The 71,068-nt window shown below is 41.0% G+C and overlaps 6 protein-coding genes, 1 long non-coding RNA gene and 1 pseudogene across 16 annotated transcripts in view; 4 read left to right on the plus strand and 4 right to left on the minus strand.

Annotated features, from left to right (window-relative positions):
• The window catches only part of LOC133740334 (uncharacterized), a 3,903-nt gene extending 2,252 nt beyond the window's left edge, over positions 1-1,651 (minus strand). For 6 of the 10 annotated variants that reach the window (XR_009861133.1, XR_009861142.1, XR_009861136.1 and 3 more), the window contains exons 1-3: positions 1,040-1,651; positions 411-749; positions 1-297 (exon numbers count right to left, since the gene is read on the minus strand). The exon at positions 1-297 is cut by the window's left edge. This is a non-coding gene — a long non-coding RNA (uncharacterized LOC133740334). The remainder of the gene's footprint in view (positions 298-410; positions 750-1,039) is intronic. The other 4 variants (XR_009861137.1, XR_009861135.1, XR_009861134.1 and 1 more) reach the window with 3 other exon arrangements.
• A 21,248-nt stretch (positions 1,652-22,899) lies between these two features.
• LOC133739758 (transcription factor MYB73-like) lies at positions 22,900-24,204 on the minus strand. Its single transcript, XM_062167555.1, has one exon. The coding sequence runs from the start codon at positions 24,029-24,031 to the stop codon at positions 23,153-23,155; it is 879 nt and encodes a 292-aa protein (XP_062023539.1). The 5' UTR covers positions 24,032-24,204; the 3' UTR covers positions 22,900-23,152.
• Positions 24,205-36,828: 12,624 nt separating this feature from the next.
• Positions 36,829-39,211, plus strand: LOC133740963 (uncharacterized). Its single transcript, XM_062168900.1, has 2 exons — positions 36,829-37,299; positions 38,546-39,211. The coding sequence occupies exons 1-2, from the start codon at positions 37,048-37,050 to the stop codon at positions 38,816-38,818; spliced, it is 525 nt and encodes a 174-aa protein (XP_062024884.1). The 5' UTR covers positions 36,829-37,047; the 3' UTR covers positions 38,819-39,211.
• Positions 39,212-39,778: 567 nt separating this feature from the next.
• On the plus strand, positions 39,779-40,228 carry LOC133737141 (uncharacterized). Its single transcript, XM_062164757.1, has one exon. It carries the CDS (start codon positions 39,779-39,781, stop codon positions 40,226-40,228), a length of 450 nt encoding a protein of 149 aa, XP_062020741.1.
• Positions 40,229-40,620: 392 nt separating this feature from the next.
• On the plus strand, positions 40,621-44,195 carry LOC133738847 (reticulon-like protein B11). Its single transcript, XM_062166519.1, has 6 exons — positions 40,621-40,818; positions 41,022-41,202; positions 41,457-41,598; positions 41,703-41,772; positions 41,868-42,037; positions 43,788-44,195. Exons 1-5 carry the CDS (start codon positions 40,758-40,760, stop codon positions 42,035-42,037), a joined length of 624 nt encoding a protein of 207 aa, XP_062022503.1. The 5' UTR covers positions 40,621-40,757; the 3' UTR covers positions 43,788-44,195.
• A 212-nt stretch (positions 44,196-44,407) lies between these two features.
• On the minus strand, positions 44,408-46,696 carry LOC133738846 (protein TIC 21, chloroplastic). Its single transcript, XM_062166518.1, has 4 exons — positions 46,350-46,696; positions 45,930-46,187; positions 45,257-45,460; positions 44,408-44,885 (listed from the first exon to the last, which is right to left on the minus strand). The coding sequence occupies exons 1-4, from the start codon at positions 46,617-46,619 to the stop codon at positions 44,772-44,774; spliced, it is 846 nt and encodes a 281-aa protein (XP_062022502.1). The 5' UTR covers positions 46,620-46,696; the 3' UTR covers positions 44,408-44,771.
• An 808-nt stretch (positions 46,697-47,504) lies between these two features.
• LOC133739469 (uncharacterized) lies at positions 47,505-52,649 on the minus strand (annotated as a pseudogene).
• A 7,498-nt stretch (positions 52,650-60,147) lies between these two features.
• Positions 60,148-62,001, plus strand: LOC133735355 (uncharacterized). The gene is made up of 2 exons (XM_062162773.1): positions 60,148-60,244; positions 60,584-62,001. The coding sequence occupies exon 2, from the start codon at positions 60,585-60,587 to the stop codon at positions 61,725-61,727; it is 1,143 nt and encodes a 380-aa protein (XP_062018757.1). The 5' UTR covers positions 60,148-60,244; position 60,584; the 3' UTR covers positions 61,728-62,001.
• The last annotated feature ends 9,067 nt before the right edge of the window (positions 62,002-71,068 follow it).

Genomic DNA, 71,068 nt, shown 5'->3' on the forward strand with positions numbered 1-71,068 from the left:
ACCGATAACAGCTAGAGGCACAGAGGGTGGATTCTTGTATCAGCATTGTGTACATTACACAAATAAAATAACAATAACATGGAATGAACTTCAATTACAAGAAGCCAATATGAAAAATTCAGAGACACCAAAGAGTTGTTGGTCTAGCGGTCAGGCCCTTGGTTTGCTCCCAAGTGGTCTGGGGTTCGATCCTCTCCCAAGGTACCCACCTAGCAATTGCTAGAGTTTCCAGTTCCCCAAATGTTGTGGGGTCAGGCGGGGGACCTAGGGAATAGTCGGGTCAAAGACTCGGATACCCTAGTCTCAAAAAAAAATATGAAAAATTCAGAGACAATATAGGGATAGGCAAATAGAGAAATCAGCACTACAATCCAAAATATAACCAAACAAAATCGAGATTAGTACATTACCAGTTCCCATCCACGCCTTACAAATTGCATCTCTATTGTTCTTACAACCAAATTTTGTAAAAATTCCAGTCACCACCAGTGGCCTGGTTCCATTTTTCAGCGTTGAACGTTCTAACCCTCTTGATTGGCTGCAGCGAACTCCATCTTAACTACTGATAACTTCTTATGTTGTTCCCTAACAAAGATACTTTTCCGGGTAAGAACCATAGATTTGTACCTAAACTATGGAATCACACAACTCAAATTACGAATCTTGAATTACACTAGAGAACAAATGACTAGCATCTTACCTGCAAGCTATGATTTAAATGTATCATCCATTGATATGACAGATCCCCTCTAAAACAACAAATTATAAAAATCACTTCTCATTGCACAACTTAATTGGTCCTCAGTAATTCACTTATCTATGCAATTATATATTAGAGTTTAAAACATGAACAATGATACTTCTGTATCCAAAACCCACCAACAACTTTAAACTGAACATGTACCAAAAGTTCTACTAAACTCACTAATTACATTACAGAACCAACCCAAATGTGAAAAAAAGCTTTCATTTTTTTTTTCATTGCACATACAGCTTAAAATAAAAAAATTGAATCCCAAGTACAAAAAAAAATGCCCACCTGCCCGGTAATCCTATCAAGCTCTTTAATCAAATAAACCTTGTTCTCCGAATCCTGCCACAACCTGCATCCAACCCCAAAATTCAAAACCCAGTTTTCCAATTTGGGGGTTAATCAAAATCTGAAAATTGAGAGACCAAAAAGAATCAACCGTCCGGTGACGTAGATTGAGGCGAAGGTAGCAAACATTGAGACCAACAGAGTCGGAATTCGGGATTGGAAAACCTTGCCGAAGACACGTACGTAGAGCCTTGCTTTGCATTCTCTCTGAACTTGAATGTATCAATAAGATTCCAATTTGTGTCGACCAAAAGATCAAAACTTTGAAATGGTGGAGTATATATTGGATGAAGCCGGAAACAGATATAGGGTTTTGATTGGATGGCGAAGAGCTTACCCATGGAAGTCGCTAGAATGAAGAAAGTCACAGGTATCTAGGTTTTTGGTTGGATGAAGAAAGTCGCTGGGATCTTTTGTCGAGAGAGAGAGAGAGAAGAATTTTGTTCACGCTTTGAAATGGTGGAGTATCGGGAGTTGGGTCACGCTTTGAACTCATAAATTAGATCCCGGGCATTGTTTTTGTTTGCCGCTCGCATTTTCAGTATATGGGTTTTTTTTTTGTTTTTTAATAAAAGATGATCAAAGGATTTCACTCCTACTCTCATGGTGACTCGAACCTAATGACGAAGGTAGTGGGTGCTCTAACCACTGAGCTAACACCACTTCGTCCAGTATATGGGTTTCATTTAATAGCGTTTCTATTCATTTAAGAGTGTTTACAAAATTCAAACGCTATTGTAATTTTCTAAATTCATAATTTATAGCATTTCCAAACAAAACGCTATAGTGATATGCTATGAATGAAGCTTTTTCTTGTAGTGATGGGAAGGCAAGAGATTTGCTAAGGAGGTACGACCCCAGTAGGTAACCACATAATGACCCGCGGAGAGAGCCGTGAGATAATGGGGTTCAAACCTGAATGCACGCGACTCTTAACACAATGACGCACATATGCTCTAGCATAATCAGTAGCACAATCGGCTCCCTAATATACCAAGGAACCCTGGTCACTAATAGAAGCTTGACCAATGTAATCTGCTGAGGAAAGCAACAGTTCTAAGACAGCTACTAGTACGTGCAAATGTCATTGGTGCAACACCAAACCACGAACGAGTCCCATTGCAGGCACAAACACAATCAGAGTAGTTAAAGGCTTTAGTCAACAAGCCACTTCACCAAATTTAGTAATTTGGTGTCAAAGCGCTTCACCAAATTTCAAAGTGTAATAATACCCTTAGATAACATAATTATCAATCTAAGCCAATAAAATATAAATAAACTATAGTGTAAATTTGAAAACGTAACTAAACCACCACTATTCTTTGTCCTAAAACAAAATTACAATTCTTTTTAATCGACCCATTTTTCATTAACCGCAAATATCATCCGTGAGAAATACGAGCATGTTGTATTAATTAAGCAAATTCTTCACAAGAACGGTTAAAAAATTTAGGGCTAAATACTAGTTAGTACCCTGTGGTTTAGGTCCAAAATCAATTCAGTCCCTAGACTTCTAATTTCATCAAAAACACCCCTGCACTTTCAATTTTGATCTAATAGGTCCAATTCGTTAATATTCTGTTATAGGTTCAAGTTATAGTTTGATTATTTGTTGAAAAACTATTTATTTTTAATAGTAGGACTCACTCCTAAATTGACTATGCATACCACCTTGACACCACATCATAAAACATAGGCCATTTATGAGCCACATTAACAAGTTAAATAACTCAATTGTCTGAAAACTAACAAAATGGACCTATTAGATCAAAATTGAAAGTGCAGGGGTGTTTTTGATGAAATTAGAAATTCATTAACTGAATTGATTTTGGACCTAAACCACATGGTAGTAATTTGTATTTAGCCCAAAATTTTAAACTTCCACAAATACCCTCACTTAATGAAAAATCAATAAATAGATTGTTTATATATGAGGACAAAATAGTAAATAACAAAAATAAAGAAACAAATGCATCATTTCCCACAAAATTAGGACAAGTTTCCCTTAAAAATTGGAGATGGAAACGTCCTTCACAAACTGTTCATTTTTTTTTTATGAATAGGAAAAAAAAAAACTCGATGGACATGTGCTTCTGAAACGTCTGTCACAAACTGTTCATTTTTCTTTTTTTTCAAATAGGAAAAAAAAAACCAATTGACATGTGCAAAGCAGATGTTAAGAGACTAGTTTTAATAATTTGAGAAAAATATCTTGAATCTTAATCATTTGAAATAAACGTATAGACTGCATGGACAAAGGTGTGAGATGAAGTAGAAATTATATATACACTAAGGGGGGTGTATTGTATATGGAATTAGTGGAACTTTTTTAGAAATCTATGGAATTTAAAAGTCTAGGTGTATTCAATATAGACTTTTAGCAGTCCATGAAAATCTTGGGGTATTCGATTAGGATTTTTAAAGACTTTATGAATTCCACCAAAATCTAGGGATATTCATTTAGGACTTTTACAAATGAATAAAATTTCAGAGGTGTTTGAGCCCAAAAGTAATTTTGGCAAGATCCTTTAGTGGATTTCGCGTAGCGGGCCGATACCTGCGGCCCAAAAATAAGTCTACTAGGGTTTGGGTTAAGGCTTCATCCATGCCGTAATCCGTAAGGAGCACGAGACCTTATCAGAGTCAAGTAGCGAAGATTGAATAGGAAACGTCAATTAATAATCCTTCTAGGGCAAGGAACAGTCGGAAACCCTAGATATAAATAACAGGGTTCAAGGACGAATGCAACACAACTCTCAACTCAACTAATCGCACAGATTATCAAGCCTCCCCGGAGCAAACCTTCAACCTCGTTAAAACCCCGCGACCGTACTTCCAGTCCTAGTCTGCCCAGGAGCCGACTGTCAGTACCACCGCAACCCAGCGAAGCTAAAGTCACGCTTTAGCAAACCCCATGCTTTCTCCAAAATTCCCAGCGATTGCTCTGCTTAGTCTACAACACTAAGTATCGATTAAGGTGTCGCGAAGAGATCACAACCAAAGCCCTTACCAGTAAGGCAAGAAGTCCTTATCCGGAAGGCAGAGAAAAGAGCTTTGTGACGAGGTTGGTGCTCTCCTCGTCCACAACGCTTGATTCAAGAAGTCAGGTCAAGGGATCCCCGACGACTGCACCCCACGGTGCTGGCAAGCCTGCACACACGCTCAAAAGAGACAGTTTGTACGCCAACTGGTTTTTGTGTCAAACATTTTGGCACACCCAGTGGGATTGACATAGTGTTTCTTCGTGAATGTAACCATTGGGAAGTCAAGCGAAAACCATTACCAAAAGGTTTACGCTAACTACTCAAAGCATAAGACCTCCAGTTACAGACCGCACGTTCGCGCGGACTGTCGTGGTCTTTCTGAAGAACAAGTGATTCTGAGGTTTTCTCGTTACCCCCAATCATCCGACATGTCAAATGAACAGGGAGAGAATCACCCGCCCGTTGTTGAGGGTCAAAATGTCACTACTAACCAGGCAAGTGAGCCTGTTAACACTGTCGTCGTATCCAATACTGCGGAAAGTGAAGAAAGAGAGGCTTTCATTCCGAAGCCTATTCCGGAGGGAGCGATCTTCAAGGAAAAGCTCGCGATCATCATGGAGAATAACGAGAACCATCGTAAGAAGGTAGCTGCTGACTTTGACAGGGAAATAGCGAAGATAGACCAACTCATACGCGAACTAGACCAGCGCATTGCCCAACGTCCCGAGGATACTAAGCAACAAATCGCACAATCAGAGAATGCAGTAAGGGCCCATGCCAGAGGTATCGCTGATGAGTAGAGTCAACGTCAAAAAGAAGTTATGGAAGCTATCGCGAGCCAAGCCAAGCAGACTGCGTCAGATTTGGCAGGTCTTCGCAAGGATGGTTCTAACCTTGCAACAGAGGTCGCCATGCAGAGAGCCGAGTTGAACCAGGCTAAAGAGGTATTGAACAAAGCTTTAGGAGATCCTAACGCCATCCTCGGTTCACTTGGCCAGCCCTCTGGTTCTGGTAAATATATACCACCAAACGCTCGCGAGAAGGCTAGCAGCAGTACGACCACACCTCCTGCAAAGGCTATTGCCATGTCAATCAAGAATAAGGAAAAAGCTTTGGTGATCGGTGGTAACAAGGCTACTCCACCGGCCCCGCAAAAAGATAAGATTTAGAATATCGTTGAAGGTACTCCAGCTGATCCTGTTGTGTTTACTCAGTACGACAGCGATGGTGTGGAGAATGTCTATCATGAACTCCCAGACGATTACTATGGCATCGATCAGACAGGCAATCCTGTCAAGATAACAGCCTTGATAAGGGATGTAGCCGTGCTAGCGATGACTCTTCAGCAGTCTGCTAATCCCCGGACTATCCGTCTAGGGGAACGAACAGCAACTACTAGCCAAGCTATATCCTTGCAAGCCGCTCGCCAGACTGTGGCGAATCATCCTCCTCCTGGTCCAGAGTATGTGAGACGTGAATAGGTATAGGAGATGATCAGGCTGGCTAACCCTAGGGCCCAAATGGATGGGAACTATGAGGGGCCTTTCCCGCCACATATAATGCTCGCGCCCTTTCCCAGAGGTTATAAATATATCATATTTTCTACTTTTTCAGGGGAAGACACTGAGAATGCGGCAACTCATCTGGCTAGGTTCAGGGTGCAATGCGGCCAGTATCAGAATGATGACATCCTCAAATGCAGGATCTTTGGCACTTCTCTTTCCGGAGCCGCCTTTAGATGGTTCTCTAAACTTCGACCAGGAACAGTGGCAGATTGGCCATCGATGGAAAAGCTCTTCCGAGAAACTTTCGGAGCCATTGAGCCTGAGGTTGATTTGGTGTCTCTCACCCAAATGGCCCAATAGCCTACTGAGTCAGCGGTTGTTTACCTTCAATGCTTCCAGATTCAGAAGGCCAAGCTGAATGTCATCCTGCCAGAGAAAGAACTAGTGAAGTTGGCCATCAAAGGTTTGGAGCCTCGCCAACGAAAGAAGCAACATAGCAGCATGATTCAATCAATGAGAGAACTCATCACAGAGGTGGGCAGCTTCGAACATCTTCTTAGAGAAACTTACGCAAGAAAGAATACGTCCAAAGGGACGTATGTGCCAGGAAAACACCGTACCGTAGCGGCGCTGAGCTACCAGCCGGCTACTTATGACCCTTACTACCCTCATCACAGTGAAGAAGTTTTTCAGGATGAAGATGAGGAAGAGGAGAATGATGTTTCTACTCTTGAACTGACAGGAAGAAAGAATCCATCCTTGAAGCAACTGAAAATATCCAAGGAGCCTGTCAAGCTCAAATATGTAACCTTCACTAAACCTGAATTCGCGACATACACATATGATGCCAATAAGGCACATGAAATTCTGGATGAGATGATTGCCACGAAGATGGTGAAGACAGATTTCGGACCTTTTCCTCGACCAGATCAGCTAAAGGGTAAAAAATACTGCAAATTCCACAACCTCTGGAACCATAACACAGCCGATTGTGTGAAGCTGAAAGATCAAATTCAGGTATGGCTCAATAATGGTAGTTTGCAGGTAGAAGCTCCAGTGACGGCAGCAGTGCTTGTAGATCTGAACCCTTTTCCTGATACCGGAGTCAACATGGTCGATGTGAATTGGACCAAGCAGAACTAGAGGAAACCAACTTTGTATTTGACTACAAAGGGGCGAGAAGAAAAGACTGACGAGGATGAGAGCCCTGCAAAGAAAAAAGCTAAACCAGCTAGTCAGGCTTCACCAGTAGTCCTTTGCTCGCGATGCAAAGAAGAGTGTGGCATACAAATGTCACATGTAGAGGTCGAGCAGTCTTTCTGCTTTGGCTCTTTTCCTCAAGTCAAGTGGACCTCACCGTCGCGAAATTATCAGCCTTCTAGCCCCAGAGCAAGAGATAAGGGGGAGTCACGGCTGTTTGGACCCAAAATGAGCATTTTGGCCTGACAAGGCATGTCTTGGAGAAATTGAGCCAATGTCAGTGGCTCAAGCTATATATTGTCGACAAGTTCGAAATATATATTTAGAGGCTAAATAAAGCCTACTATGGAAGCATGGAAGCATGAAAGCATGAAAAGTCAACTTTAGCACATTTTCCTACTTCGGTTAGGAGAAACCGAGCTAAACAAGGAAGGAGGGGCGGAAGACTAACCAAACGAAATTAAAATGAGCTGAAACTTTCCAGATTAAATCTAGAAATCCCAAGGATCATTTCTTATGAAGAGTGCCAGAGCTAGTTTAGAGTGGAAGGCCTTCAAACAATCAGTCCAATTTCCTTGTCTAGAAAGGCTTGGAAAACTGGACCTGTAAGAGGTCCAGTAGCGTTTTCGGCCCAACCACTATATAAAAAGCTCTGAAATTTTACCAGGGTGATCTATACTCATAGTGGAACATTTCTTATGAAGAAGTCATGGTCAAAATCTGAGTGCTTGATGGAGATAAAATTGAAGGAATAAAGGAGCAAAAAGTGCTTCCTTATCTCCAAAATTCATCATTCCTTATCTCCAATTATGCCTCCTTATCTCCTTATCTCCGAAATTCATCATGCTTTGTCTCCAATTATGCTTCCTTATCTCCAAAATTCATCATTTCTTATCTCCAATTAATGCTCCACTATCATTTGTTTAATGCTAAACACCTTGGCATGGTAGCCTATAAATAAAGGTTACAATGAAACACTTAGACACACAATTCACTCTACAAACATCTCTAAGATGATCTAAGTTCTCTCTAGAGCAAACCTCTCTAAGAGAAACTCCTCTCCTTCTCTTTCTCTTACCGGTGATCACACTCCTAGTCCTAGTCTTCTCAGAAGCCGACTTTCAGTGCCACCAAACCCTCTGTCAACGTACTTCGGTCCTAGTCTCCGCGGGAGCCGATTGTAGTACCACGACCACAACAGTTATGGAACCAGCCAAGCAAGGGTAACGCCCTCGCAAACCAGCCAAGCTAAAGTCACGCTTTAGCAAGTTCTCTCTACTTCCCAGTAGTTCTCGCTCTGCTCGATCTACAACATCGAGTATCGATTGTGATTTTCAAGAAGCTCAGCAAAAGTCCTCACCACAAGGCATAAAGAATCCCACGACGAGGTTGGTGCTCTCCTCGTCTACAATTGCTTGAAAGAAGTCAGGTCAAGGGACACCCCCGACGACTGCACCCGAACGGTGCTGGCACGCCCGCGCAGAAAAGAGACTGTTGACCAGCTGCAACAAAATTGGAGCCAAACATTTTGGCATGCCCAGTGGGACTTACTGTGAGTTGTAAATCACACCACTATTAAGAAGTTGAGGCTAGTAAGGGGTTGTGAATCATAACGGAATAGGTGAAGTCTCTTTTGTTAATATTGACCTAAACTCCTTATTGGTGCCTAGTTCAGGTCCCTTAAGGTTAAGGGCGGTTTTTATTAACACTTGTTGAACTGTCTTCACACTTATGATCTTTCTCATCTTAGTAAGTATAGCCTATGTGAAATGGTGTCTAGAAAGGGGACAACGTTCATAACAGGTTATTGAATCCAGAAATGCGTACAAATGGGCCTAAACCACTATGTGGGAGTAGTTCATGCCAAAATGGATTCTGCCTCTTTTGTTCGCCCTCCCCCACTTGGCCATTTCAGTAAGGTTGCCCAAAGGATTTGAAAGAAAGTTTGTGTCTAGGCGACTATACTTGGGCCGCACGTCTAAACCTTGATTCACAGTGTCTTATTGAATTTAGCTACTTTCAATTCAGACTTCCAGAATCCATTGGGAAGTCAAGCGCAAACCCTTATCAAAAGGTTTACGTTAACTGCCTAAAACATAAGACCTCCAGTTACAGACCGCACTCGCGTGCAGACTGTCGTGGTCTTTCCGAAGAACAAGTAATCCAAAGATTTTCTCCCCACCCTCCATCGACAGAGATGTCAACTGAACGAGGAGGAAATCAACATCCTACTGCTGAAGGCGAGAAAGTTCCCGCCGCCCAGCCTAATCAGGCTGGCGATACGTCTAGCATCACCCAGGTAGCCGCGAGCGCAGTTACAACTATTGACTTTGTGCCTATTATTGTTCCAGAAAATGTGACCATAGAAGAGCGGCTTAATATCCTTCAACAGAATTCTGCTGCATACCATGAGAAGATGGAAAAAGCTCTTGCGGAGGACCGTCGACGGCTTGATGAGTTCACGATCTCGGTCCAGAGGCTTGAGCTAGGGGCACAACAAACACAAGGTCAATTGGATGGCTTGAACCAAAAAATGCAGAAGAACCACGAAGAGCTGTTGGTCGCAAGCAAACACATCGTTTCAGAAGTCTCAACGATTCGCAAAGAAGGATCCAACGTCGCAACCCAGATGGCCATGCAGAAGACTGACCTCGATCAGACCAGAGAGGTTCTACATAAAACACTGGGAGATCCTAGTGCCATTCTGGGCTCTCTAGGTCAGTCCCCCATATCTGGCAAGTACATACCACCAAATGCTCGAGAAAAAGCAAGCGGCGGCAGTACGACCACATCCACTGCTGTCGCATCAGTCAAAGGTAAAGAAACTACTCTGGCAACGGGTGGGAAGAACAACGCCGCGTCATCAGTCACACAAGGGGCCAGGACTTTGAAAATCAATGAAGGGGCCCTTTCATATAATAGCCTGTTTCCCCAATACGATAGCGACGGAGTTGAATACGTGCACCACGATCAACCTCCAGCAAGCCATTATGGTATCGACCAGGTTGAAAGTCCAGCGAAAGTCACAAAGGGTCAGCCAGCAGTGGGTTTTACGTCACAGATGTCAACCAGACACAAAATGACCCAAGGAGGCGACATATCTTTGGTTAATCAGGCTTCACATGCGCCATTGTTGAGCTGGCCAGTTGATGATACAGTGGCTCACCCACCTCCTCCTGATCCAAGATATTTAAGGAAAGAGGAGGTAGAAGCAATGATCAGGGCCGCGAACCAGAGGCCTAACCTGGAGGAGGCCTACCAGGGGCCCTTCCCACAGCATATTACACAGACACCTTATCCTAGGGGATATAAGAACATTACGTTCTCTACTTTCTCGGGAGAGGAAGTCGAAAATGTCGCGGCCCATTTGGTTAGGTTTCGAGTACAGTGTGGCCAGTACCAGAACGACGACAATCTGAAGTGTAACATCTTCGCTACTTCTTTATCGGGGTCTGCCTTCACCTGGTTCACTAAGCTGCAACCGGGATCAGTTGCGAGTTGGCCCGCGATGGAAAAGCTGTTCAAGGAAACCTTCGGGACTATCGAGCCGGAAGTAGATCTAGCTTCACTCACTCAGATGGCTCAGTAGCCAACTGAATCCGCTGTCATGTACCTTCAGCGCTTTCAGATCCAGAAAGGAAAGTTGAACGTGATTCTGCCGGAGAAAGAACTGGTGAAGTATCAAAGGCTTAGAGCCCCGTCAACGCAAAAAACAGCATGGAAGCATGTTCAATTCCATGGGGGAACTGATCACAGAAGTAGGAAGTTTCGAGCACTTGCTCAGGGAGATGGACGCTATGAAAAACGCTTCGAAGGGGACATACATCCCAGGGAAACGCCGAACAGTGGCTGCGCTCAGCCATCAATCCAGTTCCTTTGATCCTTACTACAAGAGTGAGGAATCTAGTACAGCGGAGGCTGATGAGTCTGAAGAAGACGAGATAGCTGCCCTGGAACTCACCGGGAAAAAGGCTTCAACGCTAAAGCAGCTGAAGCTGTGTAAAGAGCCAATGAAACTCAAGTCGGTGGTCTTCACTAAACCTGAATTCGCAAGTTACACTTATAATGCGAATAAAGCTCATGAGATCCTAGATGAGATGATCGCTGCGAAGATCGTGAAGACCGACTTCGGACAATTCCCCAAACCGGAGCAATTAAGGGGGAAAAAATATTGTAAGCTCCACAATTTGTGGAATCACAACACAGCCGACTGTGTCAAGTTGAAGGATCAGATTCAGATCTGGTTGCAGTAAGGGGACAAAAGTCAAACCCCTCTAAACAGGTTGCAGCAGTACAGGAATACGACCAGTGCGAGATAAAGGGCCTTATAGAAGAATCATTGGTAGACCGTTTGGCTAAATAGTTCAACACCGACATTCCGGCGGATGAGCCCAAGCTCAACCTGGAGGAAGACCTAGACGGGACTAATACAGTTGATACCTCTTGTAACATGGTTTACGTGCTTTCTGTAAAATACGCACTGCCAGTCGCCGCGCAAGAGTGCATTGAAACTGAGGAGAGCAATGAACAACCTTTGCAGATTACGTCGTCGGCTACAACAACACATGTTGAGGAGGCAGTGTCTCAAGAAACCAAGGATGCCACCAGCAAAGAGTCCTTCATGGGCTTTACAAGACCAACACCAGCCATGGTTCAACACATGAGACCTTTGTATATCACGGCGGAGATTGGTGGAATCAAGGTTAGCAAAATCATGGTTGACACTGGAGCGGCAGTCAACGTCATCACCACCAAAACTATGCATCTACTGGGGATCAAGAAGGAGAAAATCCAGTCTACCCCCCTTACGCTGAAGAACTTCGCGGGGACTGTAACAAAAACATTGGGCTTATTATTTCTACGTATCAAGGTAGGCCCCGCTGAGGGAGTCTATGCTTTCTTTGTTACAGATTGCTATGCTGCATATAGCGCCATACTAGGTCGAGACTGGATTCACCGGAGCTACTGTGTTCCGTCAACTCTTCACCAGGAACTGATTATGTGGAAGAGGGTCACAGACAGAGCAGAGATAATCAAGGCAGACCCTCGCCCATTTTCGGTTTCCGCAAATTATGTAGATGTCAGGTACTATTTAGAGTCGATTACTCCATTGCAGGTCAGTGGCATCGATGATAGAGGCCACCCCACAGGGGTGACGGCCTCCGAATTGGCACAGTGGGGGCTTACGCTTGCGAAGGAAGGCTTAGAAAGGCCAAGCCACGTTGTGCCCAGCCCTCTAAATATTTAATGGATTACGACCTTCCAGAAGAAGGGATAGAGGCCTTCCACTCTTTGCACATACGGCTATCATCATACTGGGTGGAAAGAGAGGCCTACGGTCACATCGCGACCTTAGAAATGATAAATGAAGAGTTCTCTGACCAAGCAGAAGAAAAAGAAGAAGAAATTCAGTTGGCGCCAGCAGCACTGGATGATACTCCCCCTAAGGTCAGGGATCTTACCGAGAAGGTCAATCTTGGAACAGCAGATGAGCCTATGAAAGTGGCTGTCAGTGCTTATTTAGAGCCTAGTGAGAAACAGAGGCTCATTGACTTATTACTAGAATTCAAAGACTGCTTCGCAGAGAAATACGAAGACATGCCCGGCCTGTCACCAGATTTGGTTTGCCATCAGCTGCCAACACTCCCTGACAAGAGGCCTGTGAAGCAAGAACCACGAATGATGAACTCCGAGACCCAAGTTCTGGTCAAAGAGGAAGTAGAGAAGATGCACAAGTCAGGCATCATTCGGGTGGCCAAAAACAATCAGTGGTTGTCCAATATTGTGCCAGTCCGCAAAAAGAATGGCAAAATGAGGGTCTGCGTGGACTACAAAGACCTTAATACCGCTACACCTAAAGACGTCTACCCCATGCCGGTCGCGGATATGTTGGTAGGTGCAGTGGCGGGGCATGAATTGTTGTCCTTCATGGACGGCACTGCAGGATACCACCAGATCCCGGTCGCGGAGGAAGATAGACACAAGACCGCATTTCGTTGCCCAGGGTTTGCGGGAGTTTTTGAATATGTGGTCATGCCTTTCGGTTTGAAGAATGCTGGGGCAACGTATCAAAGAGCCATGAACTTGATCTTCCACGACATACTTGGGAAGATTTTAGAGGTTTATATCGATGACGTGGTCGTCAAGTCTAAGAAACGAGGGGATCATATCACGGATCTCAGAAAGGTCTTCGAACGAATGCGGCTGCACAAGCTCAAGATGAACCCCGCTAAATGAGTTTTCGGCGTTCAGGCAGGAGATTTCCTCGGATTTATTGTCCATCAAAGGGGTATTGAGGTCCCTAAGGATAAAGCAAGCGCAGTCATTAACGCATCTCCCCCGCGAACGAAGAAGGAGCTGCAGTGTCTGTTGGGTAAAATCAATTTTTTGAGACGTTTCATATCTAACTCTGCAGGTAAAATCCAGCCTTTTTGCCCACTACTGAAATTGCAGGGACAGAACGAGTTCGTATGGGAACCTAAACATCAAGAGGTTTTTTGACAAAATTAAGGCCTATTTGGCGAGCCCGCCAGTGCTTGTTCCCCCTAGAAATGGACTTCCATTGAAACTGTATATTTCAGCAGCAGAGGCTTCCATTGGCAGCCTACTCGCCCAGGATGATGAGGAAGGTGTCGAGCATGCCATTTTTTACCTCAGTCGGACACTCACAGATTGAGAAACAAGGTATACTCCAATGGAAAAGTTGTGCCTTACATTGTACTTCTCTGCATGCAAGTTGCGATACTACATGTTATCCTTTACCACTTGCATCATTGCTCAGACCGACCTAGTTAAGTACATGCTATCGCGACCTATTTTGAGAGGTCGCATTGGCAAGTGGGTGCTAGCCTTATCCGAGTTCTCTCTACCATACGTTCCACAAAAGGCAGTAAAAGGTCAGGCCATCGCCGACTTTTTGGCACATCACCCAATGCTGGACGTCCCAGCGGTGAGGGACTTAGAGGTCGCTGCTGAAACTGTCAGTCGCCCTTATCTAGCGTGTCTGTCCGAGTATGCCATGTTATATCAAGCCACAGTTTCACTCCAACCCTGGGTATTGTACTTCGACAACTCAAGGACAGATACACTGGCAGGTGCAGGGGTTGTTCTGGAAAACCCAACAGGTGATCGTTTTTCATATTCTTTCCAGCTAGAATTCTGTTGTACTAACAACCAAGCAGAATACGAGGCCCTCATCATAGGCCTAGAAGTGTTACTGGAACTAGGAGTGCGCGGCGTCCAGGTACGCAGTGACTCTTTGCTCGTCATCAACCAGCTTCGCAAGAAATACAGATGTGCAAGTCACTTGCTCGTTCCCTACATGAATCGCGTCGTCGACCTTTTAGACCAATTTGATGACGTGGATTTGGAATACATTCCTCGCGAGCGCAACTTTGAGGCTAACGAACTCGCTCAGTTGGCTACAGGCGTCACTCTGAAATATGGGGTTCGAGAGCGCATTCTGAAAGTTGAGCGCCACACGCTACCTTCGTGGCTCGCAAGAACGGATCCTCCAGATGAAATACGGTGGCAGCATTAGATTCTATTGACGTCGATTGGCGCGATCCTTTGATTGCTTACCTCAAGCAGCCAGATCCCACTACAGACAGAAAGCTGCGTTTTCTGGCGCTAAACTACTTCCTCAGAGGCGACGAGCTGCGACGACGAGGAGAAGATGGCATAGACTTCCGGTGTGTCTATGGCCGAGAAGCGAAATGGTTAATGCGCGAGGCACATGCGGGCGTATGTGGAGCCTATCAAGCAGGTCCAAAGATGCGTTGGTTGATCAGGAGACATGGATTTTATTGGCCCAGCATTTTGAAGGACTGTATCGCCTTCGCGAAGGGTTGCCAAGATTGTCAGGCTCTTGGACCAGTCCAGCACATCACCAATATTCCCATGCAACCTATTATTAAACCTTGGCCTGCGCGAGGCTGGGCTTTGGATCTGATTGGGATGATTCATCCTCATTTTTCCCTCCAACACAAATTCATCATAGTCGCTACTGACTTCTTCACGAAGTGGGTGGAAGCCGAACCTTTGAAAGAGGCCTCTGGCGCAACCATTCGCCAATTCATCTTTCAACATCTTATCTGCAGGTTTGGGGTCCCTGAAGTTTTGGTCTCGGACAGGGGGGCAGCATTCATGGGTGGCAACGTAGAGCAGCTCATCAATGACTTGGGCATAAAATTTATCCATAGCACACCCTACTACGCTCAGTCCAACGGTCAAGCGGAGGCTAGTAACAAGATTATCTTCACCCTCTTGAAGAAAATGCTAGTCGTCAATCCTCGCCAGTGGCATGAAACACTGTATGAGACATTGTGGGCCTATCGCACTTCCAAGCGGAACCCTACTGCCACAACGCCTTATGCACTCATGTTTGGTCACGACGCCGTTCTGCCATTGGAAATCAATGTTCACTCTCTACGCGTCCAAGATCAACATCATTTGATCGGTGAAGATTATGTCCAAGCTATGTGGCAAGAACATGAAGACCTTAGCGGGCATCGCTTAGAGGCTTTGGATAACTTAGTGATGGAAAATCAACGCATAGCTTGCGCCTACGATAAGAGAACGCGCTGACGCAGTTACAAAGAAGGTGAACTCGTTTGGAAGACAGTACTTCCATTTGGTGAAAAGTTGACTGGCCGTGGTAAATGGACACCGCGTTGGGAAGGACCCTTTGTGATTCACAGAATTCTGGAGCGCAGAGCCTTCCACCTCAAGGATTTGGATGGCGATCTTCACCGCAATCCTATTAACGGTCGGTTTCTGAAAAAGTATTACCCTAGTGTTTGGGAGTTTGAAGAACCATCGGATCAGCCTGCTCCTCCGACAGGGGGGCAACCATAGTCTTCCTTGGCTCGCATCATCCCCTACAGTCAAGCCTTTCCTGTGGCCTCCTCCTGTATTCGCTTCACCTAAGAACACTAGGGGGGCAACTCTCTATACATCTAGGCCTTGTTTGTGCCAATTTTTGCAATTTTTGTTGTTATATCTTTCTTTCGTTCAACGCACTTGACAATATGTGTTAAGGATATATGAAAGGGGCCTATGCCAGAGGCCCTATTTTTTAAGTAAAATTTTCCATTAAACTCAGAAACATACATTCATAGAGTGGCTTTGCGGCCAAAAGCAATACAACGCATTTGCAGAATTTACATCTATTACAAAGCCAAAGAGTGGCTGGAAACAATGGATTTCAGATCTTTTAAGAGTTTCTGGATCTTGCATCAGGAGAGGGCTAGCGAAAGGTTCGCTACTACTCGGCCTTCCTCCACCCTCCTCTGATCTGAGTCGCAGCCGCTATCATCTGTACTGTAAGGAGAGGGAAGGAAATAATCCGTCACAACCCTTCTAGTAGGTTATCCTCCAGGATGGAGATGGAATCAGCGCTGCAGCACGACCCAGCTACCTCACCTACCTCCAGGGGAAAAACAGAAGTCTGACAATCCGACCCCAGAGGTAGGCCGCGGAAGAAGAACAGTCGACCCAAAGTGGCCTTCCGCCCTTCTTCGTCCTGCTCCGCGCGGGGAAATCTGAGGAGAGGGACTCCCCATAATATGGTATCCCGCGTTAGGAGCGCCGCGTTTCCTTCAGTCTAACTGAAACCGGAGAATGCCATCCGGATTTTCAGAAACCAAAGACATGCGGATGGACCTGAGATTAAGCCATAAGGCCTACCCAGGAAATGAGATTATGCCATAAGGCCTAAGATTTAGAGGCTAAGAACGAGGGGATATGGAGAGGATTTCAGAAATAGAAGGAAGAGAAGCAGGGCTTGCAGAGTTATTTCTGGGTAAGCCATGGTGGTGTGTATCCTCTCCCCTGCCAAGTACAGGTATTTATAGAGCCAACATCAGTGGCCTCAACCCTCCGATGGACAGTTGAAAATGAGTCAACACCATCAATGATGATTAAATGCCAAGACCTCGGAAATGAAGGAGGCTGAAGACGCGTGGGAAACGGAGCAGTTGTCGAGAAGATAACCGCTCCGTTCCGAGGTTATCTTTTCAAATCGGTTTTAATAAGCGATAGAAGCGAAATTAAGCACTTTATAACAGGTAAACTTAAACATATTTGGGCCAAGCAATGTGGCCTGAATGTTTAATAATGATATTAAGTAATATTGTTCATACAAAATGGGCCTAATACTAGAGGCCTAAAGTTTTCGGCCTGCATAAGTTAAGCGGAGGAAGTGCTGATCCAAACGAAAGCTGGCATCAGTGGCGGCTCGTTCTGCTTGTCGGACCACCTCGCGAGCTTGGGCTAGGTTTTGAGACAGTATCTCCGAGGCCGCTAAAAGTTGCTCCAGTAGGGGTTCTTCATGGTCTAGCCGGGCCGTCACTGCAGCTAGTTGGGCCTGAAGATCTTGGATGTGGGCCTGAAAATCTTGGATTTGGGAGCGGAGGTGATTTTTCGTGAGCCTCAAGTCTCTAACAAGGAGAGCTCGTTCTCCCAAAACATCATGAGAAGAGTCAATCTGTTGAGCGAGGCCCTGATATTGGGCCTGGGCTTGTCTGGCTTGCGCGGTCGCGGCCGCCTTTTCGTTGAGCCACTGGGGGAGATTCTGCAACAGTTCGTCTATGTCGATAAATTGATCATCGGTAATGGCGCGCTCGCGACGAAGAACCCTTAGAAATTCCAAATCCCTGACAGCCGCTCCAGGTATCAAGATATCAGGACCCAGGAGGCGGCGGAGGCCTTCTCTAGCATCATCTATAACTCCAGGAGGAGTCACCTCAAGTACGCGCGCAAGCCTTTCCAGCCTGGAAGGAGGCGCAGGAGGCGGATTTGGGACAGCAGCGATAAGGATCTCGAGAGGGTCCGCAGCAAGAACTGCTTCCGGCTCAGGATTCACCCCATTTCCTTCTTCAGGTGCTTGGGGGGCATCAAGGACAGGTCCTTGATTATCCGCGACTTCACCACCTGGTTCAGCAGGGTTAGCGCCAGGTACCTCCACAGCAGCAGCAGCTACTTCCTCGACAGGGCCAGGGTTCTGGTTTTAAGGATGAAGGATTAGAAAGTCCAAGGATGAAGATAGGAATCAACGTAGAGTGCTGGTTTAAGAGGAAAGTAATACCTCTTCGACAGGTAACTCGCGGGGAATGGCTGTTGGCACTGGCTCTTGATCAACCTCGCCAGAGACTGGAACCGAATCAGGCGCTACCTGTTCCAGGGTGATGGTTGCAGTTATCTGCTCGCGGGGTGCATCTGGAAGCAGCATTCTCTCTTCAACCTCAGGCGAGCTATCAACTACGACCTGCACTGGGATCAGGGCCAATTGCATATTATTTGCGTCGCCAGCATAAGATGGAGGATTGTTGGAGTCAGTTGGCGCTGGGGCCTGTGAGGCAGACGCGTCTTCACTAGCAGCTGAGGACCCTTCCCCAACTTGTTTGGAGGACCTGCGACGAACTTGCAAATGAGGAGCGTTATACTGGTGCACAGTGAAAAGAAGATTCTAATGCTCGCTTTTGAGTATGTATTACTAATCGATCAGCGAGTGGTTCATCTTCTGCCTATGGATCAGTTCGAGGGTCAGAGCGACTGCGCTTTCAGGCCAAGACGGCGGCAATCTGCCAGGGGTAAAGGATTAGACTCCTGGAAAGAAAACGTTGGGAGATTATAAGCAGGAAAATCCTTACTGTTTGCGAGTCATCATCATCAGACGATGAGTCTTTGACTTCAGGCTCCGTCGCTAATGCTTTTTGCTTCCCGGACTGACCAGTGACTGGAGAAGCACTAACTGCGCGATTGCTAGAAGGTGGCACACTTCCCTGATGCGATAAAATTTGAGTTAAAATGGGGAAAGCATAAAGAAAGAATGGAAATGTGGACTAAGGCAATTACCTCTTGAGGGGGCTCGCGAATTACAATACTAGCCTGGACCGGACGCGGGGCTCGCACGGGTCGCGGAGCCGGCTTAGGTGGTGGGGGTTGTGCGGCATCTTCAGGAAAGCGGGCAAGTAGCTCGGTGTCAGCCTCATAAGGATATCTGAGTTCCTCGAAGATGGTCGCGAAGAGCTCATCATATCTTTGTCCCCAACAATTAACAGAAACTTCTGACCACCATTGCTTGTATCCTTCCTCGGTCGCATCCACGGGAGCAATGTCGTTGGCCCAATTAGGAAGATCAACCAGCGCGAGCATGTTTTGCGCTGGCGGAGACCCAGAAACAGGGCCAATTCTACGCCAAGAGGTGTTGTAGTTCCAGGCATCATAAAGGGGGAATGGCACTAATTGGGCAAGGCCGAACTGGCGCGCAAAATGGTTAGGAGCTTAAAGCTCATAACTAAGTTCTTCAGTAGCGAGCCTGATGTCCGAGCATGAGATCGCGCGGCGAAAGGTCAAGCCCGCGCGATCACTATAGTGGGGAGCGCCAGGCAGGAACCCATTTTCAAGTGGAGAGGGGAACCTTCTGCCCAACACTAGGTCGTAAAAGGGCATTTCATGCAGAAGGTACAGATATGTGAAGCACTCAGAATAAGGAGGGGATGTGTACCTTTCCTCACGACTGAGCCACCGACCTAAGAGTTGATCAGCCGGTGGAAGCAGTGGGATGTCATCGCGGCGGAAGTATGGGAAATATGTTTGAATCCAGAAATCAAGGATCCAAAAAGGGCCAGAGATGCTAGTCTCAAAATGATGCATGGTGGCCTGATACAGGGTACGATAAAGGGCGCCCAACACTGGTTGTCCGAGCCCAATGCGGCGGCTGTTGTAGAGGGCCGTCGCTAGGAGAGTCCAAGCGCCAATAGGTTTATTGGCGGAAGTGCAGAAGATGAACTTGCAGAGCCAGTATTCCAAAAAAGCAATTCCGCCAGTGGCATTATGTTCCCTGCGGTAATAGGTCAGCCACCGTGGATAAGAGCCGCTATGAGCGCTGCGACCGTTTTGGGCCATGGTTGAAGTGAAAGTAACAGAGTCAAATTGGCCATGCAGGTAGGGCTCGCCGTCGATGGGTAGGCCGGTGATGGTGAGGATATCCAATAATGTGACACTCATTTGGCCAAATCGAAAATCGAAGGTGTTGGTGGCGGTGTTCCAAAAGCAAAGAAAGGCAGCGAGCGGTGAGCGATTGCCACCGCGCGGAAGGCGAAAACAAAGATCAATAGTATGAGCGATACCTGCCACGTTCCAGTGAGCCAGATCTCGCGCTCGCACCTCGCGATACCAGGAAAGCTCTGCCGCGCTAATAGAGGACGGCCAGTGCCCTATTTTCGCTCGATAGTTCTGTGCACCCCAACTGCTGAAATCCCCGGGAGTCCTTCGAAGGATGGGGATGGGTTGACGGATGGGCAGTCCGTAGAAGGCAATAGCGTCGGCCAGAAGAGAATCTCGCGGCGCTGGGCCCAGGCCGGCGTGATGATTTAGGAGCCGGAGAAGCAGAGGTCTCTGGATAGTAGTGTGGATATGACAGCGGGCACCAATGCTGGTTCCCCAAGTGTGGGCAACACTTTCACTAAGTTCCTCTTCTTGATCGATGACTATCTTCTTTGGGGGAGCCATTTCTGGGTTTCTGCGAGGAGGATGTTGGCAGTAAGAGGATTTCTGGGTTTAAGAGACTGAAAGGGTTTCTGATGTGACAAGTCTAAAGTGGCTGCGGAATTTAAATAAAAGATTTTGTGAGGGAAACGATATGATGAAATGATGTTTTGCAAAGCGAATGGACGCGACCCTCATTAATGGCCTCGTTTCAAGCAGTAGGCGTGTCGTTTTAGTCCCCTTCAATCAGTTACATGTTAGCGGGCCTGCTTTCGGGGCCTGGGGGCAATGTTTGAGCCCAAAAGTAATTTTGGCAAGTTCCTTTAGTGGATTCCGCGTAGCGGGCCGATACCTACGGCTCAAAAATAAGTCTACTAGGGTTTGGGTTAGGGCTTCATCCATGCCGTAATCTGTAAGGAGCACGAGACCTTATCGGAGTCAAGTAGCGAAGATTGAATAGGAAACGTCAATCAATAATCCGTCTAGGGCAAGGAACAGTCGGAAACCCTAGATATAAATAACAGGGTTCAAGGATGAATGCAAAACAACTCTCAACTCAACTAATCGCACAGATTATCAAGCCTCCCCGGAGCAAACCTTCAACCTCGTTGAAACCCCGCGACCGCACTTCCAGTCCTAGTCTCCCCAGGAGCCGACTGTCAGTACCACCGCAACCCAGCGAAGCTAAAGTCACGCTTTAGCAAACCCCGTGCTTTCTCCAAACTTCCCAGTGATTGCTCTGTTTAGTCTACAACACTAAGTATCGATTAATGTGTCGCGAAGAGATCACAACCAAAGCCCTTACCAGTAAGGCAAGAAGTCCTTTTCCGGAAGGCAGAGAAAAGAGCCTTGTGACGAGGTTGGTGCTCTCCTCGTCCATAGCGCTTATCCCTATTTATTCTTTTGCTTGAGGAATAGTCGGTCACACGCGGCCCAAAGATAGACTGCTCTTAAAGCTGGGACGTCGACATGACACTGGCAGTCAAAAATAACGTAACAGCTAAAGACTCGTCCACGAGGACAAGACATCACCGTTTTGTTGTTAACACAACGAAAATAAAGGTAAACCCAACAACTCCTAGTCAACTCAGGAAAAGCAATTCCCAAATTCATAACAGAGATACTCTAAGTTTTGTTACGACCAACTTTCTGCTTCAGTGAGCTTATCATCCAATTCTCTCCTACATAGGAGGGGAGAATTTGATTTGTGATTTACTTGAGCATTCGTAGTAAGGGTTGTCTTAGCCTACTGGTACATGGTCTGCACCACCCACAACGGCATTGGTGTTTGGGCTGCAAGCTCAATTTTTTCCGCTCCATCCATGTTTGCCATCGCTGGGTTCACACCGCTTAAAGCCTTGCTCTCCAGACTCAAATGTCTCGCAAGCCTCTTCCTGTACAGCCCCTACTTTTATAAGCTTCATTGGAGGACCTTCGGTTGTTTGAGCCGTGTTACTTTTCGGGAAAAAAGGGATTTCTTCCTCAATTTATACGTGAATCTCTTTTATATTCAAGAGTCTGCACACATACTAAATGTTGGATTGCTTGCTTCTTTGAGCTCTGTATTTTGGGTAAAAACTAACATTGTAATATAGTTGTACCAAAATTCTAGTGGAATGTCCGGTATTATTTGGTTTAGTGGAGTATTACTGCTTACTTTATAATTGAAAATTTTTAAGTTTGACTCACGAACTCTTGGACGTGTACATCTCCCATGTTTATAGTGTAAACATGGTGGCTCGCTTGTTCATATAGGCCATGCTTTGAAAATATGACTTCATTATTTTAATGACCTGTTATCGAAGAGTATATGAAGGAAGATAAAAATGGGGCTCTTGACATCACATCTTATTGTATCTTAGTTTGAAAAAGGCTTTTGAGCCCTCCCCTTCATCAAAAACCAAAATCAAAAATTAAAATGTTCAATCAATAGCAAATATACATCTTTCGATTTCATGTTCTCGTCTCTTGAATTGAAATCTTATTGTGAGGTTTGTTGTCTTTGTGAATGAATGAAACATTAGTCATTTGCCGATGTCCTGTAAAAAGAACTTGTAATTTTAAGTAATGCATTAAAATAATTGATGTTTGAGTGAAGCCTAACTTTGATGGGTTGTAGTGTTTTTAATTTGTTCTTGGTGTTGGCCATTTTTTTTCAGAAAAAAATAAATAATTTGAAAAATAAGAGATATACTTACAGTATATGACTGTATCCATTTTTAACCAAAAAGAAATTCAGGAATATCTTCCAATATAAAATTACAAAAATAGATCTAAAAAAATTATCTAGCCAGTGTACATATTTGTACACTACAGTACAGTACGACGGTGGGTCTGACAGTACTGTATCTCTACGAAACTAATATACAAATACGCACACGCGGAATAATACAAAATTGAAAAGTCAAAAGTCCCACCAAACCACAATGCTTTTCCGTCCAAAATCTGTACCATCAACCCAGTACAACCCACCGTACCAAATAAGGAAAACAACGCAACGACCTCCTTTTCTTTTTTTATATTTTCAAATATCCGTTTTTAATGTGCCCAATTCAGTTAGACCTCGAATTCAAAGTGCCACTGTCAAAATCAAACACCCATCTGTATCGCAATAACAACAGAAAACTATAAACAGCCAAAATTTAAACCAAACATGGAATCTGATTTCAATTTACTCTTAACAGAATTTAAAAAAAAAAAAACAAAAGACATAAATTACTTAACTGAGCTCTTCTTCTCAGGCCGCCTGTACATTCCCTCATTATTATTTCATTCAAAAAAAAAAAACCTATATTTTGCTAATTCTGATTTCTTGATTTCTAATCTTAATTAAGAAAGATAAAACTGTGTGATATTTTTTATTTTTTTTGGGATTATGAAAGCTTGGGTATACCAAAGTGCTGACCGTTCATGTCATCCATGTAGTTCCTAACCTCCTTCCTAATCATCTCCTGCATAAAAGACATGAACTCCGGCCCAAACGACATCGTTCTGTTCTCATTCTCAGCCTCCTCCTCCTCCTGCTGCTGCTGCAACGACGTCGTTCTTTCTTCTCCACGAGTCGCCAACTCGGTCGAGTAGCCACCAGGTAACGACAGAGTCAGCAGAGTCGACGGCTCCGGTTCATTGTGGATGAAGCCGTTCTGGCTCGGCGGCGACTCCGTCCTCAACACTGCTCTCGCCACCGGCCTGAACACCTGCGCCGACGACACTGCAGCCACCACGCCGGAGTCGCTGACGTCCGATCCGGACGGGCTAGTCGGACTGTATCCGCGGCCAGACATCGAAACCGTCGCCGATTTCTTCTCCGGCCTGAGGTGGTGGTGGTGGTGGTGGTGATGATGCTCCTCGATCGAACCGCCTCCGCCGCCGACGACGCCGTCTTCCGCCATGGACGAGTACTTCCGCTTCAGAGTGGAGTTCCAGTGGTTCTTGATCGCATTGTCCGTACGGCCGTTGAGGAGCCTGGCTATGGTGGCCCACTTGTTGCCGTACTTGGAATGCGCCGCCGCGATTATCTCGTCCTCCTCCGCCGTGAACGCCCGGTGCTCCACCTCCGGCGAGAGCTGATTGCACCACCGGAGCCGGCACGACTTGCCGGACCGGCCGGGAATCGACTTGCTTATCAGCGTCCAGTTCCGAGCGCCGTGCCGCTGCACCAGCTTCCTCAGCAAGTCGTCCTCTTCGGGGCTCCACGGCCCCTTAACCCGATCCAACTCCCTCTGTTGCCGCTGAACCGATTCGCCATCCATATCCCGATCGAAACCCTAACCCTAAACCCTAGATTCAGGAACAATAAAAACGAAAGAGGATAATATAATATAATATAATATAATATAATATATTCTACAAAATTGAAGAGGCGGCGAGGGAGAGTCTCGGCCTATTTTTGAGTTTGAGCGCCGCTGTGAGTTTTTCTGAGAGAGGTTGAAGGTCAGAGACGAGTGGAGAGGGGTTTATATAGGGTGGGCTTAGGGTAACTGGTCGAGCCGGTTAACTGAATCGGGTAATAACTAAAAAGCAGCGTCACGGCAACCGGTTACTGCCCCTTTAGCGTTACCCGTTACATCACTCTACAGCTGTATTAACCACCACGCGTTGCCACGTAGGACACATAGATTGCTGATGGGAAAGATAATCATCATCCTTCCACGAAATAATCGGGAGGGGGTAAAACGGGTAATTTAATTTCTCGAGGGAGAGAGACGGTTAAAGGGTTAGTTTCATTTTAGTTTCCAGTTTTGACTGGTGCCGTTATGGAAGTTACAGAAAGGGGAAGTTAATCGTTTGAAAATATCGCGAGAATTTGGGTGGAGGGGGGGAGATGGGTCTAAGGCAGTTGAGAGGATAAGTTTGACTGAGCCAGGCTGGAGAGCATTTGAAGATTTTTGGGTTCGGTCCGGTTTCCTTTTTTATTTTAATTTTTTTTAATTGTTTTATTGGGGTGCACGGAATTGCTGATGTGGCAGAAAACGACAAGAATGGTCGCGGAATGGGAAGTCGGGTCGAGACTGACAGGTTGTCAGTCCAGCCTGTATACCTGGCGCGCGGCTAGTAGTGTGATGTACCAACGGCCGTAGCAGTCCACCGACAACAGGCGGTCACTTCCAACAGTCTCTGGTGGAGGTGAAAACGACGTCGTAGCCTTCTGATGGGATTTTAAATTTGAATTTTGAGAGGTTAATTAAACTAATAATGGATTAACTAAAATAAGATAGGAATCAAGGGATGGACCAGTACCGGATTTCTGTTGATTCTGCTGCACCTAACGACTGTGGGTTCGGTACTTGTGTAGTGCAATTTTCTAGTAGATGTTATTTGGTCTATTTTAAGTAGATATTTTGTGTGGTTTATAAAAGAATTGATTTATAAGGAAATGGGGTATTATTTGGGGGCATTGATGCAACCTTGTTTTGTGTATATTCATGGTTTCAACAACATACCAAATTCGTGGTTTGAAATATTAAGTCACCCACATTACTAATTAAGACCATTGACAAAGTACATTATTATTCAATGTATTATAAATTCCCATTTTGGCAACACATATCAATTCATAGAATTCAGCCCTACCTTGATTAGTTTGGCAAGAAAAAATGTCATTTTCACAGTGTAATATGTTACAATGTCTAATAAATATAAACGTTACAATATTTTCAATGTCAATCCACACTCTACGCTATGCATGTATTTTGCTTTATGGCAAGCTCTAACACTAGGGTCTCGTCTATAGCAACTCATATCATGACAGCGCATGCGAAGTTGCAAACCTTCTCCAATTCAGTGACGAAAACTTCTTCAGCGCGCAGTTAGCTTTTATATTTTTAACTTCACTGTGAGCTCACAATGGTGAAAGACCAAGACAATGTCATGGGGTATGATGACAACGAATGGGGCCTTGTGGCTATGTTTTTGCAAGGTGTTGGATTTAGTCTATGGAACAAGATTGATGGCACATTTTTCTACTTTGTTTTTCTGGGGTCACATCCTCTAGGGGTAGATTGCCCTGCTAGGTTCGTGGAGGTGAGATATGGATCTCGCAATCAATTGATAGTATGGTGTTTGTGTGTTTCACGTCATCGACGACGGTGTTGGAGCATTGCTTATTGTGGTGCCAGCAGATGGTTATTGGATATGACAAATTCTGCTAGAAATTTACATAACATATCCAACCTAGTCATTTTCTAGTTAAGCTAGGTTTTTTAGTTTGCATATCCGGCTCGATCAGATTTTGGTTATGTTTTTTTTTGTTTTTTTTTTATCAAAAGTTTTTGGTTGAGTTGAGCAATTGTTTTAGTTCAGATCTAGGACTCACGTAGTTTTTCTCTCTTTTAAAAAATTGAATATTTTACAACAAAATCTAACTATTTTTATTTTCACGAATCAGCAACAATAAAATTTGAGTTTATTGTCTGACTTTGTGTCAACACATTAATAGGTGTTGAAGATATTTAGTCCTCTCGATCACCTTCCAAAAATACGTATGGTTCAAAATTCATCAAATGAAAGGCCAAGATTCAAAGGGAAAAAAGAAAAAGAAAAAAGGGTCCAAAATAAACTTGTAAATGCGATATCTTTCTTTTTGTTTTCGATCAAATCAAGAACCAGGACATGTGATTATGGACAGTCGAGGATGTTTCGTCTGAGGTAGAGTGCATCATCAACAATGAATGCTGCTTTTCCCAGGCACTGCACATGATCGCATTCATTATGTATATCCAGTTATCCACCACAATCAGATATTTTAGCTCCCAAAATCAAAATCCTCCATTTTTAAATCATCACACGACAGCGTTTCGGTGACCGTTACAACAGTTTTGAAAGGGCACAACACCATAATCCTTTTGCAGAAATATGTTAGTTCTCTCAGTTTTTATATTCCCACTGGATTATGGCCTCGCAGTGAGCTTTATTAGTATTATAAATTCTAGGGTTTTTTTTCCACACTTAAAAAACGATTAGCACGTGGGTTAGGAAGAGTCGGGGAGGTTTCCTTTACTGTTTAATAATGGGTGTTGTGTCTTTCTGCTCCCCTGACTAATTATTCACTGATGTGAAGGAAAGCTAAAGCTTGCCTTTGGCTCTGGGTTTGATCGAGTATTGTGCATTGCACTTTGCACCTATTAAAGAGAAAATGATCGAGTTTGGCATAGCTAGGTTTGTTATTTTATCTGCCATATTCCATTGATATGCGAGAAGATGGAAGGGGAAGAAGGAAAGGTTAAATCAGCTGCGTTAGTTTAGGTTCAACTAGCTCTTCAACTAGATCCAAAGCCATCAGAAAAGGTCTGCACAGTCTGAACAATATTCTCTTTCTTTTGGTATGTACTGGAAGATGGGTACACTTATTGAGAGTTTAGTTTTTTGCTCGTTCACACGTATATATAAGCGATTATTTTTCTTAAAGAAAAAAAAGAAGAAGAAAAAACTAAAAATACAAAGATCTCATTCCCTCAAGCCGGCCATGTCTTTCTACAAGCCTGCATGGAGTTCAAGTCAAATAAGTCATACAAGCCGTACACTTCCCTCTACTACTTTACGAGCACTTCCACACTACATGGTCACTAATGAAGTCCTTTATTATCTGCTTACATTCTTATAAGCATACGAGTCACAAATTTGAGGGTCATCATTGTCACCTATTGGGTACTAGCGGAAAAATCGCATTTTGACATGTCTAGGCCTGCATTTTAAAGTTTTTTTAATTTTTTTATATTTTTTGATGACATGCTTTTTTAAAGTTGAATTGGGTGTGTTTCCATAAATTTACCTTTCTAATATGCGATGATCATATCGTATCAGGTTTATACTAGCCTCTTAACATGTCATGTCAATTTGCTTTTTCCTCATAAAAAAAAAAAAAAACATAGATAACCATGAGGATAATTTTTGTTTTTTCTTTTACCATTGCAGTTATAAAAGTAGTTACAAATTTGTTATCTCACTCTCACTTCCCACAGTTAGTTTTTGCTTCTTCTTTTTCTTTTTTTTGTTTCTAATATTTTCAATTACCAACATGTCCTTTATATGTTAGATTATATATTCTAGAGTTTTAATTAATTAAGGACATTATAGGTAGTTCAAAAATTTAACCATTGTGCTTAAGAATTTGCTTAATTATTTGCTTAATTATATATATATATATATATATATATATATATATATATATATATATATATAGATACATACATACATACTAGACTCCAAACACACCCTATGGGTGTGAGTAATTATGTGGGAAGTTATTCCACATAATGTGGAGAAAATTGCTGCACATATTTTATTTTTGATTTTTGATTTTTTTTTGTTAAATTTTTTTTGTTTTTCTTTTATTTGTGAATTGACCATTTTGTCTTTCTCAAATATTTCAGTTCAAATGTTTTTTAATATTTAAGGGATATTTTGGTAAAATTTTTCTGTTTTGGCTGACAAACTCTTTTCTCTTAATAATAGTATAGATATATATATCTATCTATATATACTAACCCCTTAACATGTGCTCCGCACATGTCAATTGGCTTTTATTTTTATTTTTTTAAATTAAAAAAAATTACAAAAATTTCTCTCCTGGTTTTGAGGAAGTTTCTCATTTTTTCATGGGAAGTATTGCAATATTTTGAAATATGATATAGTCAATTGACTATCTTATCCTCATATAGAAATAATTTATTTATTAATATTTATATTATGTGAGGGCATATATGGTAGTTCAAAAATTTAATCATTCTCTCAAGAATTGGCTTAATTATATAAGAAGATATATATATTAGTCTGCAATCACATGCAGAGCATGTGTGAGAAAAATTTTAATTGTAAAAAAAAAAAAAAAAAAAAATTATCTGCAAAAGAAATATATTGAATGGGTAGTTATTGCAGAGAGAAAATAGTATGAGAGAAAAGTAGAGGTTGTGGGATCATTTCTTTTCAATTTTCTTAATAAAATCTATTTCATAATTGTCCTATATACCCTTGTGATTTAATTTATTGTCAAAGTTTTTTAATCTTTCAGGGTCAATTGGCCTTTTTAATTTGTTTTATACTTTATTTGTATCTACAATATTTATTTGAGTTTTTATTTGTTTTAGTAATTTCTATAAAAAAATGTTTATTTTTTATGAAATTATGAATAACTTTTTGTTTAATAAGTAATCTTTCTATTTAAACTGCCAACTCCAAAAAAAAAAAAAACAAAAAAACTGCCATTGCAGTTAACAAAACGTTTAAGATTTTTTTTTTTGGTAATTTCTTTCAATTCAGTTTGCTATTATATTTACTATTTTATCCTTCATGTGTTAAATTATAAATTTTTAGACTATAATTAAAGAAGGGTAAATTGTGGGTTTATGAAAATTTAACCATAAGCCTTATTGGCTTAATTAATACTGATATATAAGATATAAGATATATATTGTGGATCAAAACTTATTAACTTAATGAAAGGGGCGGGACTAGGGCTGTCACTCGGTCGGTTCGAATCAGTTATAAGTATTACCAACTTCAAAACCAAACTTTTCGGTTTCAAAATTGAGTTACTAATTACCAACCAAAAATTTCGGTTTTTAATTGTATCTACCAAATTTGGTATTTCGGTTTTCAATATTATCAACTTAATTTAGAACAACTAATCCTTTGTAATATAAATTAGAATGAATAATACTAGATTTTTCAATATTATAATCTTAAACTTTGTATTCATCTACTTATTATAGCTATCTTTTATATATATGACATCAAGTTTTAGCCATTTTTAATAAAACTAGGTTATTTAACCATCTTTGAGTAGGTTACTTAAAATACATGTACTATTAATGTAGTATACGTAGTAATGTTCATACTATTGTCAAAGTTTTTATGTTTATTTCTTAATATATATGTATATGTATTGAAAACTATAGTATATAAAGCTAATATTTAGATAATCGGATAACCGGTAGATTCGGTATTTACCAAAACCAAACCAATTTTTTTGATAATTTTTTATTTCGGTTTTATCGGTCTCGATTATAAAAAAGTCAGTTTACCAAACCTAAAATATCTGTTGGTATTCGATCGGTTTGGTAATTACCAAACCAAGTGGCAGCCCTAGGTGGGACAATCACATAGAGCCAATTCGATCTCCAGCAGTTAAAGGGTACAAGAGTGATAAGAATTTGCACACACATAAACCAATCATGGCTCTCCTCTGACCCAAACAAGATGACCCAAACAAGAGGCATCTCTTTAAGGCAATGACACGTGTAGTGTTGTCGCCTATAAAATCTCCATGTTCATAAATAATTCGGACAGATATGTAAACCAACCATAACAATTGTAATATCTTCAGCATGCCCTCCTTTGAATATGAGGGTAGGTGCTCTTTTTTGTCTTAACATTAATATTACCTTACTTTATGTTGAGATTTGGCATGAGTAGTGTTCCCCTATCAATTTGGTGCATTTATTATAATTAGGATTCTTAAACCGTAACTAAAGTTCTGTTTAGGATTGCTCCTAAAATTGACAAAAACATTATTATATTATCAAAAACATTCCTGATCGCGTGACCTTTCAGCCCATCGTTTATGGGCGTCATCGGTGGGGACAGATCCAGACAGCCAGATTGGATGGGAGGACGGTTTGGGTGTTGATCGCGGCTGGCTGGGCGTCACAGTCTGACTGCCCCAATTCGGATCTGGGTTGGTCAGGCCAGGTTTGGCAAGGCAGAGGTAGAGGTGAGAATGATAGAAGGATGGCGGCCGGAATCCATGCGAGCCGCCGGTACGGCGACCACTGCAGCCCTCGACACGGGCCTGGGCTTTTTCTTTAGGCCCAATATATTTTAGTTTTTATTTATGTTGTTTTATTTTAATTGGATATGGCTTTACGCCAGGAATAAGTCCCCACTTCTTTTTGGTAGGGAGAAATGGGTGTTGCCCCGATATGCACACTCTGTGTGCCTTGTCTGGCCTAGCGAGGCGGCGAATTGTTTGTTTGATCAAATGGACGCAACCTCCTAGTAGCAGGATGAAACTGAGTGTCGCCGGAGTTATTTCCGTGCGGCAACATAGTGGGAAAGCTGTGCTATTTGTAATGATGCTTCTTCGTTATAGAGTTATCTTTCCGGTATGTCACCGCTATGTCAAAGCAAATGGAGTAGCCTTTCGTGCACTCTTTGCTAATTGGTGCTTGTTAGAATACATAAATCTTGTGGAGAATCCTGGTATTATTTCAGGATGTTCTCTTTATGCTTATTGTAATATGGGGTTCAGGCTCTACGTCCCCCCCATGTATTCTTCAATTTCATTAATCAAGGCTTGAGGGCAGCCGCACCAGCCCATTTCAAAAAAAAAAAAAAAACATTCCTGATAGTGATAGAAAAAAACTAGAATTACGAATTATAGAAGCACTATTTAATTTTCTTTCATCCTTTTGAAGAAGCATATGTGCACTGTTTAGAAAGCTCTTCAGGTGCTTTTATATAAACACTTTGAAAATCATTTTTTTGAATCGGTAAAATAGATTTCCATTAGCTAAAGCCAGAACGGCACGAATACATACCATCCACGGTCAACAATACGACAAGTAAGGTAACTGAAATGCTAGCACCACTCACTATTAGAAATCAATGCTCACTTATTTCAAGTGAGCCTATAAACTATACTAATGCACAGTAAAGAGGCTAATTAAGTCACAAAACAAAAAGACAACTTAAATCTTCTCCTTGCCCTTCTCACTAGGGCTAGGAAGTTTGGTAAGGTAAGCAAAACAAGTTTTCTATGCTTCAGCAACTCTTTTCGACTTTGGAGGATTTTTGTTCTTTGACTCAAGTGGCCTTCCTTTCTTCTTTTTCGGTTCCTGCTTCATTTCCCCTCTTGGTTCTTTTGGCACCAAAATACTACCCAGTGCTTCAAGCAGTCCAAGAGACCTAGCAGAGAATTTGGTAGGAAAAGTGGGTGTCTTCAACTTTTTAGTTGGTACATCTTGTAGCTCCACCTTTTTTAAAAGCTCGGGCAGCAGAATTTTCAACTTTTTTGGAGAAGCTTAAGAAGATGGTGGCCTTGATCTCTTATCAGATGTAAGCTTCACCGGTGGAGGTGTAGCAGTCTTGGTATCCGAGGCAGTTTGCTTAGTTTGCACCTCAGAGTTACCATTTTCTACTGCAGAAGCATGCTAGGGTTCAATTACCTGGACAATCATCAGTTCAGAGGATGGGGGAGATGCAGGGTCTTTGGGAGACTCATCCTCACTAAGTTTGGTGACCGGGACCAAGGCCATGAAAAGTTATTGGCTTGCGTCCATTATGGTTAGACGAACCAAATAATGCTTGGGTTACAGGAGGCAATACCGGAGTCTGAATACCTTAGAATCGGAAAGCTCCATCCATAAACTTGTTAACGAGTCAACCCTGTGACTGGTCAAGATTTGCTGAAGAGTGAAATGTGCTGATGTGGCCCAGTTTGTTATCTGCTTAGCTAGATCCTAGCAGAATTTACCTTATGCAAAAGTTAGTTACATGAGTTTATTAGAGTTTAATCTAGAGACTATTATAAATAGGTGTGGCTCTAATCATTTGGATTAGCTTGCGTTATTGAAAAACTCTGTTAGATATTCTCTCTCTTTAGCTCATCTTCATCTTCTACCTTGAGATCAAGCTTCAATGGCTGCAATGTTATCATGGTATCAGAGCTTTGGCTCTTGATCCTGTGGACTATTTCATACTGTAGAAGTGTTCGTCTACTTTCTAGCTTCCGCATTTGAGCTTCGTTGTTCTTCATCAAGTGAAAAACTCTAGAATTGCGATTTCTGCTTCGTTTATGTAAATCAAGCTCATCGATCTCATCCTAAGCTTCATCTTTGCCATGCTTTCTACTGGTGAGCTCAATTCTCACTACAGATCGCCTATTTTCACTTTGATATTCTGGATATGAATACTGTAGCTGTTCCTTGTTGTCCATGCATCATCTGGATTTTTAATCTGTGAAGCGTGATGATATATTAGCTCATAAGCTGTGGAATTTGTGATAACATAATAGATTGATAACAAGTGACTCCACCGTACATATTTGATTTTGGATATGGATTCTGGAGGCTCGATTGTCTAATTTTTCATGTTGAAGGGGTTGTTATTCTATCAGGCCTAAACTCAATCATTCTCTTCGTGTGGCTTGCAAATTCATGGTATTATCTTTTCAATTCACCTAGTTTACTGGTATTTGGAGTATCTACAATGCTATACATGTGTGTTGTTGATGGATTCTTCCTACATATGATGGATGCTGCTATGATTGAAAACTTGCATTGATATGTGAAGCACTGAAGCTTTTGGAATAGTAAACAGAGTTATGATGATTGGTGATGTTACTGAGGATTGGATGGTGATGCTTAAAGACAAAGTGTCAAATAAAGGAAAACAAAGTCATGACGTTGCAAGCCATTCGGTGGCTTTGAAAACAAAATTTTTATAATGTTTGGTGGTAGTCAAAATCAAAAAAAATTTTGGTGATTAGTGAACTTGAAATTTCATTGATTCATTGTGCATGGAGTTAGATAATTGATTCATTGTGCATGGAGTTGGATATTTGGACATAGTTACTTTGTTGTCAGTAAATTGGTTAAAGCATATATGGCTACTAGTCAAACTCCATTTGAGATTTATATGTTGCTTAGTATGATGACTAGAAGATTGGATTACAATAACTTCATTACTTGGAGTTACCAATTTCAAACTCTTTTAGAGGGACAAGACCTCTTCAGTTATATTGATGGCAATACTTCTTGTCCTACAAAGTATGTGATCACTGGTAATGGGGAAGTAACAAGTGAGATCACTGCAACCTACAAAATGTGGAAGAAAATAGATAAGGCTTTGCTTAATCTTCTTGTTGCAACTTTGAATGATGATATTATGGATATTGTTGTTGGAAGTAAATCCTCAAGGGAAGCATGGACGTGTTTACAAGAAAGATTTTCCAATGTTTCCAGAGCCAATATTATGAAGTTAAAGACTGATATTCAGACAATTAAGAAAGGAAGTGACTCTATTGAGAGGTACCTGCTCAGAATCAAACAAACTACAGATCAATTGAGTGCTGTTGGAGTTACTATATCAAACGAGGATATTGTGGTTCTCACTTTAGATGTTTTACTTGATGAATATGCTATGTTGAAAATGGTTATTCGTGGCAGAGAAACTCCCATCAATGCAAAAGATTTCAGGTCTCAGTTGCCGGCAGCAGAGCAAGATGTTGAAGGGTTTATGCATTCTTCTTCTAGCATGAGTGCTATGCTTGCTCGAGGTCGTTTTCAAAATTCACAAGGGAACAACTCTAATTCCTTTTATGCTGAAGGAGATGATAAAGAAGGTTACAGAAGGCAGTGGTCCAACAATGACAGAAACTATAAAAGGAGTTATCAAGGGAACTCATGTGGTGGATATTACACCAATGATAAGGGAAAATCCTATACATGGAAGTCTACTGCTTGGAATGGAAATTATAAAAGTGTAGGAGGTGACTCTTATAACAACTTGAATGGTGGTGGAGGCTACAAGAATCATTTTAGGTTGTCTCCAGAGTGTCAAATGTGTAGGAAGAAAGGTCACACCGCTGTAAATTGTTGGTACAGGAATGACATTCCTCTTGATCATCTCTCTAACTCTGTAGTCATTTGTCAAATTTGTAGTCTGAAGGGACATGCTGCTCTGGTCTGCCATCATAGGTCAAACTACTATGCCTTTCAAGGAGCCAAATCATCTTCTACTCTTACTGCAATGATTGCATGTAATACCAATGGAGCTAGTTCTTCCGGTGCTTCTAGTGCTTCTGCTTCTGCAAGTGGTTTTTCATCTGTTGTACCATCTGTTGGTACTGATTCTTCCTGTCCTTCTTCTGCTACTTTACACAGCATGATGCCTTTTCTTCCAATCAGTTCTGCTTCGAGTAACTCTCTTGACACCCACATTGGAGTCTCTCCTGCTGTGGTTGATGGGGGAGAACAGAATGTGACAAATAATGATCATACTGATGCACAGTTGAAGGTGCCTCGTGAACCTCAATACCTTAGTAATTGTGTTGTATCTGCTGCTATACATCACAATGTTAATATGATTCCTGGAGTGTCAAGTGTGCATCACTACAATACATCATCTACTGATGCCTCCGCTACACACTTTGGATATGCTATGCCACAAAATACTATGATGTCAAGCTCTGGATTTGCCATTGGTAATGTTCCTACAAATCATCAGTCTTCATACAACTCCGGTGGTCCTACATTTGGTACTTCTTCAGCTCCTAATCCTAGATATGTGTTGAATAATGGTATTGGTAATGATGATATTTTTGCTGGAACTTTTTCTGCCCAAGATCAAGCATATAATTAGCATTCCATGCTTACCAGAGCCAAAAATGAAATTGTCAAGAAGCTGACATTTCAAGATTTTTGTGCTTATGATGTGTCTGCGTACTTCAATGGCGTTACTTGTCAAGAAAAATATGCAAAGGATTTAATTCATAGAATTGGTAAGGATACATCAAGAGCTGGTATGCAAAGCATTTTCCCGTTGTTAGAGAAAGAGTGCAAAGGTATGATCGGTTACTTCAATATGTTCCTACTACTGAGCATACTGCAGACATTCTGACTAAAGGTTTACACAAGCCCAATATTCAGTACACATAGCTCCAATCTCAGTGTGCTTATCCCCACTGAGATTGAGGGGAGGTGTTAACGAGTCAACCCTGTGACTGGTCAAGATTTGCTGAAGAGTGAAATGTGCTGATGTGGCCCAGTTTGTTATCTGCTTAGCTAGATCCTAGCAGAATTTACCTTATGTAAAAGTTAGTTACATGAGTTTATTAGAGTTTAATCTAGAGACTATTATAAATAGGTGTGGCTCTAATCATTTGGATTAGCTTGCGTTATTGAAAAACTCTGTTAGATATTCTCTCTCTTTAGCTCATCTTCATCTTCTACCTTGAGATCAAGCTTCAATGGCTGCAATGTTATCAAAACTTACTTGCAGAGAAACCCAAAGATGAGCTTACAATATCAAGCCTCTTCTCTACTAGCTTTGCAGGTCCAATGCTTAAGGGACAATGGTCCCCTTCATGCAGTAATAGGTGACACACATTACATTTGCCCACCAAATTCTCAAAGAAGAATGAAATCTCAGCCTCCACATTTGGAGCAAGTCGGAGAGTTTTTTGAAGAAAGAAAGGTTTCGATAAATCATGAGAAACCATAATCCTCTTCCCATATTCTCAAACAGCTTTTCATCCAATTCAAGGAACTTACCAGCAACAGAGGCAATGTCTCTGATGGTATCTAGATCCTCAAAAGCAGGAGGGATGTTGGTGATTCGCACCCAATAGAAGAGGGATTTCATCTCCACTGTATGCAGCGGCACCATGCCGTCATACTCCTGTAGTACCACTGGGGCCTAGTTGAACCTCCAAGGTCCTCCCTAAAGCACTTTGTTGCGGTCTCGAAGTAGATCGAAAGCCAGGACAAAGTACGTTATTGTTTTCCCATTCTTGAATCTTGATCGAAGCCTTTATCCAGGACCCAAACGCTTATGAAAAAATGTCTCAAATCGTTCAGGGATGCAGGTTGCTTTCCCAGAGGTTTGGCCATCGAGTAAGGTTGCCTGGGGCGGTGTTGCGCACCCCCCGTTCTCCGAGAGAGATTAATGATCTCGTTCCCCGCCAAAGCCAGTAATGCAGTAAAGGATGCAGTAACATCCTCAATGGAAGCCATGGTGAGATGGTGTTGTAGTGAAAGAGATGCAGCCAGGAGGCCAGCAATGTTTGGGGTTTTGGTGCGTCCAGACGACGCGCTTAGGGTTTTTCTTTTAACACTTTGAAAATCATTGAAAAGACTCGATGCCATTTTAACAAAATCGTTTTCCCAGGAAGCATAGAGAAACAATCACAAACAAAAGCCCAAATTTGACCTTTCCTCGTTGTAGCTATAAACATCAGATTTGGACTCTCACAATCCAAAAAATGAAAGGGAACATATTTGGGCCTCTGAATAGCCCAAACCTATATATCTCTCAAGTAACAGTCATCTTTCTCGTAGAATCAATATCTAAATTCCCATCCTGAAACCAAAACCCTCTCTTCGAATCTCCCAATGGCGCTAAATTAAACCCTTAACCAAAACCCCCTTTGCATTCCCCACTTCTCAATCTCAGACCCACACTCAAATTTCGATATCACAATCCAAACTAAACCAGTGATTAGTGTTCGAATTGAGAAGGAATCAGAAATTAGGGTTTCTCTGTCTCCGCCATGTCGTCCGGAAAAGCCAAAAACGGGGACTTGCAGCTGGTGGCGCGGCCCGAGAGGAAGCTAATGCAACCGCCAAAGCCTCCAACACCGCCGCCGGCGTCGACGGCGCTCGTGGAGTACACGCCGCCGGTGTTCAAGGAGGAGGAAGAGGATCTTGAGATCAAGCTCCGGCGGATTCTCGAAAACGTGCCCGTCCGAGTCAGCAACACTTCCGGTAGTTCCGCCGGTTCCGGCTCCGGTGACTTTCATCAGGTATATCACTGAGATCCCCTATCGGATTTCGAATTGATTGTATTAGATATTTATGCTTGTTTTACGAAATTATTGAACTAATGTGCTGTTAGTAAATGATATAAGGTTTGATTAGATAGCCTTCGTTTGTGTGAAGAAATTTGGTTACTAATATTTAGATAGCTGAGGATAGCATGTAGTTAGGGATATGGGCCTTCGTCAAGAATCCAATGGAATTTACTTGCTACGAGGTGGTACACAAGTGTTTTTCTTTCCAATGCAGAGAGTGAGAATTAGGGAGCCCTTGTACCCTTTTGTAGGTTATTAGGGTGTCTTTGCTTCGGGATTAAGCACACAGTATTCTGTGAGTTGAGTCCAATTTCCCACGATTCTGCGAGTTAAACTAAGGACTGGACTCTTACTAGCTTATAAACGTGATAAAGAGAAGTTGTCCTCGAGTAGATTTTGTTATATCTATGACTTTATGTCCCATTAGTTTAAACACTGTTTGTAAGAATGAAAATCTGGACATGATGGTTGAAAGGGTTTGGAGTCTTTGGAGTGTGGTTGCTTTAGTTTTATGTGTGTGGAGCATGAGCTATCAATCTTAATCACTTTTGCTGGCCATGCCGAAGGGGTTTGGAGCGTGGTTGCTCCTGTTTTATCTAGGGGAGCTTGATTTGTCAGTCTTAATCACTTTTGCTTGTGGATTGAGGTAGATTTACCCCTGTTCCCTCAATTAGGAGAATTGTTTCTTATCTCCTTGCGTATGGCTAATGTTTCCTGCTCGAACTTGTGGACATTTGCTGATTTTAATAACGTACTCTGTTGAAACTTCTATCTTGTTGTAATAGGCATAACGGATGGATAAACTTCCTTCTATATTGAATACCTGATCAATGCAGTAGAAATATTCTATGAACACTTTCTTCTTCTTTTTTTAGTTAAGACTTTGAGACAAGAATTGCCTGGTTTTACTCCAGCCAACCTGGGAAAATTTGCCATGAAACCAACATAGGTGTCCTGCAATAGAACCTAGCCAGGCCCGGGTGCTAGCTGAAGTTGCCCCTTCTATACGGGGTTTTAGGTTTGATGTTAAATCAGTCTTATTGGTTTGACAGTCGAGACCATTATATCTGTATCTGAACATAGAAAAAAAAAATTGTTTGACACATGAATATGTGATCGGTGGTAATGACTTTCTGCACTGTAAGCTGGCAGCTAACATTAATACATGATTGCTCACCACCTAATTTCTGCTCCACAGTATCGGCAGATGAGACGGAAAGAACAAGACAGGCTTGCTAGAATGGAGGTTGACTATCAGAAAAGGAAAGAAGAGGCAGAGTTCAATATGAGACGGGAGGAAAGATTGAAAGCAGCCGAAGAGCGGACAGCAAAGAAGCGTTTGAAACGTCAAAAGAAGAAGCAGAAAAAGAAAGAGAAGAGAATGAAAACAAATTCAGGTGGTGAAGAGAATCATCAGAAAGAAGAATCCTCTGACGATGACAAGAACTCTGATGGTGATGCTTCAGACTGAACAAGATTGAGCTAAGTTTTAGGTTTTTGATGCATTGGTTCAAGTGTCAAGTAGAGGAACAAGCGATCATTCTTCTGAAGTCTAGAAGTTGTGCCATGTTTGCAACCTAAGATCGACTTGTGTAAAATCTGAAATGTAACCCCAAGGATCAGAAGTATGGAATTTGAATCTAATATTCAACGGGGTTTATGTTTTGCTAGCAGTTCCATCAATTGCATGTGCTTCTTATCAATGGAAACAATGAACGGAAATGTAGTTTCGTAGTTGGTATTTATGCTGTCCTTTCAGTCCTTTAGAACAATGCTGTATCTGTATACATACGGTACAAGAAGTATGCAACTGTTGATCCGTATGTACAAAACAAAATTTAACTCTCAGACTACATTGATCAAATGGCCATAAGTGTAGCCTCTCTACATTTTATGAGATACAGTCGTCTTTGTGCTTAGGTATGCAATTTTCTCTTCTTAGGTAGTGATATCTTAAGTTATTAACGGGTCAATGTTTCAGTTCATTCTGTACCTACTTAATAGCTGCTTTAACAAAAAAGGGCTTTCAAGGTGATTTGCGGTGTCTGCTGTGCCCTGCAGCTTTTGAAGACAGAGAGCATGTATTCTACAGGTGCCCTACTGCACAAGCTATACTGGCAGCTCCTCCATTGAATTTAGAGAGCACCATCCTTCCTAACATGAATTTCAAGGAGTGGTGTCTGGACCAAGCCATCAACCATCAACCTACAGCAGGATAAGTTTGAGAAGCTGCTCATGGTATTGTGGTCCATCTGGAAGAATAGGAACACAAAATTTTGGCATGGCACAACTCAATCTGCACCAGACATTGTGTTCAGTGCTTTATCGTGGTTGGAAGAGTTCAGAGCTGCCAATCGAACCACACAGCAGCAAGGTATGAAACAGAAAAGTGGATGCCGGATGAGAATGGAAACTGCAAAATTAAACGTGGATGGAAAGCTTACTTCCAAATCACACCAGAGGTGGTCTTGGTGGAGTGTTGCGTGATGAGCAAGGCCATTTCAAAGCAGCTTTTGCACTACCAGTGTGCAATGTTGCGTCAGCTAAACATGTTGAGCTGTTAGCAGTGAAACAAGGGCTGCAGCTACTTCAGTCCTTCCCTAATCAAGAAGTCGTAATTGAGACAGATTGCTTGGAAGCCACTAGTGATATAGCCAACCCAGGGTATGAAATGCTTGAGTTTCCTGGAGTGTTGGATGATATACGCACAGCTCTAAAGGCTCAGATCGAAGTAAAGATACGCTTTGCACCAAGAACTTGCAACGCAGTAGCACATAGATTGGCTAGTTTAGGCTTTGAAGACAATTACAATACCATTTGGTCTCATGTACCTCCGGATTGCATTCTGGATCTTCTACAATCAGATCGTAACCAAATGTAATTTTTCAATCAATGAAGATAATTCTCTTATTCAAAAAAAAAAATAATAATAATAAAAAAATGATCGTTCATAAATATAAATGAACAAAGTCAGTTTATCATAATAATTAGTATTTCGTTGAGGTTGATGCATTTCTCTCCAATGAAATATATAGGTAGAGAGGCCTACCAACAAACTTCACATGCTAGCACAAATACATGTATCAAACCGTAAATGTACGTGTTCCGATATACTATTGAGTATTATACACTTATTTACTCAACAACAAATTAAACAAAGAAAAAGGGTAAATTTTTTTTTTTTTTTTTTTTTGCAGAAATGAAAGTGTTGTATAAGATGGTTAAATATATTGGTAAATTTTGTGAGGGCAGGTAAATTGCCCAGAGACTCAGTTAAGCAGTTTAGAAGTGGAGACAGAGAGACAGCCGTGGTCAAAATTCGATCAACATTATATTTTTTTCTCATTTCATATTTTCCATCTCCCTCCCTATCATCTCAGAGAGATCTTTTCTCTGAAACCCTAATCTCCATGGGAGACTCTATGCCTCCGCGTCGCATTTCCGTTCATCAAGCTCTCGGCGGTGGCGCCGGTACTCTCTCTCTCTCCGATTTGCATGTGTGATTTGTACAGATACTTCGATTTGCGTAATAATATTGTTGCATTTAGGATTCCGATTTGGTTTGGATCGCCTATAGTTGAATTGATCACGATGAGATTGCAATTTTTCTTCTACACTGTTATTGAATATTGTAAATGTCGTCGGAGTTTGATTTGATTCCGATTGTTTGATAGTTGCTGATGTGCTGCTGTGGAGGAATTGGAGTGGAGGAATCGTAGTGCTGACATCTGCAACGGCGTCGTGGTATCTATTTGAGCGAGCCGGTTACAATCTCTTGTCCTTTGGGGCCAATGTTCTACTGCTTCTTGTGGTTATCCTCTTCTTTTGGGCCAAATCTGCTTCACTTCTCAATAGGTACTGTCCGATTCGGACTGCTTTTTAGTGTGCTCATTAGTTAGCTTGGTAAAAATGTCTAGGTTGTGTTAGCTTAGATTAGGATCACTTGCAAGTTTTCACCAGGAAAATGCTGTATTTTGCTAGTAACGAAATAGAGGCTGAGGGAGAAGAGATGGATTCTTGGAAAGATTGGCTGTGGTTTATGTATACTGTTCTAAGCATTGGATATTGTTTGAGGCAAATTAATGAAATCAAACTTATGTTGTCATCAGACCTTTGCCTCCTCTTCCTGATATGGAAATATCTGAGGCGTCTGTCATGAAGGTTGCTGATACACTGCATGTTTGGATTAATCGTGGACTCTCTATTGCGCGAGACATTGCTATTGGCAGGAATTTCAAGCTCTTTCTTCAGGTTAGGCGTAGTTGCTCCCTCCAGTAGGTTAATGGTTAGAAAGTGGTTGATTGATTTTAACGGAGGAGTTGATTTTACTGTTTGGATATTGCTTTGGTCTGCAGGTTTCTGTTTTCTTGTGGGTAGCATCTTACATTGGAAGTATCTTCAACTTCCTTACTCTTGCCTACGTTGGTAAGCTCTTTGATCGTCAATGTATCTTTGTAAGGGCGTACTTGTGCAACATTTAAAATATGTATAATACATACATTTCTTTAACCGCTATGCAGGGGTTCTAATCAGTCTTTCAGTGCCCGTCTTATATGATAAGTTTCAGCGCCACATTGATGAGAAACTCTCTGTAGCAAATAGATCAATACAAACGCAGTACAGGAAACTTGATGAGAGCATCCTAAAGAAGATAACAATGCAATCACACAAGGAGAAGAAGGTGCAGTAGGTAAGTACAATCTCTTTCTCTCTGAGATATGTTTTGTTTATGTGTATATATGTACCCATCCCTGACAGTTCAAATATACCAAGGACAGGCTATATTTCTTATATATGCTGGTTTGCTCAATCTATCTGCACTCTGAATTTGAAAGTTTCTTTTGTTTGTATTGTGCCTGTGTTAAAGGATGTTATCAATGTATTTGCTTGTGAACCTTTAAAAGTGTGGAATCTCTTCTATTCTCATATTGTTCAGGTTGATCATGATACTATTATTCATAACTGCTGTGCAATTTTCACTGTGGTATATGAGTTGAATTTCAAGAGAGATAGACACTAGTGATGATCATGTTTTGTGCTGTAACATTTTCTTTAAAAGTATACCATCTCCTGCTGTCATTCTGATACCTGGAATTTATCCTCTGTTGAGGGTCTTCAAGTACAACTTATGTTTGAAATAGCCTTTTATTTAAATTTTACATTATTCTTGAATCTCTTAGTCGCAAAATAGAATTGGTCATAATCATGCCAACTCAGTCTAATATCAAAATAATAGAAAATTGACTTTGTCATTTGTTCAGCGACATGTTTATATTTACTCTTTTTTTTTTTTTTTTTGTCCTTTTGATGTTTTGGAATTGGAAAAATCTTTTGATGCTTTGGAACATAACCGTCTGAAGATAAAAGGTGCTGTAAAATATGAAGGATGTATCGTGTTTGGGCATTCTCATTGTCTTCCAAGAGCATGTTTTTTTTATTCTAAAATGAGGAATACCCAATGCTATGAAATTTAACAGCCTCTTCTTTAGTTTATGATAGTTAGATGTATTGAATTTACTGTTTCATGTGTGCTGTATTGCAGCCCCTAAAATTCCTCTATGGATGGTTAAACATCACAAGGAGACATGTAGTAGTAGATTCACAAACTTCGACCCTTCCACCCATTGTTTAACTTCCAACAGACAAAGAAAGCTAGAAATTTTATACCTTAGTGAAAACTGCAATGATTGAGAAACTTTTCTTTTGTCATATGAAATGACAAATTCCTGGTGTCCTAGTGTTTCCTTTGAGAATCTGTGCTGTTTTCCTTGTGACATTTTTCTGAGTGGAAATCTGTAAAGACACAACACTTGCCCTGGGCTTTTTCCTGGGGGAAATTTTAGCCCAAAAGTTTTTGTTCACTCTTGTCTTTAGTTTTTTAGCTACCTTGTACTTTTTGGTTGATGTAGTATTTTTGTTATTGGAAACTGCTTTACCTTGATGAATACCTTAAACAAAATCTTTGTTCTTCTAGAGAACCTTTATGAGTTCTTACCTGTTGTATTGGTTTTGGACATGGTTTGGGTCTAATTTAACTGTAGTAATTATTTGTGGACACATAATTTAAAAAGAAATTTGGATTCGTCACGCTCGAATTTTTAAGTACTCTTCCATGTTGTCACTTCAAACTTTGAAGATTTTCAACTGATTTTTGGTGGTGACAGAACTTGTTTTTCTTGTACCTCTTTTTTATTTTAATTTTTATGAAGAAAAGTAGTCATATATCACTACTCAATTGTAGAGAGCAAATGGTGAAACTCACTTAAAGTTTATGGTTCTGGCTTGGGTAGAATTACATGAGGACTTCTCATTCAGTCTTTTGTTATATAAAATGTACCATGATTTCAATATTTTTGTATATACAGATGTTGTTTCTGTGCTTGACTCAAATAGTTATGTTGCTTCGCATATGTACTGAGGCATATCTGCATATGGTGCAGGGTATCATGGAGCTCAGAGAAGTGTGATAGTAGCCTTAGAGATGGTTTTGAATGGTTTTCGACATGAGGGTTTCTTTTGGTTGGCATGCTGTTGCTATACATATTGACAGCCAGACGGCATGGCTGACAACATTTGAATGGATCCCATTAGCTTCTAAGTTTGAGTTTCAGCGTTGCGACCTTATAATCTTGTTAATTTTTTGGTCAATAGTTATTGAATTGTTGGATCCTGGCGGATGTGCTTTACAAGACGGGATGAAAGAGTAGGAAACTTTTTATCATTTTAATGAAATATAGAATGTACTGGTTTTTTTGCTATACTTCAAATTTCAGTGTTGTACTTTTTCTTGCTATTTTGGGTTCTTGGACATGCATAGAAAATTTTAAAGAGCATAGTGTTTGGTGTTATTCTATATTTGTTAAAATTACGATTTCCTGCCAACATAAAACGTATGAGAGATCTTGTTACAGTCCTCGTACGTCACCTTTGATTATGTAATATTATTGAGCATTCTTGATGTTGAACCTGTTAATAACAGTGTCATTAGTCGAATATCTTGCAAGTTCATTTCTGCTATGAATGGCCATTGAAATAGGATTATGTGACAATATACAGCTAGTTAATTTCAAATTAAGAAAGCCTCATGTATATGCTCTCACAGAATTTCTTAACAAAACTGATGGCAGCAACTACAATTGAAGCTCTGAACTGAAAGTTGACACATGTTCACCAGAACATTATTTAAACATCGACTATGCTAATGACCATTACCCTACTGTTGCTTAAAACATTGCCTGAGTGAGTCCAGGTACACCGGCCCTCGTAATCAAATAAATTGCAATTGAAAACAGGCAGCAAAATCTGCGAATTATATAATACAGAACTGAGTTTTTCATTAACATCATGGACTCCACTCATCTACATTCACAGCTTCAAAACATCTTCGACATCAAAATACACCATATTGGGTAGAGGTAAAGAACTTAAGCCATCCTAGGAATGGGACTGCCTTCTGCAGGTGGCAATGACACTGAGCGCAACAGCTCTAATGAGAAAACAAGCCCCAAGAAATGTGAAAGGATAGTGTTTGCGGATGCCTGCAAAAGGAACGGATACATAGATAGCTCAGTATTCTCCCACTTAAAGCAAGATTCTTGTATAAAAATCATAGCCAAACTTCTACAAGAGATCCAGCTTCAACTACCGTTTATATGAAATTCTGTATTAAATTTTAGAACTCACAAGGATTTTACTTTGACACTAGAGAGTTTCGAGAGTCCTTGTGGAAATACTACAACAACTGATTACAAAAAGAAAAGAAAACTTGGATGTGCGATTCTAAACTTTGACACTACAGAGGGAACTCTATATATAAATAAAATCAAATCTATATATGCACGTTAGAGTTGAGCAATCAAAATAGTAAAATGTTTCAGAATTGAATATTGAACTGAGATGTATGAAATACCTGCACCAAGAATACATCCAATGCAAGAACAGGACTGTAGCCAGGAGAGATACCCTGGTAATATGGAGTTGCTGAGGACGTAAGAGCCTTAGCAACCAATATTCCTACTGTGGCTTGCATACCAAGAACAGCAGCACCCATACCCAAAAGGTTCAGTCCAATGCCATTCCTTAAGCTTTTGATAACATCAGCACGAGAAGGGGCCTGTATGTTATAAGCAGCGGAACACATATGTAGAAGTTAAAAGGTCGTATATGAACTGGATCTTTCTACGCATTCCAACAATTGGAATAGAAGTTAATTTCATTCAATAATGACTTTAATGACATGGGACTGATAGAAGAACTTCACATCATGACATTAAGCGCCAAGTCCAAGCAAAACTTCATATGATAACATCAAGCATAACAGAAAAAATGTAATTGAAATCACTATCAAGAAGGCATAGGCGATTCAATCATTAAGACATTAGCTTTCCCAATTCCCACATTTGGCAACACCTTTGACATCAATCAACGATTTTAAGAATCTAATGCATTAGAATCCCCTAGAACTTTCACATAATCAAGCACGAGTCCATGCAACAAAGCCTTCTCTCAACCTATGAGCCAATATCAAGAATGCTTATACAGTTCAACGGTAAAGCTTTCCAACAAATGACAATGTCCAATACCTTAGCAGGGTCACTTGCAGTTTTCCGAAGCTTATCCGATAGACGAATGTACCCGAATGACCAAAACACAGAAATGAAGGCGGCAACAATCCCACCGGCAGTGGCATAAAATGTAGGCGGCGAAGAAATCTTCCCAGTTACAACAACCGAAAACGAAAGAATCACAGCAGCCACAACAGTGCACACCAGCTGTCCCCAAAACCCTAGGCTACCCAACCTCTTGAAATACCTCGCTGTGCTCTCTAACCTCTTAGCTACCTACACAGTACAACAACAAACATCGAAATCAAAACCTTCGCTAATTCCATCAATCACAAGATACAAATTGAAAATCTACTAATTATCAAAGAACTGCAAAATTGTATGCTCTTCAATTTTGCTACATTTCTCTGAAACGAAACAAGAAAAGGTGGAGAGAACCTGGAGGAGCTTGGCCTTTTCGGCTTCGTCGCCGGGGGAAGCGAAAGTCTGAGAAACAGGAGTAGAAGAGGCCCTTACAATAGTGGCTAAGGAGAGGTTTGATCGTCTGTGATTTAGAGGAGAGGAAGGGGAGAGAGAGAGGTTGGGGACGTGGCAGGCGGGGATTGATCGTAGAGGGAGGTGATACGCGGAGGGACGAGCCGGAGCGGCCTGAGGTGGCGCCGACGGGAAGAGGCCGGAGCGAGCTGCCGGCGATAGGAGTGTTTGCATAATTACTGAAAAGATAGCCTCCGAGAGAGAGAAGAAGAAGAGAGAGAGAGAGTGAGCGAGTGTGAAAGTAAGTATGCTCTTACAGATTTCAACCAAAAAAAAAAAAGAAGGCTCTTACAGTTTTGAGGTTGGGCTTTGAGAGAGTGAATGATTGGGCCGAATATATCAGCCCATAATGGTTGGACGTTCCAACATTCAGAACCATAGCTTATTACAGTAGAGGTCCGAAACTTGGAAAATATTTGAGAGATTTTATTTTTATTTTTATTTTTAAACACTAATATTTGAGAGATTTCTGATTATTTGATGGATAGCAATATTAAGGGTGTAATTTAAGTGCCCTGGAGGATCAAGTTTCTCGTTCAAGATATCATTTGGCTAGCTTAGCAGTTCTTAAAGGTCACTTTCAAGCATGTTGCAAAACCGGATCATCGTTTTAACCATCTCCTCTTCCCTTGTCAGCTGCAAATGCTCTTAGGCATTGATCAGTTAAGAAGTGGTTGTTGTAAGGGTTTTTCCTGTAGTTTATATGTTACAGAAGAGAAAGAGAGTAAAAAACAAAAAAAAATCTCGAATACATATATATATATATATATATATATATATAGGTGGGGAGCTAGGGGAAGTTTGGTTTTGGGTTGGCAAACATATGAAAATAGATCTAAAAAGAACGCTCTGTTCATAGTGATACAACGCTGCCCGGAAAAGCTTCCCATAGCACCTCCTGTCTAGGTTTTGAGATTTCCTGTGGCAGGCTATATCCATGTTGATATGTGATTCTCACCATCTCACTTCCTTGACTACAGACACTCTCCTCAACCTCAGATCAAATCCACCAAGGAACACAGAATTTTCAAACAAAGTTGCTTTATAGAATCGCAAATCTATGGATAAAAAACATGTAAATGAATGTATAAAGAATCAAGAGGTGGTGCAACACTTTAAAGCATACAAAAGAAAACATTGAAAAGATCCTAAACTCAGACCAAAGCATACTAAGAACACTAGGACAGTACAGTAAGCATGTGCACATGCAACGACACTTGTGCTGTTGTGCATGTAAAACTTGTCCATAAAAAACCTATTCAGACTTGTGTATAAATATTATCTTTGCCTACCACCACTCGTTATTTTGTCTAACACCATCAGTACCAGAGTTGCTAAACCTCCGTGCAGAATATCTGTGCTGAACAGACTTGGATGATCCTTGAGAGATGGGAGTTCCTCCAGGAACCTTCCACAACTTTTTGGAGGATCTAGAACTCGAAGCATGACCGCCTGCAGGCGAACTTGAAAACCTATGGCTCCTACTAGATGATGTTGCAGGAGCTTTCCAGCCGTTCTGCTTGCCTTTTCTAGGGGAGTAGTCATCTGGATCATCAACTATCCATCCACCTCTATGTTTTGCTTTTTGTGGAGTTGCAAAACCTCTTTCATCATAGTGGGTATGTTTCTGTTTATTCTTATTCAGATCATTAGGAGCAGAATAAAATCCCATGTAGTCTTTCTTTTCTTTATGAGGTCTCAAAGGAGTATGTACGTTAGAGAACTCGCCATACCTCTTACGAGCCTGCAAATTACATAAAATAGTCCAGTTGGTATCACCACGCATAACAATAACATAACACTACCACAAAAGAAATAATTTGAGAACAATTGCAGATAATAATATAGCAGGAGGTTACATTATTGGAAGTTCTGCATTCCCGAGCAATATGACCACCTTCACCACACTTGTAGCATAAACGATGGGATCCAGAAACAGTGGTTTCCCCACCACGTAAGCCTATGCATGCCTGCATGTATAGATTACCATTTCTTAGTGTATGGGGAAACAATTGAGTACTTCCACAAGATTAGAAGAATAGAATTGACCAAGAAAACTAAAGTGTTTAGGCACACAAAGGAATTAAAATCAATATTTAGATGATCAGAAGAATTTGTGAAAAAGAAAAGAAAAAAAAAACACGTGACATTACAATCACAAAAGATAGTAACAGACATTTTCCACAAATAAAAATTATGCATATGAACAACTCTGATATGAAAAAAATTACTCAATGATCAAGTACTTATATGGATTCATTGAAATTTCAAACAAAGAAAATAGCTAAAGAGAGGATTCTGTTATTGACAAACTACTCTGAAACAAAAATTATATAACACAACTTTTGAAAACACATTGTTGAATATACATGAATGAAAATTATGACGTTATTTCACACACACAGGGTTGTGTTGAATCAAAAATTATATAACAGCACTGTTTAAAACACATTGCTGCAAATATGAATGAAATTATGACATTATCACACACACGCACACATACACAAATATATGTAGATACACGCACACAAAATTTCTCTCTAACAAAAGGAAACATGTTCTTCATCATTGGATAAGATAAGCACAACATGCATCGCAGTTGTCATGTCTAATCAAATGGCTAAAAACAGGTTCTTATCCCAAAGACCTTAAAACAAACTCCACATACAGTCATACACGCGAGGAGCCTTAGAAGCATTAAGACTTACCATACCAGTGTGTCCCAGTTGACCACATTTGTAACAAGATACTTCCTTTAGACTGTTATCAACACACTTGACACAACATAAATGACCAAATCTCTTGCAGACATAACATTGTATTTCCTGTTTACAAAAAGGAAAAAAAATCAAGAAATAGCTCTTGCACAAAATCCCAAATATTAAACTGATTTTATATTATATTGGAAAATCATATGCAAAAAACAAAAAACAAAAAACCAAAATATACCTTGAGGTCATCAGATGGGTAATCATTCTTGCATGAATACATCTCATGCCCAGAGTCTCCACATTTTAAACATATTTTGGAATCCAATGAGCCAACATTGTACTTCTCTGGACAATTTTTAGCATGATGTCCACCTTTTTTGCAGATAAAGCAATCTTGTCCCTGTGAATATTTATAGCAGGTATAAAATGAGAAAACAGAGGGAGAAAATAGAGAAACCTATCTTGGTTTAGTTACACAGCAAACAAGAATTGGTGGTTAAATCATTATATTTGGAAAGTGGAACTAACAAAAGATTACAACACATATAGAACAGGCAAATAAAAAATCTTTAGTTTTATTTTCCGAACATTATTATCACATATAGATTTAGAATTTAAAAGAGCAAAAGAAAAAAAGTTAAGCATAATTGCAAAGAGATAAACTTTTTGTTCAAACCTCAATCATTCAAGTTAAAGCAAACCTTTAATGTAAAGCCTCCACCACCATCCAGCATTTAAAAAGGTTCAAAATCTCAGAGAAATAGACTTGAAAACCCTTTAAGTCTGGTGTCTTAGTTTTCTTTTTCAACTAACCTTTTCACATTGCTTGGCATTGTGCTCCAAACTGCCACAAACAAAGCATGGCTTCTTCCGCTTAGCTACGGTACAGTTCACTGCTGCATGTCCTTCTTCACCACAATTAAAGCATGTTCCCCAGCTCCTATCTGGAGGATCAAAATACCTTGGTCCCCGCTGATAGAATAGAAATAAGATAGTACCATATTAAGGCCTTCATTTTGGTTTGCCATTTTCAAAAGGGTATTTCAACGGAAGTATTTGAACTCACAAGAAGTTTCCGCAGCACGATATTGTCAGTGATCTGAACAGTGTTCAGTTCAATTGGCTCATCCACAGCTCTAGCTGCGTCTACCTTCACTTCTTCTTTAGCAGGAATCACCTGATACATAAGATAGCATCTTAACTTTCACCTTTTTTATCGAACAAACAAAAATTCATCAAGAAAACTGACATTTTCTTCCCATATCTACATACAGTCAACAAAATAAAATGATAGTCCGAAAGATAAAATTCAAAAAAAATATGCTTCTGTTTAAATCAATTTTAAATTCAAGGTCCATAGTTTGTGACTTCAAAACACAAATGCAAATTGAGAAGGAAAAAAAGAAACATTTAAAAGCCAACAAATTATGTTTCAATACACACAATTAACTAAATTTTTGCAGTAAAAATCAACAAGTTTACACACAATTAACTAATTTTCCTTGAATCAAATTTCTGTAGGAACAAGGTAAAAGAGAAAAAGGCACTCACAACTGGGTCTTCAATCTTCCTCTTTTTTGTCTTCCTCACCCTATCCTTCTTTACTTTCTTAGTCTCTAAATCTGCGGCGTCAACTTCAGCAACCCGTGGAGAAGACGAAGAAGGCAGTCCATTCAAACCAGCTGGATTGGAAATAACGGTGTCGTTCTCTGAGGCCAGCTTGGCTGCACGCATCAGTAGAGCTTTTTCAACTATTTTGAGGCTGAGATCTTCATTGGCCTCGTCATCGTCGCTACTGATGTGTGTACGACAGATTTCAGAGCCTTTCTATTAGCTAGTTCTCCTTCTTCTTCACTTAACTCGTCCCAGTGAAACTTGTTCGCTTGCTTCTCCCTCTTGCCCATGTTCCGAATCTTAAGCCCTAAGCTGATTTTCTCAAGAAATAAAAAGCTAAATCAGTACTTAGTTACTATACTTTAAATAAAACAAAATAAGATGGGCAATGCGGGGATTTGATTTCAGAGAGAGAGAGAGAGAGAGAGATGTTTAGACCAGTGGATAGGCATGCAGATAGAAGCATGGGTCAGTACTAATGTTGTAAAGGAGCAAAGCAGTCAATAGATAAGACCATAACATTACATTTTGCATCATAGTTTAAATCCTTGAAAGTACAGGGAGCAGAATTTTACCAGTTTGCCTTTTCTTCAACGACTTTCTCTGAGCAACAGCCTCCTTAGTTTCTAATAATTGTCTCTACAAAAAGATTTCACAGCAACGTTAGCATAATGCCATATGTTCCATGGATTTATATTAAAAAAAATACAAAGACACTAAGCTTATAAACTATAAAAGTGACAGCATATGTAAACAAAACTAGAAGCCCGAACAAACTCAAAACTTAAAATAAGGGCTGCACTGTCCAGTAACTCCATGGCTATAGTGTTCCTTCTAGAAATGAAAGAATATGTGCATGAGTTTTTCATTGGAGAAAACATTTTTTACATCAGTAATGAACGGCCACGAATAGGAATTAGCCACACACCTACATTTTTCACATTCAAAATCTAATTCAATATTTGCTCCAAACACCATTATAGAAATTAAAAAATATTGTAGATTATTATCAAAGGAAAAAACATACCCATCTATTCTAAAGTTTTGGGAATGAGAGCTGAATACAACCAAATTAAAGAATGTATGTATCTGATCTCCCCTGCAAAAGGACTTCTATCAGCTAACTTACAAAGAATGTAACCAGCTAGTATCATCTTTTACGTCATTCCGAAGTCTAAACCCTAAACAATGTAATTGGAAGCATATTAGACATACACCTCCAACCCGAAATCCCAACTATACCGAATGCAAGGAAGCATGATTTGATCTACCAAAAATCCAGAACCTTTTTTCCATTCAGAAACTTCACATTTCAATAAAGAAAAGGTTTTTACAAAAGAAACAGACAAGTTTTGCATCAAACACAATGCATTTGATTAGCTCATAAGCAATATAAACCCAGTCACTAGGATCCACGCTTCAATTTAAACTTCCTAGTTAGTGTAATAAAGGTCACAGAGACCAACAACGGCCGTACAAAGCAGACGGAGACGGCGGAGCCGCGGCGGCCAACTTCAGTTATTTTCAAAACTGATAAATCTACATGCAATAGTATACCCAAGAGGCAAAGAACAGATTTTTACCTTAGGGTTTTGCAGGAAAGTCGAAAAGTCGAAGAACTGGCCGGAAATCGCAATAGAAGCCGGGAAAACTCAAAAAACTTGTCTGCTTCGATTCGTTGCGTACGGTGAACAATAGAATTTGAAAGTTATATGGGTGGGAAGCCAGTTTAGAGACGAAGAGACTAATATGATTTTGGCCGGCAGACACGGCCGGAAACAGTGTCGGCGGCCAAAGGTCGCGCGTTCTCTGTGTCCTAGTTTTTGGGTCGAATTCTGCGATTGCTTCTGTTTTGTTTAGGGTCTGCTAATGCTCTAATTCCTTTTTTCACTTTTAATTGGGCTAAAAGCAAAAATACCCTTAAAACAGCCGTAACTTTTTTCTTACATCTCTATTTAACGCACCACTTACACATATACTCAATTTATCCACATCAAGAATAGAATTATTTTTTAAACTATCTGAATTTAATTTTCCCTTGTCGGTGAGTCGTAGCCTGTTGGTTAGCTAGCCTAACTAACACCGTGGAGGTTATGAGTTCAAAACTACCATTATTGAGTTCCTCCTTTCTCGGAGCTCTTAGGGTTTCCAGAAAGGTTGGGTTTTCTCATCTCTCGACGGTGTATCTCGTTCAAGGGCGCCTCAACGCCTATTGGGCCTTTGGCTCTACCAGAGTGTGGTTAGCCGCCGCTGGACATGTGTTTGGTGGCTCAATTGGGTTGGTGTAAGGTTGTTGTGTTCTATGGCCTCCTGCTTTAGGAGGCGACGACAACTTTTTCAATGGTCACCCTGATCTGGTCAAGAGGGTTGGGGCGATTTCATGGCCAAGATCTCTTGGGCCATGTTGTGTTGGTGTTTGGGCAAGGGTAGTGTGTTGTACGGTGTCTAAAAAGTCGGTTAAGGCAAATTGCTATGTTGGACCTGGGCTATACTAGTGTGTGGGTAAGAGGTTGTACTTGAGCATATGGGGCTTCAGTGGTGGTTTGCTAGTGGGCTATTGGGAGGTTGGTTTGGAGGCTCGCTGCAATTTTGGGGGCTAGGTGAGAAGGATGGCTCGGTGGTAGTTTAGGGTCGGGATGATTTAGTGGTGGTTCCAGGTGGGGATAGAGTGGTGGTGGACGTTTTTGGTGGGCCATTTGTGGACCATATCTGATATAGCATGTTCGTTGATACCGACACCTTTATGGTTGCATACTATTGTTAGCTCAGTAGCGGCCTTTAGGGGCAGGATTGTACGCCTCAATGACATATTTTTGGTTTTGACAAGGGTTCTTAGTTTTGATTTTGTTTTTTTGTTAGGATTTATAAGTCTCTGCTCAATTGAGGTAGGGTTTAGAAGTTTTGGTTTGATTCTTGTGCCATTGGTATGGCGTTATTCCCGAGAAGTAGGTAATTTGATATTGACAAAAAAAGTGATTTAATATCGGTGCCTACTGGTTATCAACGTGATGGTGAATTGCCCTTATACGTGGTCTAATGGTTCTTGGACATGAAGTCGGAGAGGGTGAAGTGGTTCGTTTTTATGTTGGTGGCGAGATTGTATCGTGACACTCGAAATTTGTTAACTTTTATTGTAACCTGCAGCTATGAACGAAATATTTGATAAGGAGTTGAGCCTTGTCGGTTCATGGATGTTACTACTAGTGACAGACCGTTACTATAGATTCTAATAGCAATGTGTGTCATGATTTTTTGGGCCACAACTGGTCATTCAAATGCGTTGTAATATTTTATTAATGGAATATATTTCTTCTATAAAAAAATTTACCACTAAAGGATAAATTTGTCAAAATGCAATATATAAAATAAATAAAATTCCATTTTCAAATTCAAGGTGTAACAAATTATCAACTATAACACACAAACAACCTCAACTGTAATAAAATAAAAATGAAAAAGAAAACTCTACCTCAACATACCGGTGAGCCCTGTAGAAGTCACTCATTAATATCTCACTTGCATTATGATACGGGTAGTAAGGATATCATGAGATGAGTGAAGTGGGTGGTGGAGTGATAAGGAGGGGAATGAAAAAGAAAAAAAAAGGAACCTGCCTCACATGTTCAATGAGAAATAACATTATTCTTAAATATGTGAAATGTGTTATTTGGAGAGGTTTTAGCCTTCTACTCTCTTTTGTTCATGAGCTCATTTCACCAAGTCTTTTTGGATATATTCATACAAGTCATCTCGCAAGAGAAAGGGTTATTATATCTTCACCTTTTTTGTAAGGAACTAAGGATAAAAATAGAATTACAATTTGTCATGCGGATACAATGAATAGGTCCACACACATGTATCCCTAAACCGACGCCCAGTAAGACGAACTTAAAGCTACATTTTCGACGGCTAGCCTCCAAACCCTAACTCTAGAGAGAAGGGAACATTAATTTCTCTTTGTTTATTCACTTCTCGAGGGATTAGACAGAGCAACTCACTCTCACTTTATCTATTTTTATTAGCGTTTGAGAATTTATTGAAATTAAATCAAAAGACAGTATATAGTAATCATCTTTGATGGAGTAGTGATGGGAGATGGAGTACCCTCAATTAATTCTCACTTGTATACTACTACGAAGGCTTGTTATTACCCTAGATGGTAGCAACTGATAACCAAAATTTATGCTATTACCCTTAGCTTGGGGAGACATTGTTCCTACATCACCTCGACACCGTCAACCACAAGCTCTGCATTTTGGGAAGGTGTTATAAACCCCCTATGCCCACATGCCTCATTTCCTCTGATTTGAAAACGCGTCTTGGGTGACACGGGTTGGAAGGAAACGCGTTTGTAGTCTCGGCACTTTAGCATTTTTTTTTTCCTTTCTAATTTTCTCAATCTCTTTTTCTTGACAATTAAAACCTTAAGCCAAAAGACACAAAACCCTGGCAAAACTAGAGAAGTTATGAGTATTGATGCATTGTTTAGCTGGATTCTTTCCTCTCTCTTTTTTATCCTTAATTTAAATCTCATTTGCAACTTATCCACAAATTAATCTGGCTATTATTATTCGAAGTTTAAATGAAAGAAATGATGTCTATTATATATGACTTCACTCATTATGAATTAAATATAATTAACATCTGCGATGATTAACTATTTATTGGTCATGTTGTTCTCCTTCATAAGTCGATTTAATATATAGACCCAAAAATTTTACTAAAAGCTCGATATTTACACATATACGCAAACTATATTTGGCTTCTTATTTTTTTTAAAATTTCTACAAAAAAACTTCGAACACATGCTGAAATCTGAACTTAATGAAAAGAAACAAGTAGATTGGGTTCTAGAAGATTTGTAGTTGTCATCCTTGTGAATTGTCTAAACCATGTAGCTTAAGTAGTCTAGTAATCAATTAAGAAAAATATCTTGTATTTGCAGCCTTATACGAGTAAATGGTACCAAGTATGTGAATAAAGCCGTCCCTATATCTCCGTCAATACTCCAATTCTGTTCAATTTCCTTTGTAGACTTCTGTAGTGCAGAAAAAGGCCACATCTAATTAGGCTGCAGCCTGGGGGCTGGGGCATATCAAAATTGGTATGTAGTGTGTGGATCCTGTTATATTTGCCATCCTAGCTATTATCTCACTCTCGACTTAGCTTTACCAAGAATGTCAATATCGACTTCTCTTTCATCCTCATTACCATAGTTGAGGGAAGAAGATTCTCTTCCTAAGAGCATATTTAGCAATGCTAGCCATTTTAGAGTTAAATTTTAGCTAAAATAGCTAAAAAGTCATTTTAGCTAGTCACTTTAGAAATACGTCTGCATCAGTGCTCTCTATTTTAGCTAGTTTTGAATTTATATAATTTTTCAAATGAAGATTACCCTTTATCATGTAAAGTTGTAAACTATAAGTAAGTCCGTATTATATTATTGGAGTGTCTTTTTGTTCACAATGTTTAAGACCCTTTATCATGGTTGGTGCGTGGCTGCTATATTACATTCGTTCTATGCTTGAGGTTCTTCAAATTTGTGGTGGTTGTCAATGTCTGTTTCTTCAAAAAAGTAAGAGTTTCTCTATCACGTCTTTAGAAAGGAGCCGAATTATTCATTGTACAACTTACCTAGCTGCTATATACATTACTGGTGTACAACTTTTTATTCAATTTGCGATGCTTAACAATGTGAGGATACGGTTTATTGGACATCGTCTTCTGATCCTAGCTAGTATATCAGTAAATAGAAAAGTGGTTCAGAAATCCCTTTCAAAAAATTTCTGGCGTTTTGATCTCATCAACATTATGTTCAATGGGACAAAAATAATAGGAAATAATGAGGAAACCAACCCCTTTCAGAGAAAACGATGGAAAATAGGGTCTGTCCTACTTTAAAGTCTAGCTCTAGCTTTAGAAAAAGATCTGTCCAGCACTTCTGCTATGAGAAGTCGTTTCAGACTTGAGGGATTTCACATCAGCAATGGCTACTCTATCTCTGTATGTTCTTCCAATCATGGTTTCTGCAGAGTCTCACTCCTACATTGTCCACATGGATTCCTCACTCAAGCCCAAAGCCTTCTTAGATCACCACAATTGGTATTCGGCCACCCTTTCCTCTGTCAGAGGTAGCTAATGGTAAGACTAGCTCATCCATACCTACACTTAAGCAATCCAAGACTTCTTTTGAGGGCCTGAAGCTCAGAACACTGAAGCATTGAAGCAAGCCAAGCGCCAGACAATGGTGTCAGACCAAGGAATTGAGAAGTATGGGTGGTTTGAAGTTTAAGGGGGTGATCACGTGTATAAGAAACGAAACCAGGGGAGTTTTTGAGGGCCTGAAGCTTAGAAGGCTCTCACCCCTTCTGAGCTTCAGGCCCTTAAAAGCTCCCCTGGTTTCGTTTCTTATACTCGTGAGCAATAGTCTATTGCCTCTTAATAGACGTCTATTGGGAGCAATAGACGTCTATTGCCCCCCAATAGAGGGGCAATAAACCTCTATTGCCCTCCAATAGAACTTTCGGTAGCCGGAATGGGAACTAATCTTCCTAAAATTAGACAAATAAAACTCTGATTAAAGAAAAAAACTAAGAGATTATATCAATTTAAAAACGTTTATCCATAATAAACCTTCAAATTTTTTTTTTCTTTCCTTCTGTCCCGTTACTTAAAATAAAAAGCTGATTTGGGCACTCAGAAATGATATGGGCACCAAATTGGAGGAAACCCACCAGAAATCAGGTTGGATCTTGGGTGCAGGCATGCAGCTGAGGGATCCCCGTCATCGTCATTATCGGAGAGACCAGCTCCCATCGAAACAAGGTCGCGTGGTGGGCTAGGTTCGCACCGATGATGTCTCTGGCTACGAAGATCTGAATCTGTCACGCCACTGTCTGCACTGGGTGCTCCGTTTATGGCTTAAACGACAAGGTCCCGTTCTCGGGATCCAACCGGACAGACCAGTCGGCGAGCCTCTACGCAGCAACAAAGAAAGCCGGCGAGGCCCACACAATCGACGACGGAGGATTGGCCGATTTACATGCCTCAAGAAGAGTAACGAGGCTGATGATGTTGCTGTGGACTAAGTAGGGGTTCTCCATGACGTACCGGACTCCGGCCTGAGCGACCAGGTGCATGTCTTCCGGCCGTCGCCGGTGAGAACGTCGTCGACGAGGAGTGGAGCGACGGGAAGAGAGAGAGAGAGTCGTCTAGAGAGAGAGTGTGGCGTGGACTGTAATTCTTTAATTGGATTGGGGGCAAAATGGTCATTTGCTGATAAATTGTATATGTGAGAACAAAAATCTGTTGCTAGGGTAAGTGGGATAACTTTTGCTTATTTTGGAAAAATCTGTTGCTGGGGTAAGTGAGATAACTTTTGCTTATTTTGGTGCTTTAGGTCAATGACCCTAATTTAAATTTAAATCTTTGCACCCAACCCACAGATAGCAGATCTACCCAAGTTGATCTAGAGATTGGCTTCGTAGAATCCAACCCTGTCAGAACATGCGCGGCTTGAATCCGATGTGCGAGATCGAGGCAGATTCCATAGTACTCATACGCCTTGGCGAACACTAGAGGGGAGGCGCTAGAGCCCCCCTGAATTGACGCCCATTAATGGCGGCGCTAGGGTTTGAAGAGATCTGAAAAACAGAAAAATGAAATAACAAGAAGTTTAGCCACTTGGGCTTACTGGCTCTCCTAAATCTAGTAAAGTCTTCCAAATGATCCAAAAATCATTTAGCCACTTGGGCTTATCAATTTGACAATTTCACATAAGTTCTTAGTTTTCATTTTCCCCCATTCAAACAAGATTATACCACTGAACTTTTAGTTTTCTGATTTTCTTTAGCAGGCTTGTTATAGTTAAAGTGTACGTGTTAGCAGCTATCATACTTATCTAAGTGGTCAATGGCCTACATAGAGGGCATCAGAGTAGAGGGCATCAGAGCAGCAGCAACATTGAGAACCTTTGTTGGGCATGGCTTTCTAGCAATGATATGTTAGTACCATATATGATCGATTAGCCTGTTGCTTATAACTTCATCTGCAATTCATGCACAGAATGAGTTGAGATAGAGGGCCCAGAATGTAGACAATGCATTACTGCAACTGGCTATGTTGAGTTGGAAAGTAGAATCCAATTGTATACAACTCTCTCTCACATTCGACCTTTAACAGTCATATATACACAACAATTGTATGCAAGAATTTCTCGACGAAGAACACCTAAACCAGATTATATAATTGAATCCCAGCACACCCACCAGATGATCACGGGAAAGGTTCAATTTGTTCAGCATGCATTACAAATGCACCAAACATATATATTATGCACAATTCATGATCTGTTGTAGTATATATGAAACATGTTGTATTGTTCATTATATAAAATGTCTATGTCATGTATAAGATAAGTATTTGAGTGAATAGAATAGGTATAGTGACTTGTGAGTCAAGCTTTATGCCAATGGGGAACAAGTGTGGCAATCATCATCACAAACCACAATGTGGAGCTGCAAATGGAGATGCCACAATGGAAGGCTACAAATGAAGATGCCATCAAGTTGTATCATTATTTACTTCAAATGTATCCCTATAAATACCTCCTATTGAATGAAATGAAACACACACTTGAATCTCTATTCCCTCTCTCTCTGTCAATTTTGCTTGTCCTTAAACACGTTATCAGCACGAAATTGCTCTAGAATTAGAATCGAAATTGAAAAGAGTAGAGGAGTTCAAAATCCGATCGAAGTCATTTTTCCAAACCAACAAAAAACCTCCAAACCCTAGCTCATATCAAAGCCCTTGATCCAAGAAGCCCAGAACCGGTTTTAGAACCTCCAGAACCGGCCGGAAACCGCCTGAACCGGCCACCGGAAAAATTGAACCGCTGCCGGACCGCTGTCGAGTCCTGCCGAAGTGCTGCCGAGCAGCTGCCGAGACCTGCCGAGTCCTGCCGAGCCCCTGCCGAGCAGCTGCCGAGAACTGCCGAGTCCTGCCGAGCCCCTGCCGAAGTGCTGCCGAGACCTGCCGAAGTGCTGCCGAGCCCCTGCCGAAGTGCTGCCGAGCAGCTGCCGAGACCTGCCGAGACCCCTGCGCAGCACCTGCCGACAGCACCTGCCGAGTCCTGCCGAAGCCCCTGCGCAGCAGCTGCCGAGCACCTGCCGAGGACCTGCGCAGCAGCTGCCGAGCACCCGCCGAGGACCTGCGCAGCAGCTGCCGAGCCATCTGCCGAGCAGCTGTCGACAGATCTGTCGAGTAACTTTCCGGCAACTCTCCGGCCACTTTCCGGCCACTTCTCCGGCAACTTTTCCGGCCACTCTCCGGACACTTTTTCGGCGACTTTTCGACAACTTTTCCGGTGACTTTTCTACAACTTTTCCGGCGACTTTTCCGGCCATTTTCCGGTGACTTTTCCGGCAACTTTTGGGTAACTTTTTCGGTCATTTCCGACAACACTATTTCAAGGTATTCTTTACTAAAAGTTCCCGCTTTTGAGTTTTTATTTATTTTTCTCCTCCGTTTTCTTTTTGGGAACTTACAATTAAAAAGCGGAATTATAGAAATTCACGCTAAACGAACTAAGAGCGTTCGTAGTCAATGAACTAAGAGTGTTCATAATATTCGGACTAAGAGCGTCCGCAAGCATCGACTTATGACCCTATTAAACATCATTGTTTCGGTCTAATCCAAATATTCTTGGAAATTGATTTCTTGGTAGCATAGCTCGGAAATCTTATTGTTTTAGTTTTTCGTGGAAGTTTTAAACTCCGAAACTAATACATCTTTTTCTTCTTATATTTCAAGGATGTCGAATGAACCTAGACTCGAATTTCAAATCCTTGACTCAACTGGTTCGGATTACCATAGTTGGAAAACTGACGTTGAGAACCATCTCACATCAAAAGGGATATTGCCCATAATCCAGGCACCAAACGCGGGCCTTGTGTTCCAACGAACACCCATAAAGCATGCACAAGCAATTATCTTGATGCGACGCCATATGGACAGAGCACTCAGATTAGAGTATATGTCCATCAAAGATGCAAGGGACCTATGGGTAGCGCTAGAAGAACGCTTTGATAATATCCAAGATTCCCTCCTCCCTGACTTGAAGGTTCAATGGAACAATATACGCTTCTCCGACTTCAAGTCTGTTGCTGAATACAATTCAGAAGCTCTTCGGCTAAAAGCCATGCTGAAGTTCTGTGGAAAACCTCTCACAGAAGAAGAGCTAATTGAGAAGACTCTCTCCACCTTCCCCGTCGCAGCAATTATACTATCAAAGCAATATCGCACTGAATTTAATGCTGGACGACTTACGAAGTTCAATGAGCTTATCAATATTTTGTCGGTGTCTGAGAAGCACGACAATATCCTTGTGAAGAATTATAATTCAAGGCCCGTAGGAACCAAAAGCGTTCATGAGGCAAATTATAATGCACCCAAGAAAGGGCGCAAGGAGCGGTACCCTACTAATAAGGGGCATGTATACCCTAATAACAGGGGACATGACGGACGAATGGGTCCATACAACCGCCCCAATAAGGAAGGAAACCGCAACTTTGGAGCGGGCACACGTGGTGGCAATTCCACACGTGGGAAAAGAGAATATAACAACACCATGGGCCGTAACACTGTGGGCCGTGGAGGTCGCATAATACGCCGTGGTAGTAGCAGCAACAACCCGCCTAGGGAATATCCACAACGTGCACCTCAAATAAAGAAAGTCAACCACAATGACGTGTGTCATAGGTGTGGATCAATCGAGCATTGGTTTAAGCAATGCCAAGCAAGTACTCAACTAGCTGCACGCTACAAGGAGTACAGGGAAATGAGGGAGCAAGAAGCTCACCTTGCTGAAGAAGAAGATGGTGAAGATGTTATTCTCACCATAAAAGACTTCAAAGCTGAAAATGAAAAGCACGAGGATGCCGCAGACTTTGATTAAAATAGTCTTTTCTATTTTCCAATAAAACGGCAAATGTGCCTTAGTCAAATAACAATTGAATTGACTCTTTCTCATGTGGCGTACCCAATGAAGTATGATGTCTAGGCAAGTAATTGAGATCGGGGTATTTAAGCGAGCCTCGCTCCACCAACATCTCTCTACTTACCTGGTCATATTTTATTGGAATTACCAAACGGATTGAGCAATTACAATTTGTATAAAGTTTAATTTTATATTGGAATAAACTTTGGAAACTTTGATGTAATCATTGACTATTTTCCCTATTAATAAAGTATCGCATTATCAATGTCATTGACATGTGTTAATATTCCGAACTTTATTTTTTCAGTATGTCTTCGGGAGAATTGGAATGCCTTCTTGATAGTGGCACCACACATACTATATTACGACATAGGCAATTATTCTTATGGATGACTCCTAGTCAATCTTCAGTGACCACGATGGCAGGACCATCTCAATTGATTCATGGTCGTGGACCAGCTCAATTTCTATTGCCGAATGGCACAAATATTAATGTCGCCGAAGCTTTATATGCTCCAAGGGCTGGAAGAACCCTATTAAGTTTTAAAGATATAAGAGCCAATGATTTTCATGTGAAAACACATTGTGAGAATGGACAAGAGTTCCTTTACATCACCTCTAATAACTACGGAAATACACGAGTATTAGAGAAACTCATGTGTCGCTCTAGTGGATTGTACGCAACCACTATTAGAGTCATTGAATCCAACCATGTCATGAATGAAAATTTATGGGATTCCGACACATACAAACTTTGGCACGACCGTTTGGGACACCCAGGTCGAGATATGATGCTCCGTATATTAAAAACTTCACACGGACATCCATTCTTTAAAACAAAAGGAAGTACGAACCAAAGAAAGGTTCAAAGAATTACTTCTGAAGCATATCATTCGTTTTGCAAAGCTTGCTCTTTAGCAAAAGTAGGATCGAGACCATCCTATGCAAAAGACATTAAAGAAAATATACCATTCTTGCAAAGAATACAAGGTGATATCTGTGGACCTATACATCCAACTTGCGGACCGTTTAGATATTTTATGGTGTTGGTTGATGCATCGACACGTTGGTCACATGTCATGCTCTTATCCACAAGAAATGCTGCATTTGCTAAACTCCTAGCACAAATCATTAAGTTAAGGGCTCACCACCCTGATCATCCTATTAAGTCAATTCGTCTTGACAATGCTGGGGAATTTACATCAAAAACTTTTGATGATTATTGCATGTCCATTGGGATCGAGGTTGAACATCCTGTCCCTCATGTACATACCCAAAATGGTCTCGCAGAAGCTGCCATTAAAAGACTTCAAATGATTGCTAGGGCATTGGTTATGCGCACCAATCTCCCTATTTCTGCTTGGGGCTATGCAATATTACACGCAGCTGTGCTTATTCGTCTAAGGCCCACTGCCACCCAACCTTTTTCTGCGTCCCAGATGGTAACTGGGTATGAGCCTAATATCTCACATTTACGCATATTTGGGTGTGCAGTCTATGTGCCAATTGCGCCACCACAGCGCACTAAAATGGGTCCTCAAAGACGATTAGGCCTTTATGTTGGCTATGACTCTCCAACCATAATCCGCTACATAGAACCCTTGACAGGTGATCTATTTACCGCTAGATTTGCGGATTGTCACTTTGATGAGACAGTCTTCCCGCCTTTAGGGGGAGACATGAACACTAATGTTCATAAAAAAGGACAGGAATTGTCGTGGTTTGTCCCCACTTTGTCCCATCTTGATCCCCGAACCGCACAATCTGAAAAAGAAGTGCAGAGAATTCTCGATCTTCAGAACGTAGCAGAATCGATGCCTGATGCGTTTTCTGATATCGCTAAAGTGACGAGATCACACATACCTGCTGCAAATATACCTGCAAGGATTGATGTCCCTAAAAGACATAATGCCATCTCAAAAATACATGAGAATGGCGCCAACGTTCCCTCTATGGGTGACACATTGGCTAGGCCCATGGCTCCTGCCAGGAAGCGCGGGAGACCTATAGGTTCGATGGATTCTCGCCCAAGAAAGAAAGCGAGTTTGGCACAAAATAATCCATTAATCATAGATATGAATAATCCATCTCACGAGAATACTCCGGATTATGGTTATGTCCAAGAGACATCATTAGGGGACGCTCCAATGTCAGAACCAACTCCAGAGAATAGAGAAATCTCCATAAATTACAATAGTGTACATGAGATGATGGATAGAAATTCTATGGCAATTGATGATGCGTTTGCATATCATGTTGCAAAAGGAATCATAGAATATGATGATATCGAGCCTCGCTCTGTTGAAGAATGTCAACGAAGAGCGGATTGGCCTAAATGGAAAAATGCGATCCAGACTGAATTGGATTCACTAACAAAGAGACAGGTATTTGGGTCTATAATGCTGACACCACCAAATATAAAGCCTGTTGGCCATAAATGGGTCTTTGTTAGAAAGCGTAATGAGAAAAATGAGGTGATGAGATATAAAGCCCGCCTTGTGGCACAAGGTTTCTCACAACGCCCTGGAATCGACTACGAGGAGACATACTCTCCCGTAATGGACGTTATAACGTTCCGCTACCTTGTCAGTTTGGTAGTTTCCGAAAAACTTGACATGCAGCTTATGGATGTGGTTACAGCATATCTCTATGGGGATCTAGATTCAGAGATATATATGAAGGTTCCTGATGGACTTCAATTACCAAAATCAAGTGGTTCTAAACCACGGAGCGCGTTTTCAATAAAATTAAGACGCTCACTATATGGATTGAAACAATCCGGACGGATGTGGTATAACCGTCTAAGTGACTACTTGATTGGAAAGGGATATGTTAACAACGAAATATGCCCTTGCGTGTTCATTAAAAGAACAAGTTCCGGATTTGCAATTGTAGCAGTTTATGTCGATGACATGAACCTAATTGGAACTCTAGATGAGTTAAAAGAAACTGCTAAATATTTGGAATCCGAGTTTGAGATGAAAGATCTTGGGAAAACACGGTTTTGCCTCGGAATAGAACTCGAGCACCGTAGTGATGGGATTATGATCCATCAGTCAGCATATACTCAAAAATTACTAAGGCGCTTTAATGAAGATAAAGCAAAGCCTGTAAGTACTCCCATGATCGGCCGAAGTCTTGAGCCCACAAAAGATCCGTTTCGTCCAAGGGATGAGGACGAAGAATTATTAGAGGCTGAAGTACCCTATCTAAGTGCGATAGGCGCATTATTGTATTTAGCTCAATGCACAAGACCGGATATCTCATTCGCAGTGAACTTGTTAGCTCGACATAGTTCTGCGCCAACACGCCGCCATTGGATTGACATAAAGACAATCTTTCGATACTTAAAGGGTACGATTGATATGGGCTTGTTTTATCCCTACAAAGAGAAAAGAAAAGACGGAAGCATGAGATCAGACCCCATGAGGCAAAAAGCCACCTTCCGTAATGTAGACGCCGGCGACACCATCAATGGTGACTGACGTTCTCCTCCTCCCCTCCATCAAAATAAAAATAATGTTTTGATGGGATTTGCTGATGCGGGGTATCTCTCTGACCCCCATAAAGGTCGCTCCCAAACAGGTTATGTCTTTACCATGGGAAGCACGGCGATATCTTGGAGATCTACAAAACAGACCCTTGTCGCTACTTCCTCAAATCATGCAGAGATTATTGCTCTACATGAAGCTGTGCGTGAATGCATATGGCTAAGGTCTATAAATAGACACATTCGAGGAACTTGTGGTTTGAAGTTTACCACAGATAAACCTACATGCATTTATGAAGATAATGCAGCTTGTATTGAGCAAATGAAATTAGGTTTCATCAAGGGTGACAATACTAAACATATATCACCGAAATTCTTCTACAATCAGCAACAGCAAACACTTCTAAACATTGAAGTAAATCAAATCCGATCAGAGGATAATGTAGCGGACTTATTTACTAAGTCGCTACCAAAAAGCCCTTTCGAGAAGCATGTGAAGAGCATCGGATTAAGAAGGTTATCCGAACTCCCATGATCTTCAGGGGAGAATAAATCAGGGGGAGTATCTAGAAACATACTCCACACTTAATGCGCGTTGCACTCTTTTTCTCCTTCGACCAAGGTTGTTTTTTCCCACAGGGTTTTATTACTTGGCAAGGTTTTTAACGAGGCAATTTCGAAGCGCACGGCTTAGACAAATACTATCGACATGAAATATCCAAGGGGGAGTGTTGTAGTATATATGAAACATGTTGTATTGTTCATTATATAAAATGTCTATGTCATGTATAAGATAAGTATTTGAGTGAATAGAATAGGTATAGTGACTTGTGAGTCAAGCTTTATGCCAATGGGGAACAAGTGTGGCAATCATCATCACAAACCACAATGTGGAGCTGCAAATGGAGATGCCACAATGGAAGGCTACAAATGAAGATGCCATCAAGTTGTATCATTATTTACTTCAAATGTATCCCTATAAATACCTCCTATTGAATGAAATGAAACACACACTTGAATCTCTATTCCCTCTCTCTCTGTCAATTTTGCTTGTCCTTAAACATGATCATATTTTTACTCAAAAAGTAGTTTGTCCTAAGAAATGTCCAAACTCTCGGGCCACTGGAAACAAAATGCTTAATATCATATATCACCATTGATTTGAAACTCAAAAAGAAATCTTGTCCAAATATTGATCGCGTTTATAAAATCAGATTCGCACAACATATTCAAGACCGGCCAGCAAAGCTACCTGGACAAATCATGGTTAGTAAAAAAACTAACAAAAAAGATGACTGTCCTGTCCTAGATTAATATAGTCAAGTATCGTACGGTTGTACTAGAATCTTATTATTTTGGTCTTTAATAATTGAATTGATGCTGTTATCAGACAAATTATTCTTCACGGCATCATAAAATGGTCGACTCCATTTCTCGAAGTAACTTCCACACCTTGCTTGCTTCTTGTCTTCTCCTGCAAAGAAATACCAGCTCTCTTCAAATCTTATATTCTAATCGGATGTGATTGACCTTCACTGTAGGAGCACTGCTTTAGTGTTTTGGGCATTAGTGACTTCTAGACTTGATTGAAAGAATAGCTTAGCTTAGAGAATATACAGCTTTCTCTTGTGCAGCTTTTTCTGAGTGTAATTTGTACTAGGTACTGCATATTTCCGCCAGCTGTAGGAGAATATGATGGTATGTTTGAACTTTGAAGTATAAAGTGTTGGAAATTAACGGAGCATCGTATATAAGCTAACACTGTCTTCTTTGTTTAGGGAGATGCAAAAACACTAGTTTGCTCCTTCCTCAAATGCTTAAGATATTTCATTATTTCAACAAGCATCTTGCCCTCCCAAAGCTGAAAGAGAATAGGAAAGCAACAAAGAGTTGTTGTGCATTTTAATAGGTGAACAAAATGTTGGTAGGGTGATTGTCTTCACTCATCTCTATCTAAAATCGTCCACTAATAATATTATGATATCATGTTAGATAATCATTAAAATACGAAGAAGCAAACTAAAAGTAAATATCACCAAACAAACAAAAATGAAACTAAAATCTGGGATCAACTATGAAAAAGAAAATGTTGGAATTCAGATGTCAAGGAGATTCACTCTAGAAGTTCTTTGACCATCCTTTTGACAAAAGATTCCAAGCTAAGATGCATTGGCAATCAACTTCCATCCTCTCTTTCTCATTCCACACTTCTTGACATGATTTGCGCGCATACATGTGGGTTAATTTGGAATAGTGTGCAACTTGTTAAGACAAGTAGACAACAAATATGTCAAAAACTAAACTAGCAGTCTATTAAATTTGAGTGGATCAAATTCCACACTATCTTATACCTATTGTTGAGCTAGGAACATTGCTTGTTCTTGAGAAGGGTCCCCTCCTAGAGGTGCATTTGAAGAATGAGAATGGCCCTCAGTCTTGTCCATCTCTCTTGAGTTTGGTAAATCAATGGTTGAAGGATTTCTGGTACTGCATAATTCAATTAATGTTGCTATCTGATAGGAGAAGGACATCTGTTGCAACTGCATGTGCGTCTTCTGGGTATAGTCCAGTGAATAATACAAGTCTGTGGGTCGGAAACCATAAGAATTTTCAATCATGTTATGTACAATATCTGAACCTTGAAGACCATTCAATTATCAGGAAGCTCAATTTGGCTATTTGTGATTCTCACTATTTTGGTCATGTATCACAAGCTCTGTTTGGGATATTAGAATTCTATCTGCAGAATCACTTTCATGGATCACCTTGTTGACTACTTTTATATCCTCTAAAGCAAAGTGAAGTTGTGAAACTCTTGATTAGTTGATTAATATATAGCTAGCTGCAAGCAGTTGAATACCTAAACAATTTGATCAGCAAAGACGAAGTACGACCAGGACCAAAGGCACTGATCTAAGAATTTCCAGTTTTCCTTGGTGACGGAATATTCAATACTGTGTGTTATCATAATTTTATATATGCACAGATGAAAAGCATGTCATTAACAAGGCTGCATATATATGAGTATACCAGCAGCTATGGCAATACCAAATTTTATAGAATTCATGTTGGACTTAATAACATAAGATTATACCATTACCAACAACAACCTAACTTTTCTATTAAGAAGCATCATTAGGATAATGGGGAAAGATGAGATCATTAGAGTATTATGAAAAGGGGAGTTAGAGAATGTGGAGTAGATTAGTCAAAAAGGGAAAAGCTGATGAGTAGTGGATTAGCTTTACTGCATTTCTAGTGAACACAACGGTTATGGTAGTAGCTCAATGGAAACGTTAGGAAGTAAAGCAGGTTTGAGCTTTAACCCTTTTATATTTTTCCGGTCTGGTCTGAGCTTTAAGCTACCAACCCCTTCAATAATCCAATTGATCTTATAAACTGTAGTTTTTCCGAGCATACCAGTAAAAATACCGATTCCCATAGTACTAAAAAATGTCCTGTTGCCTGCCCATGTTGCTCTGACTTTTCAATAGTACAATTTAAATTGCATCTGTCATAGATGTCATAAAATGTGTCAATAATTTCTCTGTCATACCAAACACTAGTACTTAAGAAACCAGACCAAAAAAAAAAAATACCAGGGAAGTAAAAAATTCATAATATTTTATGTTTTCCCATACTAGTAATTCAATAGTTTTTCCTAAAATTTAAAATTCTTAGATTGCTTCTTATGACGTTTTGCACGCTTTAAAGAGTTCTCACCATTCTAATAGATACTCCGTTTTATACAATTAATCTTGTGGCACATGCACTGGCGTTTATTCAACAAAATCTCATGGAATTTTGAGAGTTTTTTCTCTACAATGTGCAACAAGCTCTGGACTAAAAAAAATAAATAATAATAATACAAAGTAAGAACGATATATATTTGATTGATCGGCAATGACCGTATATCTGTGCAACATGCTTTATTGAAGGAAGAAGACAAACTAGACTACAAGAGCAGTTCTACTGCTACTGAAAACACATAAGAAACCAGACAAACAAAAAAGCGTCAAGAATAAAAAGGGGCTCAGCTAAAATCATGCAAAATTACAAAGGGACAATTTCCCAAATCCTCCTCTTGCAAAAGAAAGAAAAATTAAAAACCCCAAAAAGCCAGTACATAATTAAGGATCAAATTTCCATGTGAACACTCATGAGGGAGGTTGATTAAGTTCCTCTGCAACCTGATATGGGCTCCAACTCACTTGGTTGTCCCTTGTCCAATAGCAGAAGCTGCAGAACCTAGATTCCTCTTCCTCCCCTCTTCCTCATATCCAAGAAAATTAAACTAAAATTTTACCCAGTCTCAGACTTGCCAGTGACCCACAACCAGTGCTCTTTTGTTGTCATTACCCTCTTTGGCTAAGTTTTAATTCCTTCATTATTATCAACTGCTCAGAAATTCACACCTGTTGAAGGAATATCGATTTAGTGTGCCTTATCAAACTAGGAGTAACAATAGGAGAGAAGGTTCTAGATTTCCCAATCCTACACGGATTGGTATTCCTTGTAACATTAGAACTAGCACTTTGTAATCCCTATATATAGAGCTCCTATTCTCAATAATAATACACACATCACTCCCTACAATTCTCTCTCGAATCTATTTTACTTAAACACGTTATCAGTACGACTCTAGCCACAAAAACCGAAACCAACTATTCTGCCTACCTGCGTGCCTACTGCCCCAGCAGCCCCTAGCCCGAGCTAGCCAAGCCTTCGCTGCAGCCTGCTCCTTGCGCGCCCAGCGCTCCGTGCTGCCCGCCTACGCGCCCGTGCGTCTGCAACCCCGCGTCGCTGCCCTGCTGCTCCTGCAGCTCTGCCGCACATCTGCTGTCCCTGCAGCACCTACGCGCCCCTGCGCACGCATCCCTCCTGCCCCTGCAGCACCAACGCACACCGACTGCACCTTTCCCCTTTTCCTGTGCACGTCCGTCTGTTTGCAGGCTCCGAAACATCTAGTTCGGAACCTCGGATCAAAATCTTTTCTTCATCAAAGTTGTTCATCTCTGTCTCTTCCATCTGACCTCCGAATTTCAGCCTTATCGGAGTTATTTTGAGACCAGTACAACAATCAAAGTGAAAACTGTTCAGAAGAGAATTTGCTCCGAATTTCAACAAGCTTGACCTTATAAACATTCGCTGCACGCCTCTACTCGGATTGCTTCACTCCATCACGCCTGCATCGACACGCGCGTGATCCAAATACAAGTAAGTATTCAAGAGTAAGTTTTGAAGTTCCTATAATTCAAATATTTCTTCTTTTCTCGGGGACTTGAAAACCTCCCTTCTTCTACATCCCACCTTTCTTATAACGTGGGTTCGATTCTTGAAAAGCGGAATCGTGGGATTCACGCAATTAACGAACTAAGAGCGTTCGTAAGACTTCGGACTAAGAGCGTCCGTAATCATCGATTTAACGAACTAAGAGCGTTCGTATGCTACGGACTAAGAGCGTTCGTGAGCATCTATTTTTGACCATTCAAACATCATTGTTTCGGTCTAATCCAATTATTCTTGGAAATCGATTTCTTGGTAGCATAGCTCGGAAATCTTATTTATATTAGTTTTCGTGGAAGCATTGACTCCGAAACTAACTTGTTTTTGTTTCATCTTTCAGGATGTCAAACACAAACAAACTCGATTTTGTTCCATTGGATTATGCAGGCAAAAGGTACTTAATTTGGGTCACTGATGTCGAGATCCACCTTATTGCCCGTGATTTATTGCATACGATCCAAGAGCTTTGTCCTATAGAAATAGCTCCAGACCCTCAAACTGAGAAAGATAATTCCAAGGCACT

Source organism: Rosa rugosa, chromosome 3 (genome assembly GCF_958449725.1).
Source record: "Rosa rugosa chromosome 3, drRosRugo1.1, whole genome shotgun sequence".
NCBI classification, from domain to species: domain Eukaryota; kingdom Viridiplantae; phylum Streptophyta; class Magnoliopsida; order Rosales; family Rosaceae; genus Rosa; species Rosa rugosa.

Bases quoted from the DNA above. Each gene is read 5' to 3' on its own strand.
- LOC133739758 (XM_062167555.1), bottom strand. From the start codon at position 24,031: ATGGATGGCGAATCGGTTCAGCGGCAACAGAGGGAGTTGGATCGGGTT.
- LOC133740963 (XM_062168900.1), top strand. From the start codon at position 37,048: ATGTCGTCCGGAAAAGCCAAAAACGGGGACTTGCAGCTGGTGGCGCGG. The intron at 37,300-38,545 runs GTATATCACTGA...TCTGCTCCACAG, and splicing joins GCTCCGGTGACTTTCATCAG to TATCGGCAGATGAGACGGAA.
- LOC133737141 (XM_062164757.1), top strand. From the start codon at position 39,779: ATGGAAAGCTTACTTCCAAATCACACCAGAGGTGGTCTTGGTGGAGTG.
- LOC133738847 (XM_062166519.1), top strand. From the start codon at position 40,758: ATGGGAGACTCTATGCCTCCGCGTCGCATTTCCGTTCATCAAGCTCTC. The intron at 40,819-41,021 runs GTACTCTCTCTC...ATTGTTTGATAG, and splicing joins AGCTCTCGGCGGTGGCGCCG to TTGCTGATGTGCTGCTGTGG. The intron at 41,203-41,456 runs GTACTGTCCGAT...TGTTGTCATCAG, and splicing joins TCTGCTTCACTTCTCAATAG to ACCTTTGCCTCCTCTTCCTG.
- LOC133738846 (XM_062166518.1), bottom strand. From the start codon at position 46,619: ATGCAAACACTCCTATCGCCGGCAGCTCGCTCCGGCCTCTTCCCGTCG. The intron at 45,461-45,929 runs GTATTGGACATT...TATAACATACAG, and splicing joins CTGCAAGTGACCCTGCTAAG to GCCCCTTCTCGTGCTGATGT. The intron at 44,886-45,256 runs GTATTTCATACA...TTCCTTTTGCAG, and splicing joins TGGATGTATTCTTGGTGCAG to GCATCCGCAAACACTATCCT.
- LOC133735355 (XM_062162773.1), top strand. From the start codon at position 60,585: ATGTCGAATGAACCTAGACTCGAATTTCAAATCCTTGACTCAACTGGT.